This window comes from Triticum dicoccoides, chromosome 2B (assembly GCF_002162155.2).
Source record: "Triticum dicoccoides isolate Atlit2015 ecotype Zavitan chromosome 2B, WEW_v2.0, whole genome shotgun sequence".
NCBI lineage: Eukaryota > Viridiplantae > Streptophyta > Magnoliopsida > Poales > Poaceae > Triticum > Triticum dicoccoides.
In genome coordinates, this window is record NC_041383.1 from 716,837,979 (window position 1) to 716,910,067 (window position 72,089).

The 72,089-nt window shown below is 47.9% G+C and overlaps 1 protein-coding gene and 1 pseudogene across 1 annotated transcript; both read right to left on the reverse strand.

Annotated features, from left to right (window-relative positions):
• Nucleotides 1-2,151: 2,151 nt before the first annotated feature.
• Nucleotides 2,152-4,163, reverse strand: LOC119368458. The gene is made up of 2 exons (XM_037633711.1): nucleotides 3,729-4,163; nucleotides 2,152-2,428 (listed from the first exon to the last, which is right to left on the reverse strand). Exons 1-2 carry the CDS (start codon nucleotides 4,108-4,110, stop codon nucleotides 2,421-2,423), a joined length of 390 nt encoding a protein of 129 aa, XP_037489608.1. The 5' UTR covers nucleotides 4,111-4,163; the 3' UTR covers nucleotides 2,152-2,420.
• Nucleotides 4,164-4,388: 225 nt separating this feature from the next.
• On the reverse strand, nucleotides 4,389-7,413 carry LOC119365817 (annotated as a pseudogene).
• Nucleotides 7,414-72,089: the final 64,676 nt, after the last annotated feature.

Here is a 72,089-nt window from a genome sequence, read left to right on the forward strand (position 1 = left end):
ACGCACCCCTGTCCATAGCTAGCTCTTTGTCGATACTCCAATCCTTTAGGTCTCTCTTAACGGACAAAGAAACAGAAAAACAAAGAAAGAAAAAATAAACAAAAAAAGAAAGAAAAACCAGTGAAAAACTGGTTCAAGAACCTTCTGGAAGGTTCTCAAAACCGGTCAGGAACCTTCCAGAAAATACCCAAAACCAGATACTATAGCGTGTGTACTATCTCGTAGTTGGGCCGACCCATCTTGATAGCTAGGTCGCTCGCCTCTGTGGGTTCGCTCGACTTTCTGCCGCAATGATCGTCCGTTAGGATATTCCCTTGCGGGGGAGTTCCTATGGATCGCATTCTGCGCTGCTTGAAAGCATATGACTAACCAGTTGACCTACTGACATTTGTTCATTACAATACACCGTTCCGTTAAAAAATTCAAACCCAAAACTTAAACATTTTTTATCAAACGGGAACATTTTTTCAATTTTTTAAGAATTTTGAGAAAACTTAATCATTTTTCAACACGCAATTTTTTTTTCGAGAAGCGGACATTTTCAAAATGGAACATGTTTTAAACTACCCAAAAAACTGAACAGGATTTGTTTTTCAAAAATAGGAACATTTTTCAAATTCCAAAACAAAATTTGGAAACGCAAATAAATTTTGAACACGTACAAATTTTTAATTTCCCAAATATTTTTTTGAAAACATGAAGGTTTTGGAATAATTTTTTAAAGCACGAACATTTTTTTAATCTTGAGAACAAATTTTTAAACGGAGAACAAATTTTGAAGCGCGGACAAATTTTTAAAACACTAACATTTTTTGAATTTTAAGAACAAATTTTCAAATGGAGAACAATTTAAAAAAATCCCGAACAAATTTGGATGCGTGATTTTTTTAATATGTGAACAAAAAATTGAAATCCGGTACATTTTCTGAATTTAGAAAGTTGTGAACTTTTTTGTGTAATGACAGCAATTTTTTGAAAACTGAACATTTTTCTAAAACATGGACGTTTTGGAATTTGTGAACAATTTTTTAAAGCACAAACATTTTTTGAATCTTGAGAACGAATTCCAAAAAGGAGAACAAATTTTGAAGCGTGAACAAAATTTTAATGCACGAACATTTTTTGAATCTTGAGAACAAATTTTGAAATGGAGAACAATTTTGGAAAATCCCTAACAAATTTGGAAGCATGATTTTTTTTGGAATACACGAACAAAAATTTGAAATCTAGTACATTTTCTGAATTTCAAAAGTTGCTGAACTTTTTTCTGTAATGAGAACATTTTTTCAAAAACTGAACATTTTGTTGGAAACATGAATAAAACTTGAATATTTTGAAAAAAGTTTGAAAAAAAGAGAAGGGAAGCAAAAGAAACAAAAACCAAAGAAAAAATTGTTGAGAAGAGAAATTAACTTGAAAAGGAAAACTGGAAGAAAACAAAAAAAGTAACGAAAAGAAAAGGAAAAAGAACCAGAAAAAGGAAGAAGAAAAACAAATAGAAAGGCTAAAAAAGAAAAATAAAAGGAAAAATAAAAAACCGGTTCAGGAACCTTTTAGATAGTTCCCAAAACCAGTAACAACCGGCTGGGAACGCTCTAGAAGGTTCCCGAAACCAGAACCTGTAAGTACGTTAAAGATGGGCCGGCTCAAATCGCTCGCTAGTGGGCATCCCTTGTGCGATTCGTCGACAGTTTGACGCAATATGCGTCAAATAGGATTTTCCGACTGGCGGCGCTTCGCACAAGGGTGCCAAACTAACGGCCCGCCTAGGCAATGAACCCCGTGATGCGAACAAAAAGGAAGAACGACGCGCCCTAGGTTCGAAATCTTCGTTAGCGTACTCAACCAGTGGACCTGATGCCTTTCGTGAACGGTAAGCAGCGCCAACATTTAAGTAGTGACACCAACACTGAGTGACACTCGCGTGTAAAAATTCCTAAAAGTGTTGGTCCAGCAGGGATTCGAACTCGGCCCCTCCTGATAGTAAACAGTGGTACATAAGCATTGAAACACGTATTTTTGGTCTCTAAAATTGCAGCATGGCTTATAAGAAATGCTAGGGCACACAACATTTAGAGTACTCTGAAAATTTTCCTTTGTTTTTACGTTTCACTATTAGCCTTTGTTTTTAAGTTTCAGTAAGTCCAACAATGTTTCTGTTAATTTCTTCTTTGAATAAATGTATTACTGATCGAGTGTTTCAGAACTTTAGAACACTTGTTTGTCCTGTAATTTCAAACACAACAGATCATGTTTAATTAACCACCATATCAGCAAATTGTGCTTCATAGACAAACATTATAGACTATCAAGATGAATGTAGCATCGCCATTACCTGTTTAGGCAGACCATTTCAACCATGGATTGTGGTTGCAATTATTTGACAAGCTTCAGCGCTAGAATCTGCAACCACATCTGGCTCATTGTCCTGGAAATGAAGAATTGAGTCACTTTATTATCTGTGAAACAAGATACAGAATTGATCAACAATTATCCTTAGGCTTGCTGTGAACATGCATGAGCTATAACACAGCAGTCCCCCACTTAAGCAGCAAGGAGTAGAGCAAACAATCTTGAACATCATGTCAATAAACTGAAAATGTTCAAGGTACTGCAGTAAACTGAATCAATGTCGTTTTATCAATGTTGTTTCAAGCAGACAAAGGAGTTTCAAGTAAACTGAAAATGTTCAAGGTAATGCAGTAAACTGAATCAACAACAACTACTCCCAACTCTAAATTTTGACAGTAAGAATAAGAAAGAAAATTCAGTGAGTAAATAAGATTGCAGAATAAGAATAAGAACAGGGGCTTGAGGATGTTCCAATTATTTAAGTGAAGAACTGCGAATTTGTTATGGTAGATACTCCCAACTCTGAATTATGGGCAGAATCATGAGATGACGAGAAAGGTTATAGAGGGGCAGAATCATTGGCATCAGAAGAAAAATAAATCGAGGGGCAGTTTTGTACAGGCTATAGAGGTTAATGATAGCTGTGGTGTTACCGACAAAATTACTGGAGTGTAACGAATCTTGCTAATAATCCTTAGCAAGACAATAATCTTTAGCACTTGAAAACTCTTTGCAGAAAACAAAAATTATCTTGGAAAGTGTCCACGGAATTTCAGTCGGAGCCATCTCCTTTTCAAAAACATCATGAATCCAAAATCTAGGAGACAGATTTTAGAGAATTGCTAATATTCCTGGGACAGTAGCAGCATGGGCTAATCTAAGCTTTATTTCACACTTAACTGCCTGATGTGACTGCACGAGGCACTGTTGTTGCATTTTATCACTAGGCAAATGTTCTCTGCAAACATCATTCATTCTTCTGGTTTTTCTCTGCAGGAGCAACATAAAAGAGGCGAAGACGCCGAAGAACCAAAGATATCGGTAGCCAAAGCCTTCAAAGCGCAGGGAGAGGTAGCTTTAGAAGATCACTACTGCTTTCTTTCAGGAGAGATGGAAATGTTGCTGTCGCTGTACCAACCGTTAGCTTAGACAACAGTAAGGCGTAAGCAAGCCCTGCACTGGGATGATGATTTGCTTGGCCATCTTATGGGGAAAGTATATACAGGGAGAAGCTCTTAAACTTTGTTGCTTGTAAGTAAGCCACATTTCGATAGCAAATCATTGATCAGGAAATATCAACCTACTCCTAAAATTCTGAACTTTGGAGTAAAAAGTTACAGTAATGAACATGTTACAGTAATGGACAAAGACTGAACCTGCAATCCCAAAATGTTGTCCCTTCCATTGATTCTGGAGAAAAAAGGAAGCGATTGCAGCTTCACCTGGGCACGACTCGTGCACGGGCGGAAGCTCCGGCCGCCGGCAGCCGCGGGGAAGAACGAGGCGGTGGTTGTGCGTAGGCGCCGGCTTCGCTCTGCTCTGCCTGTCACAACCGCCGTGTCCGCTCCCGCGCTTGGAGAAGCCGACCTTGTCGAGGCCCAGCTCCGGCTCGCCGGTGCTCCAGTACGCTCCCTCTGCTCCGGCACGCTCCCGCTCGCCGCAGATCGACACAAAATCGGCACTTGACGGAGGGGAACGAGGCAGTAGCGCGGCGTGGGGGAAACAAGGCGGCGGCAAGGGAGGGGGAGCGGGAAGCATGGGGCGTCGCCGGTGTGGGGGAGAGGAGAATGAGGAAAAAGAAGGGGGGACTGCGGGTTGTCGGGAAAACCCAAAAATGCCCTGTTGACGGACGGAGGGAATAGATGATGTTGCTTTTGGCTTCTTTTATAAATGTGGACTCAAGATCCATGTTTTTTGAAAACTTGGGGATGTGAGGGGAATTGAGGGGATTTGGTGGAAGGAAGGGATTCACCAAATCCTCCCGTATCCCTGCCTCCCAAAACCTCTCAAATCCCGGGAAACCAAAATTCTAAAGCAACAATTAATCATAATATAATCCCAATGTCCACCTACTTTAAATTCACAGTTCCAAGGCAAGGTGCATACAAGTTCACAGAGTTCACAGAAAACCAAGAGGATCATAGAAGTTCACTTTCACTAGCTGGTGCAATGGGAGTCTACCAAAATAAAGTACAAGTTGACTTGTGAGAATTCACAGAACCAAGAGGATCATACAAGTTCACTTGTCACTAGCTGACCAGCTGGTGCAATGAGAGTCTACCACAATAAAGTACCAAGTTGACTTCATAGCAAAAAATAGTGGGGAACGGCATCAGAAAGAGAGAGCACAGCATCTGGTACTGATTACTTCCTTTTGATCGATGGTTTCCTCTTGATCAATGAGACGTGTAGCAGAGACTACATGCCTAATTCCAACCGGTTTCATGCTCTTCCTGGGTGTTTTCTCAGTCTCAACCTCCACTGCTGTGATCCATAACGTATTATGGTGGTCACGGTGCTTGATTTGCAAACCTATATATACAAAGAACATTAGAGGTGATGGCAAGAACATTAGAGGTGATGGCATCTTTCATGAAATGCAAGAGAGAGAGAGAGAGAGAGAGAGAGAGAGAGAGAGAGAGAGAGATTCACCTTGCACCACCCAAAACAAGATGGCACCCGAGTTGACATCTTTGCCAGCATAATCCAAACACATCCTTTCAGTCTTCCAATTTTCACTTTCCCATGAGAGTGGCAAAAATATTGGGATATCTAGGTACACACAATGATCTTCATCAACTAGTTCATAAGCAGCAAGCCCTTTTCCTGAGCATGTGTAGATAAAACCATCCACAAATACACATTTGCCATTTAGAAAGCGGTATCTAGACATATCCCTTGGCAGGTATTTTCCCCATGGAGCCCAAGGCATAACAAGATGCCACTTCTTGGAATCCAGGTCAAAGTGAAAACAAGAACATGTGAGAGTATCACAGACTACAAAGGAATTATCACTCACTACTACATATCCGGACAGCTCAACCTTCCTGTCAAGAATATTAGAGTGATCTGTCATGCAGCGCACCCATGAGATGGATCCAGGAGGACAAACAAGGAAGGCCTTACGGTAAACTTGGAGAGTTTCAGTAAGAGCAAGAGTTGTCCTACCAACTTGGATAACCATGACAAAAGGATCAATAGGAGAAACAGGCCGCCGTGCTTGCAAATCTAAATGCTCACATCTGGTGTCCAGGTTAAGCACATCCATGCCATCTTTTAGGAACGAGACAGCATGTAGTTTTGAGTCAAGGAGAAAAAAATGCCTCGGACCACAATCATCTCCATGTACAATGTAATGTGGCTTGAGAGGAGTCGCTATTCCTAACCTTGAACTCAGATCTGGACTCAGATCCATGAGACTTGTTTTATAGATAAATGATTGTGAACCAGCTTGGCAGATGATAAACAAGAGCTCATTGTCCATATGTGGCTTCACATAGGGAGCAGGAGGACCTGGTGGTAAAAGATGCCTGCATGCAAGAAGCAAAATATGTGTGTCATGCACAAGAAACTTGAAATAAGATATCTAAGCTAAGCTCAAGCTTGCGGAACAAGACCTGCAAGGATCATGAAGCACTTCCTCTTCATGGACTTCCTCTGCATCATGAACTTCATGGACTTGATGACGCACCTTGTCATCCTTATACTCTCTAAGTGATTGATTGGTGGACACAAGATTAATATTAATTTGTAAGCAAGATGACCAACATGAATGAATGGATTAATGGTCAAAATAAATACATGGCTTTAGTGGACGGAGAAACTTACTGGAGAAAGGAGAATTCAAATTCATTGATGTCTTTCATGGGTAACATGTCCACCTGGCGGGAGGTGGAGTGCAGGACCTTGATATGGGAGGGGTCAGGACCAAGGTGGAAGGTGGTGATAATGGCGTGTAGGTGGTCTGGCCAGCATGGGAGCCCCACACTCATCAAGACAGAGCACATGACCCCAGAGCCCAGATGGGTGAGGAAGCCATGGGCTGTGCTTCTGTCAACATAAGGAAATATAATGTCCACAGGGGGATCCATCTTCAGACTTCCCTCTTCATATCCCAGCTTGTATGCATAGATCGCATCTTTGCGGAGCATGTAGATGGCATTGCTTTCTTGTGCATAGAGGCCACGGCCAAGGATAGGGACGTAGTCCTTGGCGTCTGAGGTTTGGGTTACCTTGGTCCAGCCCAAGTCAGCGGAGGAACAGTTGAAAGTGAAGAAAAGGCCGTTTTGGAGGGAGAGCAGGATGAGGGTGCTCCCCTCACGGCCATGGCCAGGGAGCACCGCGTAGCCCTGGAGGAAGTCAGGACCCCATATGCTCCCACGGTAGGGCTCGAATTTGCAAAGTTGGACCAAGGGGATCCCGACCTGCTCCCAATGTTGTGTGGCTGCGCCCTCTTCCTCTTCAATGACCAGGCGTTGTACTCGGATGCAGTAACTGGTGCAAGAAGAGTAGGTGGCGGACACGGCCCATATGTGGCCGTCGGCGGAGATGGGCATGCACCGGCCACGCATGCTTGGATCCAGCGGGGGAAGCGCTACTTCGGCCGGCGGTTCCTCCTCGGCCGGCAGCAGCAGCTGCAGGCCGTCGGCTTGCGCATTCTCGACCAGCTGCAGGAGGCAGAGCGAGCGGCCGTCAGGAGCCAGGGTTGCGCTGGCGCCCGAGCTGCACCCCTGCCGCTTCTTGAGGTCGTGGAAGACCTGGATATCGTCGTCGCTCCGACCTGAGATCCGCCCGGATCTCGCCACGTGAAAACGGTGGACGCGTAGGGCGCCGCTCTTGACGCCGACGAGCAGCGACCAGGCGGGGCTCTCGTCGGCGTTGGAGGGAATGTCCACGAAATTATTGCCGAATTTGACCTCAATGAAGGGGTCGGAGGGGTCAGGATAGGAGCGCTCCCTCTCCCTCTCCCTCTCCTCCGCCGCCCCCATCTTCCCCTCCGCTTTCCCCTCCTCAGCCGCCGCCATCTTCGGGTTAGGGTTAGGGATTTGGGGACAAGTGGGGCGACTAAATCCAGGGTGCTCGAAACACGGGTGTTTGCTTGGTGCTGCAGTATGAACCGTGCCACCACCAGCCACACCAGTTGGGCCGGCCCAACTTTTGCTGCTGGATTTTAGGGCAACTGGGCTCCGGCCACGTCCGTTTTGGGGTAAACGGACACAAAATGCGGCCCAATGCGTGGGAATAAAAGGGGACAAATGTCGGTTTTCGGTCCGCTTTTGACCCATTCCCCGCCTAAATTTGGGCCGTCTTTGCGTCCAAACGGACACGCGCGAACGGGTGCGGCGTGTGCCCTTGTCCTCCCCTGGCCCGCCCATCAGGGACACAACGCCCCTTTTTCTATCCTCCCATATGCCTTCCTCCCCGCCCCACTTTCCCCCACCTTAGGGCGCGGGGTTAGAACCAGTCGTCAAGCTTGGCTCGGTCCTTGCCGTTGGAATGGAACTTGCCCATTCTAAGGCCTCTGGTTGGGCCAAGGTGACTGCCGAGGATCTTGGAGAACGCATCCAAGCTTTTGTGATAGCTATGGCAGAGCTCGTGGGTGTCGATAAGGTCGAGAGGGGTGGAGTTCCATAGGGGGAACCACCGCCGGAAAAGGATGGTTGTCCGCGCGCCCATATTTGATTGGGAGGAGGGAGGTGATGACTGTCAACATATCATCGGGGAGGTTGCTGATGAAGTCTAGGCCTGCTGGAGTCGCTTGTGGTTCTTGCTCGCCCCGCCTCCGCTTGTTGGCAGCCCTGTTCTCCACCTCCGGAGTCTCCTTGTCAGCGGCGCTTTCTGATAGAAGTGGGAGTACAGGGAATATTTAGTTTAAACAGGGTAATAGAAAAGTGTATTGGCAACTAGAAGTTATTAGGTAGGAATATAGTAAGAAAATGAAATAACAATTGGTTGCTTAAATACTACACAATTCATTTGATATTGCTGGGTAAGTCAACATGCAGATACTTGAAAAGAAAAGTTACTTCGAACAAAGTCTGAACGGATGATATCGTCGGGGAAGTTAGCATATATCTCATGACCAAACCCTTTTATGTGCAGTGCAATTATAGTGCCAACTTTCAGTACATAAAACTTAGAAATTTCTTTCCAAAGGCCAGTGCCAAAATAGGAGTCACCACGCTCATCAAGTCCTGTAGCAGCAACGATTGTAAATTCATGGTTTGTGTTCGGTATGACATCCTTGCAGTCTTAATTTATGTAAAGGGAAAGATTGTGCACTACATATTCTGTTGCATAGCAAGGGACGCGCTGCAGAAAATGATAGGATTGTTAGGATTTTATAATTTTTTTGAATTTTTGAGCTCCGAAATGTATCTCATATTTGAAACAATATATTGAGAAAATTGCGAAGCAAGAGCATCTAAGAACTTATGTGAACGAAGCATCAACCTCCAGGCACAAACATATCACACAAAAAATTATATGAAAAATAACATTACATGTGACAGGTACCAGATCGTTCCTGGATCTTGTTTTGCATTGCCGATGTTGATAAGGGATTAGATGTTGTCTTATGAAGAAATATATGGAGTAGTAAAAACATACATATATCCATCACCATAGGAGTACGTCCTTCAGCTGGACCAGCCTGCCAGCCCACGCACGTGACGAGACGTCGCTGCAAGACCCACCAGGTGTTGCAGATAACGGTTGCATAGAGGGGGGAGAGTTGGTAATAACGGCAACAAGATAATGGTAACAATCGGCGAAGTTTAATGAAACATGAAACGGTTCTGAAATTTTTTGTACTGTCTTTCTATACAAAAATTTTGTTTTTCCTAATTTTCTCAGAATTTTTAGAGTTACAGAAATATGGTGGATTTTCAAATCTTTACAGACTGTCATGTTTTCACATATTTTTTTTGAATTTTATGTTTTCACAGATTGATGTTATAGCTTCATTATTTGCGTATGTTTGAATTCTTGTTGATGCCTCCTTGACTTGGGGCCATAGAATTGTGATAGCATACAGTGGGTAATGTTTGTTTATAATTATACAATAATGTTGCAGCAGTACATGATGGGATTTCATTGCCATTTTCACTAACCCCGCCACTAAAAGTTCGTTTAAGTTTTGTGTGGATGAAGTGTTCGAAAATCAAGGAGGTCTCCACACGAAAGCAATTTTTTTCTGCGAGGAAAGTGTGCTCATGAATACACCTTCGAATTTCTGACCATATGTACATACATCCCTGACAAACTGTAAAAATCTGAAAACGCCTACTTACAACTCAGAGGTGAACCTTGGAACTTCCGCATGCATGCACGTAGTTGGGTGAACAGTGAAATATGTAAAACGCGACAATCGAATTCACTGGTGCACCTTTGAATTTCCTTCTGTGTGCACATATGTCCGGATTATCAATGAAATCTAGAAATAGAAACTGAAAAATTTCAAAGAAATTATCAAAAACAATACATACAGATGTGATAATTTTATGGAAGAATCATGGTAGTACATGCCCGAAAGAAACACCCCCAATTAATATATCAAAGTAAATAGCTTACCCCGTTCATTGTAATGTGTTATGATCTAATCAGCTGACCTTAGAGCACCGACATACACCCTTGGGTCTATAGTTATTATTTTATTCATAGTTTCAAAATCAAGCCAAAAATACAGTTTTTATCAGCTCTATGCAGTACACACCTCTTGAATATGTTATGTCTCCTCGCAGACCTAAGTTGGAAAAAAACATCAGAAATATTTAGAGATTGTTGACGAAGGTCCTGTATGTTGCATATTTTTCGGTGTATTTTGTACGTGCAATTCGTAGCCTGATACTTTTGGCTGGGAAAATATAGCACGTACGTACAATCTTGCTGACGTATACACTATTTGTTATGAACACTTGGGTCTACACTTATTATTTTTATTCATGGTTTCAAAATCAAGCCATATGTATCGTTTTTATCAGCTCTATGCAGTACACACCTCTTGAGTATGTTATGTCTCCTCGCAGACCAAAGTTCGAAAAAATATCAGAAATTTTTAGAGATTGCTGGTGAAGGCCCTGTATGTTGTGTACTTTTCGGTGTATTTTGTATGTGTGATTCGTAGCCTGACACTTTTGGCTGCAAAATATATACCACGTACGTAAAATCTTGCTGCCATATACACTACTCAGTATGTTTGGAGAGATTGTGGGCCAGTTTGGATCGTGTCCTCACTGGTTTGCCTCGGCTAAATAGCTGCCTGGGAGTTGCCTGGACATCTCAGCAAAAATGCCTGGCCAGGCACGTCCATGTTTCTAGGCTGCGATTGGTTGCTGACCTGGGAACGTGCCTGTGTGGATAAATGGCCCAGGCAGTGTTAGGTTGCTATTTTGCCTGGGGTTGGAGATCACCGTTGTGCATATGCTAAAAACAAATATATATAATAATCTGACTTTTCAAAAGCATAACAAAGCCAAATAATTTGATAAACAAATAATAATAATAATCTGAAGTTTCATAAGCATAACACTGAAGGCAAATGATTTTATAACTCTGACGATACACAACAACATTGTTGTTGAATAACCACGGTGCATTACATTTGATTAATACTCATTGTCCAGCACATCTGGAATGCAAGAGATACACAAATTATTCTTGTGGAATTAACATAACCAGAAGTCTAATTATGTATGCATCCTGATACTACCTAGAAACTTATCCAAAAGTCAGAAAGCAACACAACTTTCACATTAGCATCTAATAATCATATCATGCATGCTTATACTACTTGGAAACTAAGCAGAAGGCTGTAGCAAAATAATACCACCATCAGCCATAACTTAGACATCAGCTGTACATAGCCAAAAGCTAGTCATTGACTACTTAGAAACTAGTGTTTTGCAACCAAAAGGATCCAACAATATGGTAGACCACCAATCAATCTTACTCAGAAAGGGCTAGAGTTAACAGCAGGATCATCGCCAAGGTTACTAGCAGTATCATTGTTTCCAAGGTTACCAACAAGATCATTGTCGGCACGTTTGCCAGCGGGATAATTGTCAGATAAGTATGTATACACCCAACGCTCCAGGTATTCTTGACCCATGCTGACAAGAAAACCTCGATGGACTGCAAATTCTGGCTTGCATAGATGCATCCCGACCGACATCCTCTCATCAGGTGGCAACGGAATCTTCTTGAGCATGTCCGATAAAGGAGCATTTGGGTCCTTTGGGGCTACAGTCTGTACTGGACTTGCAAGGGTTTCTCGTATGCCTATCAAAGTACTTGTGAGCAGCACATCCATATCAGCGTCATCTTGTGATGCTTGAGATGATCTTGGCTTTGACCTTTTAGCTTTATCATTTTGTGGTGGTGGTAGAGTATTTGGCTTTGCCCGCCGAACCTGGTTGGGCTCCTGTAATGGAGTTCACCGCATCGGATATCTTCCAGCACTCGCCCTTTGGCGACGTGCTGAACTCGTTAAAATCTCTCTCCTTGTCAGGAGACTCTTGGCCGAACTATGTCCGGCTTGAGTGGGAAGCGGGCGACGAAGGAATTCGTTGCCCACCCACCACCCACTTCATTGCCACGGTCGATGACTTAACCGACGTGCTTGACTTCGACCCCGAAGACATCGACGGTATGGACGATGATGCAGGAGAAGAACAGGAACCACCGCTCACGGGGCGGTGGACAACCACCTCCTCATACGATATATATATGGTGGACACTCCGAAGGAAACCAATGGCGATGAGGCAATGGAGGATAATCCCTCAGGGAGAAAAGCAAAGCATGGGCGTCGTCGACACCGCTCCAAGCCTCGCCACAGCAATACCGACCCAGGAGACGAAAACAATACGGATGGTGCCGAAGAGGAATATAACCCCGATCAGCCTGCCTTCGAGCAGGCCGAACAGGAAGACGGGCAGGTCAGCCCAGACGAACAGGCGACGGACGGATATCCGGAGGAGGACAATTACATGCCCCCCTCTGAAGATGAGATTAGCCTCGACAACGACGAGTTCGGCGTACCCGAGGACCCCGTGGAGCAGGAGTGCTTCAAGCGCCGGCTTATGGCCACCGCGAGGAGCCTGAAGAAGAAGCAGCAGCAGCTCCAAGCTGATCAAGACCTGCTCACAGACAGATGGACTGAAGTCCTGGCAGCTGAGGAATACGGACTCGAGCGCAACACGGCTAACCGGCCATCTCGTGGCCGGGATAAAACAGCATATCAGCCAGAATACCAGCCCGCGCCCCCATGCCAATACACTACGGCCCGGGGCAATAGGCAAGACCTGCAAGATATACTGGAAAACAAAGCAGGACAGCCAAGATCGATCTACGGACCGCGGGGGCGCGCCCCAACACGCGCCGATGACCGTCACGCCGGATACACTACGAACAAGTCCGGCCGGGCCAAATACAACCACCCAGAATCATTCGAACTGCGTAGCCTCATAGCCTGGCATAGAGGCGCCGCACACCCCCTCTACTTCACTAACGAAGTGATGGATCATGGATTCCCAGAAGGGTTCAAACCCATAAACATCGAATCATACGATGGCACAACAGACCCCGCAGTATGGATCGAAGATTTCCTTCTCCACATTCACATGGCCCGTGGAGACGATCTACACGCCATCAAGTATCTTCCCCTTAAGCTCAAAGGACCTGCCCGCATTGGCTAAACAGTCTGCCGGCAAATTCCATTGGAAGTTGGGAAAACCTAGAAGACGCATTCCTCGACAACTTCCAGGGCACATACGTGCGACCACCGGACGCCGATGACTTGAGCCACATTACTCAACAACCCGGAGAGTCAGCCAGGAAATTCTGGACTCAGTTCCTAACTAAAAAGAACCAAATAGTCGACTGTCGGGACGCCGAAGCCCTGGCGGCCTTTAAGCATAATATTCGTGACGAGTGGCTCGCCCGACACCTCGGCCAGGAAAAACCCAAGTCCATGGCAGCACTCACAACACTAATGACCCACTTTTGCTCTGGCAAGGACAACTGGTTGGCTCGTAGTAGCACCACGCCACATTCCGGCACCTCGGATGCCCGTGACAATAACGGCAAGCCATGGCGCAACAGACATAAGCGACGGAATAACAACGACAACGCTGAAGACACGGCAGTCAATGCCGGATTCAGCGGATCTAAATCCGGTCAGCAGAAAAAGCCGTTCAAAAGAAACAATCAGGGACCGTCCAGTCTGGACCGCATACTAGAACGCTCGTGCCAAATTCATGGCACCCCGAACAAACCAGCAAACCACACTAATAGATACTGTTGGGTATTCAAACAGGTTGGTAAAATAAACACCGAAAACAAGGACAAGGGGCTGCACAGTGACGATGATGAGGAGCCCCAGCGTCCGAACACGAGGGGACAGAAGAAATTTCCTCCCCAGGTGAAAATGGTCAACATGATCTACGCCACCCACATTCCCAAGCAGGAACGGAAGCGAGCACTATGGGAAGTCTATGCGATGGAGCCAGTCGCCCCCAAATTCAACCCATGGTCAGTTTGTCCGATCACCTTTGATCGTAGGGATCACCCTACCAGCATCCGTCACGGCGGCTCAGCCGCATTGGTCCTAGACCCAATCATCACGGATTCCACCTCATGCAAGTCCTTATGGACGGCGGCAGCAGCCTGAACCTGCTTTACCAGGACACAGTGCGCAAAATGGGCATCGACCCTTCAAGGATCAAGCCCACGAAAACCACCTTTAAAGGTGTAATTCCTGGAGTAGAGGCCCGTTGCACGGGCTCTATAACATTGGAAGTGGTCTTCGGATCTCCGGATAACTTCCAAAGCGAAGAGTTAATCTTCGATATCGTCCCTTTCCGTAGTGGTTACCACGCACTGCTTGGACGAACCGCATTCGCTAGATTCAATGCGGTACCACACTATGCATACCTTAAGCTCAAGATGCCAGGACCGCGTGGGGTCATAACAGTAAACAGAAACATGGACCGCTCTCTTCGTACAGAAGAGCATACTGCAGCCCTCGCGGCAGAAGTACAATGCGGCCTCCTCTGACAAACCACCAATCCGGCGATGACAACCTCGAGCACCGTCAAGCGAGTCCGGAGCACCCCGCAACAGGATCACCAGGCACGCCAAGAGCGCGACTAGCAGTCCGGCCTCCGCTCAAGCCCCATCAAAGCAGCATTCGTGCCACGCGTACACAATTACGCACTCGAAATACCATGGGCATAGGCGGAGGCGCAGCAGTGACTCAGTCAACAGTGCGGTATCACCGCAACATACCTTCATAACCCTCCCTTCTTATCTTTCAGGACACTGTTTAGGGCAACCTCTTCAGAAGAGCCGGATTGTCGGACTTACACAGGAGAAAAAACCAAGGGGGCAACAGGCTTTGCGCACAAAGAAAATACCCAGGTGGAATCTGTTCACGATCGTTATACCTGTTTTATATACCTACATGCAGCCCGCCCTTGGATATGACATGTTAAATAGCCCTATTTACTTCTGCTTAACCGCACCCATTGTAAACATACGCTTAAACGTATTATTCATCAATGGGAGATAATATATAGCGTCGTCTTATTATTCCTATTTGCACATTTTTCCTATAAATGTTTGTTTAATATTGCATTCGTACACCTTGGTACGTTCAGTTTGCCAGGGGCTTCTTATGGCGCCCCACAATATGGCAGGACAAGTCCGAACACTTTCAACAGTGCGGCACCCCGAACTTATAGCACTATATGCATTAGCTCCGAATCATGTCTTGGGTCAATAGTTGGGTTTGCCCAGCTCCCTTGTTTTGGTACCTTACATTCCGTTATATCGGCTAAGGTAGCGCAGGGAGACTACTGCGATTGTGTCCCGGTTCTTCCGGATGAGCACCTCAGTAGAGAAAGCCGAAAACTGACCGGCATGATGCGGCGAGAGCTGGTCGCTGTTCAGGAGGTCTTAAAATCCTTAAAGATTTTTTCCGCTTTAGGCGAGGAATCGGCTTCGTCCAATTTAGGCGTATATAGCGCCCTAATTCGGCTTTCCGAATTCTAGGGGCTTCGCCGAAATTTAAAATTATAGACTTCTATGGCTAAGTGAAAGTTATATATAAAGCCGCATAGTCCGATTGCCTTGTTCGCTGCGCCGGATACCTCCTTAAGGGACCAAAAATTTGGATAAAGAGTGTCCAGGTTTTTCCAGAAACACCCCGGTACTAGTTGCATGGGGGCGGAAGCCGACGACTGGCCTACTTTCAGAATTCTATAAACAGCCGCACAGAAGGTAATATTTGAAATCAAAAAAGCGCTATATAGCGCAAATAACTTCGTCTTTACATTACAAAAACGACAGAAGCACATTCATTCAAAGATCCTGTTCTTGGTACATTCTTTGACCACGAGACGAGCGCCCTTCATAACGCCATCATAATATTTCTCGGGACAGCGATGCGCCTTGCCCTCCGGTGGCCCGTCCTTCACCAGCTTCTCCACATCCAGCTTGCTCCAATGCACCTTCGCACGGGCAAAGGCCCGGCGGGCACCCTCAATGCAAACGGATCGCTTGATCACTTCAAGTCGCGGACATGCATTCATCATCCGCTTGATCAGGCCGAAGTAGCTAGTGGGCAGGGGCTCACCAGGCCACATCCGGACTATGAAATCTTTCATAGCCACTTCGGCCGCCCTGTGGAGTTTAACCAACTGCTTCAGTTGGTCACTCAGAGGCATTGGGTGTTCGGCCCCAGCATACTGGGACCGGAACAGCTTCTCCGTTGAGCTCCCCTCCTCGGCACGGTAGAACTCCGCAGCATTTGATACGCTACGTGGCAGATCTGCGAATGCCCCTGGAGAGCTCCGAATTCGGGTAAGTAAAAGAAACGCCTCCTCCACATGCTTGCTTTGCATAAAGAATGTCTTACCGCCGCTATCTTCTTGGCCGCCTGGATTTCCTGCTGTGCCTTTTCGGCTTCGGCCTTGGCGTCTTTCACACTCGCAAGGGCCTTCGCAAGCTCAGCCTCTTTCATCTCAAGATCATGCTCTAAGGACTCAAACTTCTTGCCGAGTTCCTGGAGCTCTTGCCGTACCTCGCCCACTCTAGCATCTTGCTTTTCGCGCTCCTTGCGTTCCAAGGCCGCCTTGTCTTCGGCCTCGGACAACGCTTTCCTCAGAGACGCCACTTCGGTGGTGGCCCCTGTTACAAAATCACAACGCTTTGTCGTTAGAATAACCAATTTTATCTATCCTTCATTATATGCGAACGGGGTATCACTCACCTTTGTTCTCTTCGAGCTGCCTCTTTGTGAGGCCGAGCTCTCCCTGCGCTTGTTCCAGGTCCCGTTTTAGTCCGGCGACCTTGGCTGTGCGGACGGCAAGCAGCACAGCCTGCCCATTCACATGCACACTAACAATTAGACTCCTGCGGATTATAATTGACCCTCTGTTTGGCTTTTATTTCTGAACACCAAACAGAGTATCAGGGGCTACTACCTATTGGGTGTAATTTCACACATTTTTATTACTTACCTCAAAGCCTGTCAGGAGGCTGGTGCAGGCTTCGGTTAGTCCGCTCTTGGCAGACAGAACCTTCTGAATCACCGCACTCATAAGAGTACGGTGCTCTTCATCCATGGAAGCGCCGCGAAGCGCTTCTAGCAGACTATCTGACACCTCGGGCGTAACGGAAGTCATCGGCACGGACGACTCACCCTTCCTAGCGAGGGGCCGCCTGCTCGCATCCGGAACCATCGAAGGCTCTCACACAGTATCTGGCTGAAAGTCCGGCTTGCTGCGGCTCTCATCGGCACGATCCGTGGGGATCTTGAACCCCGCGTGTCCGACATCTGGAATTCCGCCTTAGGTCGTCTCCAGAGTCACCTCCCCCCGTTCTGGGAGCCTTTGGGACAACACCTCCATGTCATCCGCAGGCTGAGGAGTAGTGGCCGTCGGGAGCGAGTTCATCGCCGAGTCACTTAAGGACCCATCTAAAGACGATACCTCGGGATGGACCCTGACCGGACTGCATATATGTTCGGCGTTATAACAAGACTATGAAGCAAAGTCGCACTAAAGAACAATAGAGTGCGGATACTTACGATCTTACTAGGGGCTTCCCCTTGGGCAGCCACCCCTCCTCGCTATAGGCAGCCGTGGTGGAGTAGTCCGGAAGGGACGATTTTCCCTTCTTGGACGTCCTAGCCTCCCCTCTGGGGCGGCTTTCCTCTTCTTATCCTCCCCAGTGCAGGGAGGCGGAATTTATTCGTGTTTCCTCCCGCCTCCACGGGAGGAATCTGCCTCGTCGTCTTCGGACGACGAGGGTATGACGGCCTTGCGCCGGGGGCCTTTCCCGGCCCCCTAGTCCACCTCCTTAGGCCCCTCGTCCTCTTCGGATGGGGCGGCCCTTTCCTCTTCTTCCTCCCCTTCGTGGGAGGAGTGTGCCTCGTCGTCTTCGGATGAGGCTTCCGGTACGACCTTACACCGGAGACCCTTCCTGCTCCCCGGGACCTTCTTTTCCGGTGCCCTGTAGGGCGCCGGGACTAGCATCTCCGTCAGGAGAGCATTGGTTGGACCTTCCGGCAGCGGAGCCGGACAGTCAATCCGCTCCGCTGTCTCCACATAATCCTGGTCAAATATATACAATGACTTAAGACTCCCCCATGAATATATTGGGAAAAACTGAATCCGGAGGTAGTCAGAAAACTCACCGGACGGGGGGGCCGTGCGGCATGAAGTCCACGGTCCTCGGATGTGGGAGGAGGTACTTCGGAAGCCTTGAACAACACCTTCCATGCGTCTTTGAGCGTCATGCCGTAGAGCTTCCGGAGCGTCTGGTGTTCGGCCAGGACGAACTCCCACAGATTAAATACCCGTCTTTGGCACGAAAGAACCCGGCGGACAAGCATGACCTGGATCACGTTGACAAGCTTGATGTTCTTGTCCTTCATATTCTTGATGCAATTCTGGAGTCCGGTAAACTCTGCAGGTTCGCCCCAGGCCAGGCCCTTTCTTTCCCAGGAGGTGAGCCGCATGGGGGTTCCGGATCTGAATTTGGGGGCCGCCGCCCAGTTGGCGTCGCGCGGCTCAATGATGTAGAACCACCCCGATTGCTACCCTTTCACGGTCTCCGCGAAGGAGCCGTCAAGCCAGGTGATGTTAGGCATCTTACCCACCATGGCCCATCCGCACTCTGCTTGCTGGCCGCTCACGATCTTTGGCTTCACACAGAAGATTTGTAGCCACAAGCCAAAGTGAGGCTTGATGCGGAGGAAGGCCTCACACACAACGATAAACACTGAGATGTTGAGGACGAAATTCGGGGCTAGATCATGGAAATCTAGCCCGTAATAGAACATGAGCCCGCGGACGAAGGGATGAAGTGGAAACCCCAGTCCACAGATGAAGTGGGCGAGGAACACGACCCTCTCATGGGGTTCTGAGGTTGGAATGACCTGCCCTTCGTTCGGTAGCCGGTGCACGATGTCTGCGGCCAAGTATCCGGTCGCCCGAAGATTCGCGATATGCTTCTCCTTCACGGTGGAAGCCACCCACTTGCCTCCTGCTCTGGACATGTTTAGCTATACGGAGAAGGCTTGGACTAGGGCGCTGGAGCTCAAGGATGCAAGGACGAGCAAGGAAGGAAGAAGGCGTGGGTGAAAATGGGGAACCCTTATCCCTTTATAGAGGCGACAAAAGCAGTGCGCCTTCCCACTTTCCCGTTGAGAATCGCTTACTTCCCAAGCGCCACGATTGATGGCGCGGTGGGATTACCCATACTCGTATTGATGAGAATCCCGTGATAAGGGGACATGATCTCTGCTTTGACAAGACGTGTCAAGGAAACCGCCTCGCAGTATGTGCTGTGGCTGGTTGTGGGAAAATGGTTCGAATAATGACCCGACCGTAATGACATGTCACGTTGTCTAAAAAGTTGTTGGCAGATTACATTTGTGAAATATCATTCTCTCTACGGTGGTATGTGAAGATCATTTTGCAGATCCGGACACGGTTTAAGTGTTCGATAATAACTCTGGAGCATTCAGAGAAGGAACCCGCCTTGCAATGCCGAAGACAAAACTGCGCGCCGGACTCATCGTCATTGAAGCCTGGTTCAGGGGCTACTGAGGGAGTCCTGGATTAGGGGGTATCCGGACAGCCAGACTGTATACTTTGTCCGGACTGTTGGAGCGTGAAGATACAAGACTCAAGACTCAGTCCCGTGTCCGAATGGGACTCTCCTTTGCGTGGAAGATAAGCTTGGTGATCCGGATATTACATAATAAACATTGTGTCCCTTGCCTCCTGTTACCATCAGCCTAAGATGCACAGATCGGGACCCCTACCCGAGATTCGCCGGTTTTGACACCGACACAAGTGACAATTCATCACGACATTGAAGTATAAAGCATAAACTCTATTATAAACCAACAAACTATGTTCTCAGTCAACTTTGCAACTACAATTCATCATCTTTTCAGGAAGGGTCACGTATCGGAGCCTTTAGGCAATTCCACATACTCAACCATCATTTAGTCTTCTATGATTGCTAACACTCACCGCGTACACATGAGCAAAATGTTTTTACCGGACACAAAGAAAGATAGGGTCTTATAGTTTCGCCTCCCAACACACTCACCTCAAGGGTGATGCCAACAATAATAACTTATGCCACCCATATTCAAGTGGACATATGTGCCTAGATCTTTCCTCACCACATGATGCTTGCCAAAAGAGAAAAATAGAAGGAATAGAGAGAAAAACTTTGACTCTTGCATAAAAGTAAATACATGAAAGTAAAAGATAGGCCCTTCGCAGAGGGAAGCAGAGGTTGCCATGCACTTTTTGTTTGTATGCTCAACCCCTTAGTGCAAGAGAACGTCTGGTTATATTGCCCCTTGTGATGGCAACCTTTATTATGCAGTATGTCGCTTTTATTCTTCACCATCACAAGTTTGTACAATGCTCAATTTTCCCTTACACTAAATGATCTCACATTTTTATAAGCAATTTTTATTGCCCTTTTTGCACCGATGACAACTTACTTGAAGGATCTTACTCAATCCATAGGTAGGTATGGTGGAGTCTCAAACAAGATATGGTTTAGGGGTTTTGGATGCACAAGTAGTATCTCTACTTAGTGAGGAATTTTTTGCTAGCAAAGATAGGGACAAGCACCACATGTTGAAGGATCTATGACAATATGACTTTTATGTGAATATGAACAAACATAAATCATCAAGTTGTCTTCCTTGTCCAACATCAATAATTTTGGCATATAATATTTTGATGGGTGCTCACAATCACAAAAGATTTCCATGATAGTGTTTATATGTGAATCTTCTCTTCCCTTATTAATTCTTTCATGTGTTGCATCATTGACCAATGCTATGTTTGTCAATCTACGATAAATTTTTCTACTTATACTTTTCCTTGTGTAATGTCATCACTTCCATAAGATTAGCTTATGATCTTTTCTTTTTATTTCCTTTCTTTTTATTGCAGCAAGAAATTAAAGAAGGCAAAACTCAAACTAAACTTTATTATATCTCGCACATGATTACAAGGATTGATCACTAAGCAAACTAAAAAAAGAAAGGATCAAACTAAACTTCTATTGATCTAATAGCAAAAGATAACCATTAATCGAACTAAGAAAGTAAAGGCAAAAGATAGTGGAGACTGATACGATACCAGAGCACCTCCCCCAAGCTTGGCGAAAGCCAAGGGGAGTGCCCATACCCAATACTCAGTTTTCTTTTGGTGGTGATGAAGAAGATGGTGGTGATGAAGTAGAAGGATTCTTGTCCTCGGGTTTCCATGGTAGGGGCTCACCATCATAAGAGGAGGAGTGAGTCTCCCGGATCCTGCAACTGGCAGCCAAACTCATACCTTTAAACCTGGCCTCATATTCAAAGACCTGGCTTTGAAGATCGTGGATCTGGCTATTGAGGAAGTTGATTTGCTCGTTGAGGGAGAAGATGATGTCTTTTATGGGCTTGCCATCCACCTTGCGATCACGGGTATAGTCCGTGATCATGAGGTGATTGGCATTGAGTCCATGCTCCACCATCCCCTTGCACTTGAAGATGCCCTGCTACATGGCTCCATGCCTGGCCTCCACGGATCCAGTTCCCCTGGGTCCTTGCAGATCGTGGATGTGCAACACCCCATCGCGCATCTGGATAGCTTAAGGGTGCATTATCACCTCCCGCAGATATGGGTTGATGACGTTGTCGAAGAACTTGTCCTTGGAGGAGCTTGAAGAGGCCATGGTGGATTGGATCTGATAGAAAACAACAAGAAAAGAAAATAGGATATTTCTCCGCAATATGGAGGTTAATAGGTTCATGAGGTATATATAGATTTTTTATCTTGGGGAACAAGCAAAACGGAAGAAAAACGAAGATTGGAAAGTAAGTACTCGAGGTGGGCACTGATGACCCACAAGTGTAGGGGATCTATCGTAGTCCTTTCGATAAGTAAGAGTGTCAAACCCAACGAGGAGCAGAAGGAAATGACAAGCGGTTTTCAGTAAGGTATTCTCTGCAAGCACTGAAATTATCGGTAACAGATAGTTTTGTGATAAGGTAATTCATAACGGGTAACAAGTAACAAGAGTAAATAAGGTGCAGCAAGGTGGCCCAATCCTTTTCATAGCAAAGGAAAAGCCTGGACAAATTCTTATATAGAGAAAAGCGCTCCCGAGGACACATGGGAATTATCGTCAAGCTAGTTTTCATCATGCTCACATGATTCGTGTTCGTTACTTTGATAATTTGGTATGTGAGTGGACCGGTGCTTGGGTACTGCCCTTTCTTGGACAAGCATCCCACTTATGATTAACCCCTATTGCAACAATCTGCAACTACAAAAGAAGTATTAAGGCAAACCTAACCATAGCATGAAATATATGGATCCAAATCAGCCCCTTACGAAGCAATGCATAAACTAGGGTTTAAGCTTCTGTCACTCTAGCAACCCATCATCTACTTACTACTTCCTAATGCCTTCCTCTAGGCCCAAACAATGGTGAAGTGTCATGTAGTCGACGTTCACATAACACCACTAGAGGAGAGACAACATACATCTCATCAAAATATCGAACGAATACCAAATTCACATGACTACTTATAGCAAGACTTCTCCCATATCCTCAGGAACAAACGTAACTACTCACAAATCATATTCATGTCCATAATCAGAGGGGTATTAATATGCATATAGGATCTGAACATATGATCTTCCACCGAATAAACCAACTAGCATCAACTACAAGGAGTAATCAACACTACTAGCAACCTGCAAGTACCAATCTGAGGTTTTGAAACAAAGATCAGATACAAGAGATAAACTAGAGTTTGAGAGGAGATGGTGCTGGTGAAGATGTTGATGGAGGTTGACCCCCTCCCGCTGAGAGGATCGATGGTGATGACGATGGTGATGATTTCCGCCTCCCGGAGGGATGTTTCCCTGGCAGAACAGCTCCACCGAAGCCCTAGATTGGTTCCGCCAAGGTTCCGCCTCGTGGCGGCGGTGTTTCGTCCCGAAATCTTGCTTATGATTTTTTTCAGGGTAAAAGACTTCACATAGTAGAAGACGGGCACCGGAGGCCTGCCAGGGGACCCATGAGGCAGGGGGCGCGCCCAGGGGGGTAGGTGATACGTCTCCAATGTATCTATAATTTTTGATTGTTCCATGCTATTATATTACCCGTTTTGGATGTTTATGGGATTTACTTTACACTTTTATATCATTTTTTGGCACTAACCTACTAACCTGAGGCCCAGCCCGAATTGCTGTTTTTTTTGCCTATTTCAGTGTTTCGAAGAAAAGGAATATCAAACAGAGTCCAAACGGAATGAAACCTTCGGGAGCGATCTTTTTGGAACAAACGCAATCCAGGGGACTTGGAGTGGACGTCAAGCAACAGAGGAGGCGATTGAGGGAGTCCTGGATTAAGAGGTCCTCGGACAACCGGACTATATACTTTGGCCGGACTGTTGGACTATGAAGATACAAGATTGAAGACTTCGTCCCGTGTCCGGATGGGACTCTCCTTTGTGTGGGAGGCAAGCTTGGCAATTTGGATATGTAGATTTCCTTCTCTGTAACCGACTCTGTGTAACCCTAGCCCCCTCCGATGTCTATATAAACCAGAGGGTTTAGTCCGTAGGACAACAACAATCATAATCATAGGCTAGCTTCTAGGGTTTAGCCTCTACGATCTCGTGGTAGATCAACTCTTGTAATACTCATATCATCAAGATCAATCAAGCAGGAAGTAGGGTATTTTTTTGACACCTGAAACAGTAGGAGAGCCTCCTACTATGTAATTAAATTAATAAATGAGGGGATTTACGTATGGTTTTGTACATGCCATCCCCTTTGGGGATGGTTGGGGGGGGGTTAGAGGAGAAAAATCAAAAAGTAGCTATAAAGGAAGTGAGAAAGGAGGTGTGTTTTTCTCCAACCCTATGAGTTAGGAGAGATAGATCCTCTTTTAGTCTTGAAACCCAGGTTGTTTCATGGGTGCTATTCTTCTGAATACTTTATTATTCCGTTCCTTCCAAATGCTCCATGCAGCTTGTAGGAATATTGCCATGAACATTGGCTTGTTCCATGCATCTTTAGCCGTGCTTATCCAATCCAGACATGAACCTTGAGAGCTCCAACGGATATCAATATCAGACCAGCAGTCTTTGCTGAATGCATAGCCAAATAAAAGATGTTCAATCGTTTCTTCCATGTTGGACTCGCAGAGTGGGCAAGTATAGTCATTACCAATGTTGTAGTGTCTTCGCTTCAGCATGTTTCTGGTGTTGAGTCTGTCAGACAGAAGAAGTCACCCAAAGACCTTTATTTTCATTGTAACCTTGGACTTCCAAAGCCAGGTATAAGCTTGATGGGCCCAAACCTCCCTGAAGTAGAAGTTATAATATTTGCTGGCCGAGTACGTGTGAGTCGTCCAAGTACAAAACCAGCTATCATTCCCCGAGAGGCTATCACACAATTGGATGTCACGTACGAGACATTGAAGATCTCTAGCTTCTGCATGCGCCTGGACCAAGAGCGGCAGCTGAAACGTTTCGTGTAAAGCCGTGGCCCCCAAGAAATCGCTAACCGAAACATCCTCCTAGGTGGCGAAAGAGAAAGCCCGCGGATGTGATTCCGCTAGTATACCATCCTTCCAATGATCTTTCCAAAAGAGTATGTCCTTCCCCGTGTGCACTTGGGCTTTGGTAATCCCTCGGTAGATTGGCATGAGTCTCATCACATCCCGCCACCAAAAGGATCCGCACGGGTCAGCTGCATGGGGGATCTTGGTGCTATAATACGTGTTCCATATGAGTTTCACCCAAGGCAGGTCCCATTTGTTATAGAATTTGTGTAGGTATTTTAGCAGAAGTGCATCACTTTGTACCTTGAGATTAATGACACCGAGACCTCCTAAAACCTTGGGTTGGCAGACCATGTCCCAAGCCGCAAGAGAGTTACAAGAATCCCCATTCTCCGTTTTTCGGTCCATAAGCATTTGCATCTGATTTTGTCCAAAAGTTCAATAATGCTCGCTGGCAACTTGAGAGTACAGAGGGCGAAGATGATTAGGGAGGTGAGATGACCGAGTTGAGAAGTGACAATTTCCCCCCATAGGATATCATGTTTAGCGTAGCCGAAAGCCTTCGTCCACCTGATAGACAAGAGGGAAAAGATCTAGCACAGTTGGCCTGGTCATCCCCATAGGCAAACCGAGGTATGTGAAAGGCATTTTGCCCACCACACACCCGAAGATGGTTGCAATGCAGTTGTACGTGTCTTCGTTACAGTTGATGGGGATCAAAGTTGACTTGTGGAAGTTTATTTTGAGGCCAATAGATGTTGCGTAATCCGAAAGAATGTCTTTGATGATCACTTCTTGCGTTGTGCATGCTGGCATGGCTAGAATAGTGTCGTCCGCGTATTGAATGACTGGGTATTCCATTTGATTGGTCGAGGGGAAAGGCAGCTAGATTGATCCTCTAGTGTAGGCATCATTAATTGTTGCTTGTAAGATATCAGCCGCCAATACAAACACCAGAGGCGAGAAGGGATTACCTTGTCGGACCCCGCATTTACAATGGAATTGCCGTCCAGGTACACCATTCAAGAGAACCGCAGATTTACCAGACCCAAAAATGCATTGCACCCAGCCAAGCCATTTGTCATTAAAGCCCATATTCTTCATTATTTTGAGCATGGCAGCATGATCAATAGTGTCGAACGCCTTGGCAAAATCAAGCTTAAGTAACACAATTTCTTTCTTAGAGGCCTAACATTGGTATATGTATTCAAATGCTCAAGCAAGGCAATCTTGGATAGTGAGGCCTTTGAGGAATCCATATTGGTTTTGATGAATAATACGTAGGATCACTCTTTGTAGGCGGTTGGCAAGCAGCTTCGTTATGACTTTGAGGCAGCAGTTTAGTAAAGTGATCGGTCTATAATCATTGAATGATGATGGGGCATTATTTTTGGGTATCAACGTGATAAAACCATCATTAATGCTTTCAAGATTGAGATTACCCTCAAAAAATTGGTTGCAGAGCTTATAGAAGTCATGCTTGATAATGTGCCAGCAAGATTTTAGAAACGCACCGTTGAAGCCATCAGGGCCAGGTGCACAATCGGCTGGCATGAGCTTAATAACATTGTCAATATCTTCAGTGGTGAATGGAACAGTAATCTCATCTAATCGTCCACTTTTTTAATAATTCTATCTAGATTGAATTTCATATCATGATGTGACGTCGAACCCAATCTTTACTTGAACGCATTAAAGATGATTGCCTCTTTTCCAGCATGATCCTCCACGATGGTGCCAGTGTCATTGGTCAGGGAGGCAATGTTGTTAATTCTCAACCGTTTCGAAGCCATCGCTTGAAAGAATTTTGAATTCTCATCTCCGAATTTAACCCAACGTATAGTGCAACGTTTTTTCGAATATTGCTGCTGGTAAGATAAGAGACGAAGAATATGTGACTTGAGAATCTTCCTGAAGTTAGCTTCTGGTAATGATAGTGTGCGTATGTTTTCCAACTCATCAAGTTCGAAGAGTGCCTTATTTGAATTTTCAATGGCAATAGATAGTCTAGAAATCCCTTTGCTCCAAATCTTAAGAGCCTGCCTGAGAGCCTTAAACTTTCTGCAAAGAACCGTGGCCATATTGTCAGATCGAATTTGTCGGCCCCAAACTTGCTGGACAATATCATGAAATCCATGATGCTGAACCCAATAAGATTCAAAACGAAACACCTTTGATCGTGGAATGGAGGTCTCAATAGTGACAACACAAGGTATGTGATTCGAAACTGGTCTCCCTAGAGGTTTGACCATGGTCTTGGGGAAGGAATTGGTCCAATTGGAACTAGTAAAGAACCAATCAAGTTGCTCTAAGAGGGGGTCGGTTTGCATGTTGCTCCAGGTGAACAAGCGACCTTTAATCGGTAATTCAATGAGGGCTTGTGAATGAATGAAGTCATTAAAGGTTATCATATCATTAAGATTACCACCTGGTTTATTGCGGTTGTCTGGGCTTCGGATGAAATTAAAGTCACTGACTAACAGCCAATCTTCATTAGCAGGGATGTTTAATTGGACAAGCCATTGAATGAACTAGATGATACCCCGCGCGTTGCTGCGGAAATGCTTGAGTACATTTTTATGGATAAGATTTTATATAATGTTGGGTAACATAGAATAATATATAGGAAACTCTTTGGTAGGTGCATCGGGGATTCCCATTGTGCACAATGGATCCCATGCATAAGAAGTCTTGGTACAAAGGAAGTGACACTAAGTAGATAAAAAACTGTTTCAGACACTTCAATGTGGCTCTGTGTTTTACGGTTTGCCCTGATCATTAGCAGTCCATACAAAGAAACATCATCATCGCTCATCTGTGTGAAATCTTTTTGTCATCTTCTATATCTACCATGAACTTTGCAAATGCATATCAATCAGTGGCTTAAAAACATCAGTTTTTACATAATGGCCAATTAGAAAGAGCACTTGACCAGTAACCTATTGGACGAGGAAATTGCAAATGTATATACCAATAGCCCTCGTAAACAACATAATTACAAATTTGGGGGAAATCATCTGCTCCTTGGTGAGTATAACACACAACAGTGAAAGGCTTAATATGGAGGAACAAAATTCAGGCTACCACCAAAATAGACCTTATGGCAGAAAAGAGACTAAAACATATAACACGACCTGCTTCCCAACTTTGGCAACCACTTTGGTAGGTATCGTGCTATTAGACATCAACAATATTGCTGAAAAAGGAAGAGAAAATTAGACATATTTTAGGAATCAAACACTTTTCGAGACAATTGTAAAAAAAGGGCACTGCATGATCTAAGAAGTAAACATATACACAGGAAAGCATTGAGATCCAAATTATCCATGTAGTAAAAGGTATTATTTTGGCAATACTTTCAGTTAAGCGACTGATTTTTCATTTGAAGCAATGACAGATACCACATTAGCACAACAGAAAGTGCCCTGCAAAATATTTTCATGAAAAGAACACAGTAATCCATGCTAACTGATAAATTTACGTATGATATAATTTTGAAGATCCCATTTTTTATTTACCAACATTTGGTAGGCGATCACACATAAGCTAACTATATCACATCCTGCATGACAGCTTACTCTCTATGAACTGCATTGACAACCATCCATGAGAAATAACACACAACTATTATGGTATGTAACTGATCATTTCCTTACCAAAAAGTTTTGGGACCAGGTGCATGGCCATCGCCATGGATGTGGCAGTGTTTCTAACGGTGAAGGGGGCAATCTTGGATGCCTTTGCTGAACTTAATCAATCTACTGCTTCATTCATTCTTCCCTTAATTAAAACACTATTGGAAGATCGACATATAATAGACACAAAGAGATCGACCAATAGACTGCTCCTAGTAGATCATTCAATCCTACTGTGTCATGATTAATCCATTATTTAATTCAAGGTCAAGTGAAATACATATATGTATAAAATAATAGTTACCTTAAGAGTTCAGACTCGATAATGTAAAAAAGGATATGTATAAAATAACAGTTACCTTCAGACTCAATAATATAAAGGAAATAAGGAAAGAGCCATACATTGCCCATTTACCTTGCAACATTAATACCCATGATAGAGTTTAGTTTGCATGTTGCAATAAAATCCCACAAAAACTTCCGGTAGCGCTAGTGATGTTGAGAGAACATACTTGACACGGGTAAGAAAGTAACTTTGGTAGGCGAGCAGATCCCTAGCACAAATAGCCCCACTTCTTCATCTTAAACTTGAATAGAATGTCATGCCGACCAGATCGCCGCACCCCAGACATGAGCGAAGGTAGGAGGGGGAGGGGTGAGGGTTGTACGATGGGCGGCATGAAGGTTGTTGGTGACGCCACACCTTCTCGAGGTGGGGTGTGGCAGGAAGCCGCCGGCGGGTGAAGCCCATGCAGACGGCGAGCGACGGATGTGGACGACCGAACAAAGCTGATGCAGGGCGCCCAAGGTGCGCTCCGGGCATGCGATGTTTCCGTCGAGGCGCACCGCAATGGAGGAGCATCGAGCCTGAAGCCCTGATCTAATAATTATGATGTTGTGCGTGGTAAAGCCCAATTAGATTTTCTCGTGAGAAGATGAGATGTGTGGGGCAGGTATAGGAAAATGCATCTGTGAGGCTCCTTAGAACGCCTCATGTGAAGGGTAAGTTGGGTCTAAGAGGAAACGATTGGTCATGCGTTAGCGTTACAAAAGCCGAAGAGGCAACGATGGGTCATGTCTCATGTGTCGTTTGGTTTATCTTTCTGTGTAGTAGTAGTATAGCTTGAGGAGGTGGTCTGGTCATGCATCAGGTGGGCCTAAATATGGCTGATGTGGCTACCTTGCTGACGTGGACATGCTGCATGTTAGGAGAAATAGGTTAGTGGGGATGAACTATTTAGGTATTATAGATTCAAGTCTCTGGTCCCCCTGACAAGGTCCATAGACATTCACTAGAGTCCAACGGTGAGCGGATTGCATTGATGTGAAATTAATGACCCGTGCGAAATCATCCAAAGAAACAATATCTGCATGAAAAATGGAGCTGTTCCAGATTGTAACGAGACCACCCGAGGATCCCCGAGAGGGGACAAAAGCATATTTATCATAGCAACGTGGACAGCAGGATTTAATGAACGCATTATCAAAAGAGGCCATTTTAGTTTCCTGCAAGCAAAGCACAGCACAACCACTAGAGTTTATGGCGTTGGTCAGGGCTAGTTGCTTGGCATCAGAGTTCAAGCCCCGGACGTTCCAGCAGAGAACATTCCAATTAACTGACAGAACCATAATAAAAGGTAGCAATTGCAGAAATAAAAGGCTAGACAGAGGCCGAAGATGGCCCTACCTCCTTATCAGAAAGGAGTGCTTGCTCTGAGAGCTCCGAAGCCGGGATGGCACAAAGTGTGGTACCAATATGCTGAATCACCTGGATTGGAGTAGGCGGTGGTGGTGCAGCAGCTGCTGGGGCTTCAATGATGTTAGAGATCTTAACAGATGATGCAGAAGGCACCGTCCGTGGCTTGACCTTGGATTTTTTGGTTAACGTGTCCGCTAGAGAAGGCACTTTGAAACCATCATATTTGTTAGAGAGAGAACTCCTGCGTAGAACAATGGCACAATCTGGAGCCACATTCTTTCCACGATGCCCAATGGAAGCAGAACCTGACGGAACAGACAAATCCTCATTTTGTGGCTGAGCAAGGGCAATCGGAACCTCAGAAGATGGCACTTTAGAGATAAAACTGACAGAGCTGGAAGAGTTCTCGAGCACAAGTCCTAAACCCACAGATTTAGAAGTTGGAGCCACGGGGACAATGCTTGAATCCAGTTCCAGCATGAGCAAACCAGTAGTAGCAGTTTCCTCTTCCGTTAGCAACCAAGCCGACAGGTCAGACATCAGGTTGGTGCTGGAGACCGAGGAAGCAAGGTGAGTGGTCATGGAAGCTTGGGAAACCACATAAGATTCATTTTCTTCAGAAAGAACCACTCTGATGTCAATGATGGTGTTTCTAAAACCAAGTCCAGTGCGCCAAGGGCCATAGCTAGCAATGATTGGCATTATAGCTGTTGTGAGGAAGGTGTTGATTCTGACAAAAGGAATTGCAGGGTTCAGCAAGAAGGAGGAAATAGTATCTCCCTGGGATGTCATCTCAATATGCAAGCCCGTCGAGGAGAGGGAGAGATCAATTGTCAGAGAGCTTACACTGGTTGGTGCAACAATAGCATTGGAGCCATCTTCGGCAGACTAAACAGGTGCAGTCATAGAGCTTTCTCCAGTTGTCATAACCCGGGCAATAGCAGAGCTAGATCCATTCACCATGGAGTGGAGCACATTTGCTGGCATAAGCACAAAGCTGTCAGACAGAGTGGCACTGGAATTGGAGCTAGTATAGGCAGAAATAGAATCATTCCAAGCCATTCTAGGGCTATCATGGAGATTGTTGGCCGGCTGCACACCATCTTGCACCTGTAAACCTTCAGTAGCAAGCCATTCCTGAAAGTTGTACAAAGCCGGTGGAGCTTGAGGAGGAAAAGGAGGCCATTCCCCCCAGTTAACCTAAAAGTGTACATCATTGGCCTGAACATTCTGTTGCCCGCCTTGCTAGTGCATTGCATCAACAATAGCGTTCTGTGCCATCCAGTTATGCAGTTGGGCTTGGTAAATTTGTTCTGCAGTGAGACCCTGCCCATATAGGGGATGAGGGATTCCATCCTCCGGTGGTGGATCCTCGCCAGCCGGCGGGACCTCGGGCAGGTGGGCATTCTAGTCGTTGCTCCTTAACATTGTGACACAAACGGTCCAGCTGTGCCTCTCTGTCAGGACCCCGACTCAATGCCACATCGATCTAGCATGTAACACCTCATATCACTTTGCAGCCTCACGCACGGTATTCCCACGGGTGTCGCCTTACCTTTTCCCGGGACCGTTTGCGCCTTTTGGCACATGTATATGATAGTATCACTAGCATCCATATGATAAGGAGCCCGGGCTGACATGGCTAGTCGTAAACCCAAAGTGGCACAAACTTATAGGGACAGGCATCCATGACCCAGCATCGAACGTGTCGGTCATCAGCGAGTGAATCCAGGCTGTAGCATTGGGCTAGCAGGACTCCGGTGAACCAGGCTGTAGCGGGCTAACAGGACTCCGGTATTCATCGCGTGACATTTCCCCGAAGGGACAGACACAGGAACGAAGAAGGACACATGCCGGCCAGCCTAAGTGTTCCGGAGCAGTAGCAAGCTACCATGGCTCGGTGGAAACACTAGGAGACATTTCCCGGTAAGAGAGGCTACTAAGGATAAACAACCAGATAGTCAGATCCCACACATACCAAGCATTTCAATAACATACACACAATATGCTCGATATGTGCAAATACAACATGGCATCACAACATGACTCTACGACTCAAGTATTTATTCATTAGGCTCCGAGGAGCGAGATATTACAAACATGGGTCTCACGACCCAACATTCAGAGCATACAAGTCAAAGCACAAGCGGAAGCTATCATGTCTGAGTACAGACATCTATAAATGAAAAAGACTGAGAAGCCTAACTGTCTACCAGATCCTGCCGAGGGCACAAGATCGTAGCTGAGGTATCAAGTTAAACGTCAAAGTCCACGCGGAACTACTAACGAGACCGAAGTCTCTCTGCAAAAAACATAAAATAGGCAAACGTGAGTACAAATGTACCCAGCAAGACTTACATCAGAACTAACTACATATGCATCATTATCAACAAAGGGGATGGTGGGGTTTAACTGCAGCAAGCCAGCTTTGACTCGGTGGCTATCCTAAACTACGACTGCAAGTAACTCTTTTGAGGTGGCGCACACGAGTCCACATATTCACCATATCAATACACCACTATGGATCCGCTCCCGTCTCCCTACGAGAACGCCATCCATAGCACTCACGCTTATCTTGCGTATTTTAAAGTATCCACTTTCACTTGTCTATGAACTGTACAGGCAACCCAGAAGTCCTTTACCGCGGACACGGCTATTCGAATAGATCATATTAACCCTGCAGGGGTGTACTTCTTCATACATGTTTCCACCACTTAGCGTCTGCACACGACATGTGCTCGGCAGACTTCAAGCGAAAGCCGACGTGGGTGTAGACCACGACCTACCTAAACACTCAAGTCTCTAGTCCAGGTTTATCGCCTATTCGGGTTCCATCCATGAGGAGATCCGGCCGGGGTTTCGCTCACAGCCCCAAACGATGTGAACAGGGCTCCGAGACACCAAACGGGCGCCCGGTTTACTCGGCCATGTGCCTACCGCATCACAGCCCACCCCTTCGGTCAGCGCTGCGCACGGCCTCCAGCATACTACAAACACCAGAAACTACTTGCAACTCCTGGACAGAGGACAAGGGTGAATAAGAAGTCGAGCAGGGTCATACTTCAGGGCCCAATGTATGGTAGTAGCTGAATCATGGATCACAAACACAGAACTCAGTTCCTAAGGACGGCTCCAATGAGACAACCCACCATGTACTCCTACATGGCCTCTCACCGATACCTTTACCAAATCGGGTTCGCACACTTAGCTCACACACAGTAGGATGTGTTCACACACCTCTGATTAATCCCGGATGAATCAGACCTGACACAACTCTAAGCAATAGCAGGCATGACAAACAAGCATGAATGAGTAGGCACATCAGGGCTCAAACAACTCCTACTCATGCTAGTGGGTTTCATCTATTTACTGTGGCAATGACAGGTCATGCAGAGGATAAAGGGGTTCAACTACCGCAGCAAGTAACAGATGAATCTTTGTTGTCCTAATGCAGTAAAAGAGAGCAGGGCGAGAGAGTGGGATTGTATCGGAATGAACAAGGGGGTTTTGCTTGCCTGGCACTTCTGAAGATAGTATATTTCTTCATTGGTGTCATCGATCACATCGTCGGTATCACTTCTATGGAGAGGGGACAAATAACGGCAACACAGAAAAGAACACAATCAATGCAATGCACAATATGATGCATGCTGTGACATGGCATTATGAATGTGTTTTGGGCTAATGCAAGCTAGATCAGATTGATATGAGTCCATTTGAACCAAATATTCAAATGCAAACCCATTTTAAGAGGTCATATTAGTGCATTACCTTGTTTCACCTAAACAGCAAGGTTAAAGTGTTCTAACATGCAAGAAAATGGCACAGATGGATAGATTGCATTTTTCTGATCATTTTTCATATATAATTTGTTTGATTTGGAGCTACGGTTGATTTTCTATGAATTTTAGAAGTTTAGGCAAATTTCTGGATTTTTCTGAATAAGAATAAATCCAGAAAAGGATTTACTGCGTCAGCCTGGCGTCAGTGTGACGTCACTGGTTAACTGAGATGGTCTAGGTCAACCCTGACCTGTGGGTCCTGCCTGTCGGTGTTAATTAAACTAACTAAGTTTAATTAGCTTAAACTAACACTAACCTAGTTTAGTTAGTGGCTTGGGGCCCACACGTCAGTGAGAGAGAAAGGGGGTCAAACTGGGTCAACTCGGGTCAAACTCGCCGGAGTTGACCCGGGGCTCGTCGCCGGCAGGGCCAGAGACGGCGGAGGGGCTCGGGATTCCTCCTCCGGCAACCAAATGGCCGTCAGAGGGTATCTACGTGACGCAGGCACCCGTCCGCGTCGGCTAGTGGCAGTGGTTGGGCCTGGGGTGGCCGGAGTCATCGCCGGCGTCGACCTTGGCTGTCGCTGGAGCTCGAATGAGCTCGGGGTTGACGCTACGGCGGTCAGGAAAGCTCGTATGGGGCACCTACATGCTCTAAGTGGCGCGGTGAGCAAGATGGACGTGACGGCTGAGCCATTGCATGGCCGGAGCCACGCCGGCGGTGAGCACAGGCGGCGGCGGGTGCGGTGAGCTCGGTGTGGTGCGCACGGTGCACGAGAGAGAGAACAGAGAGGGGGAGGACGGGCAGCAGCTCATAGTGGTCTCGACGGACGGGTCAAAGAGGTCGGGGAAGAGCTGGAGTGGTCACGACGGCGAGGGGGATCTCCAGCGATGGCGGATCGGGACGCCTCAGTGCAGCGTCTCCGGGGCGAGTGAGCGCTCGGGGCTCGGTCGAGGCGAAGCAGCGGACGACGATGAAGCTTCTGGGCACGGAGAGGCGACGAGTGGACGGCCGTGGCTGCGGGCTTTACGACGGCGTGGGCGCGGCTGCATCGGCCTTGGTGTCCAGGGAGTGAGGGAGAGAGCAAGGGGGAAGAATGGGGTGTCGGCAGGGTCGGGGCGGCGTCGAGGAGTGGCTTCGAGGCGTCGTCGCGCTATCCAAGCGAGGCAGGCGGCCAGGGAGCTGCGTGGCGAGCTCGGGCACGTCGCGGTGTCCCTCCTCTGCCTACTGGCAGAGGTGGGTGGTGACTGGCACGGGCCAGGTGGGCCGGCCCAGTGCAGGTAAGTGGCCACTGGCCTTTCCCTCTCTCTCTCTCTCTCTCTCTTTTCCATTTAATTCTGTTTTTTCTATATTTCTGTATCTGTTCGGCTTTATTTAAAATACTTAAACAGATCCAAAAATCATGAAACTAATCATGGCTACTGTTTAGAATATATAAAACAGTAAACATTTTAGTTTATGATTATTTGAGCATTTAAAATATTTAATAGCATTTAAATGCCCAAATGCAAATACTATATGATTTAATTCAGTGACCAAATATGTCATGGAAAAATGTGCAACACCTCTGGTTATGGTTCTAGCATTTTCCAGAAATGATGAACATTTTTGAAAGCCATTTGGACTCACTGAAAATATTTTAGTTGATCCTGGTGAATTCCTTTGATGCTAGGGTTTAGGCAATCCCCATTTCAATCTTAAATAAAATTTAGACATGATGCAACAACCAAGCTAGTCCAAGTGCATAGCAAGGCTAGGGATGTGACAACTCACCCCCACTAAACAAGAATCTCGCCCCGAGATTCAAGTTGTGAGGTAAGAAGACAGAGGGACACCAGCTATCACAACCTTCACGATCCAGATGTCTTTCTCGAGGGTGTTGATTCATTGCATCACCTTGATCTCGATGTCTTGCTTGAGAACTACATCCAACATGACAACGGGTAGGAAGAAAGAATTTTAGAAGAATCGATCTTCATGAGGTTCGAGCAACTTAGGATTATCTTAATGATCACAAGATCAACTCATAGAATGGAACATGGAAACATCTCTGGAGCTGAGAGGCAAAACATGCATCAGGGGAGACGGTGGAAACAATTTGACAAGGGTTTCAAGTAGCAAGGAAAAGAATTGCCATGATACCATAACGGGGCATCTTAGGGAAGGTGACTCGTGGAATCATCCCTTAAGTGGCAAAAAGAATTACCTCTGATTCAAAGATCACTGAGGCTCTTTATACCAGCTTAAGGCAAATCATAATCGATCATTTGAAGGAGTCCGGAAGAATGACATACCCGGACTAGAATGGATGATGTGGACTACCTTGTTGAAAACAACACAAGGGATGATTTTAGTAACTGGGGAGAAGCTCAACAGTAGAGAGCGATTCCATTGTTTGAAAGGGTTATAGCATAACCGAGGGAACTGAGAGCAATCCCGGTTAGTGCCGGCGATGAAGCCTAGAGCTTGCGTGCTCTCAAGAACTTGAGCATTTCCATGTTCATCAAGGTCCTACCAACATCCGTGTCAAGGGATCCTGGCAACACAACATACTACCATGACAAATACCGGTGGAGGATGCATATACAAAGGAAGACAACACTTTCTCAGATTTCACCTTGGCGAGACCAAGGGGACAAAATCTGGATGATCGACCGAGAGACATTTAGCACTCCGCTTCTAATGTTCTCCTTGATGTGCTAGCATAATCCATTCATAGATATGGTTTGTTATCTAGAACATCAAGTAAAAGGTCAGACTTCAAAAGTACAAGAATCCATAAGGAACAACTAAGGAGTAAATCCTACGAAATTCCTATGGGGAGGTGGCCAACTTTCTCAATCAAGATACTACAATAACAGGTCTTCCGGTTGGGTGTGTTGCCCACGACATCCACTTACCGGATTACAGAGAGACCGATATTATAGTTCTTGGGAGATGTTCCAACCATCATATCTACCTGAGATTCAGATCTGGTTGGTGTCAGAATAATCTGGACTCAACGAGTCTAGAAAGTAAAATGAAAATTTGCAACACAAATCGACGAGATAACGTTGCGAGATTCTCGGGAAATGGACTATGGTAGTAAGCTCCAAAACATGAGCTGGTTCTGCTACAAACATGTGAACACGTTGTCCCAGACAAGCATGGCCACGTAGTAGTCTTATAATAAAACACGACCGAGTTCAGGAGGGGAACCATCATTAATGATAGTGAAGTCTCCGCGCGGTAATCTAAAGTATTTACTTTAAAACTGACTCCTTTATCTGGAACAAATCAATCAGTGGCTTGGTGTGCTACGGAATTCATATGGAACGAAGATGATCAGTCTAACAGACCACAGAATACTTCGCACGTGCATGATCGACTCGGGATGATTCCATAGGAAGTAAAAACATGCTTTCTCAAGTTCACGGCGGCATCTTGCATCCAATGCACATGAACTAGAGGAAGTCACTTCTTTCATCCAAGCATATTCTTCATGAACGAAACACGAAGATAATGCTTATGTAAGTTTCCAATACTAGCTGAATGTTCAACACGAATCATGGAGAAGATAAGGATGTTGTCGATGGGCTCAACAACAATTCATCCAGGTTTCCATATAAATGGAATTCCACAATTATGTGAACAAGTGATAGCATTGGTCAGACCCAAAAGATATAATGGTGTGTGCTTGAGGGATCAACCACGGGTAAGACAAAATTACGAACATCGTTGGTTCTGATTTGATTTGACGATAGCCCATACTCAAATCAACGATTGGATAAGATAATAGCGCCGACAATTGATCACGAGGATCATTCAATGAAGGTATCGTCTTTCTTCAAAATACACACACAGAAAGATATCCCTTAACATGAACTAAGTCAGACAAGCTTTTATCTTCCAACTCTCCAAGTTGTTGTTCAGCTTACCAACTAGCTCAGGGGTATCCAACACAGATTCTTGGAGAAGGAGTGATTTATAAGAAAACCAACTTGATCACGAACTCAACATAGTGGTCAGGTGACAACCTGGTAATACTTCCGAGAGGATAATCGGAAAATCACGAACCACCGATATGCTACTAAGCTCGAGAACAATCTTGCTTCCGAGGCAAGATGATGTGATCAAATAAGCAAGGATTGACACATTCCTAACTCATTGATCGAAGAGTGCACTGGAAATATGGACTAGGTAGCACAATCATACTTAGGGTGATGATTCAAAAATCAACATGCTAAGAGTGAGGTTATTATCCTTTAACTACTAAGCAACGGAGTTGCTAGGAGTATAGATTTCACACATCACGAATCACTTGTCGGTATTCCGGTTGCGACAACACGGAACCGAGGAATGAGTAATGATGGCGAGGAGTATTACTACATCAAGAATTCATAGGATGGTGTGCAATTCCCATGACATTCTTGATATAAAGATGGTAATACTCCAAGGTAGAACAGAACAAAAGCTGGATTAGTATTTGATCTGCCGAGTACGACTGCTTTGACCCAATCCTGGAAATGGACAAGGTACTGGAGTTCATTTCTCCTAGTCATTCTGGAATAGAATGGCTTGACGGACCACAAGAATAATAAGCATCGATGAGCTCGAGTGCACAACTACTCTTGTCTATCAATTGATAGACGAGGGTCAGAAGACAACTAAGAGGGACAACTCAAAAGAACATATGATTTCCTGAGTTGTGGATGCATGGATTAGAATGTCGAACGAGTTCAACATATTTCTTCCAAACAATTCATGTAGAGAGGTAGGACTGGCAGGGTCACAACATAGAATCGATAATTCATCGAGAGCACTTTTGTTGTGATCTTTTGGTTCAACGAGGAACTGCTGCCATAAGTAGTTCATGGTATTTGGAAGAATGATATACCACGAACCTCGAGAACTATCGCAAAGTTTACTAATAACCTAAAGGAACAAGCAAACACTATCAACATGAAGTGAGTAAGGTGAATATCGGGTTCAAAACCCACGAGTAGAATACCTACTAACTAAATTGCATCATGGGATGCTTTCGGGAATAAAGGCCAGAATCATCACACTGGGATACAAATCATGGCTAGATTACTAGATGATCCCCTAAGACACCTAGGGTCATAATAATAATTCCAACATATATGTCGAGGCAATAGAATACCTCAACTCAGCAATTAGTGTGATTAACCTGGCCCAAAAGAACATCAAAACCAGAGGGAAAGGATTTGCAAGTGCATCAGATTATTTAGAAACCTGGGATGACTCGGACAGCATAACGGCTGTAAATGCTCAAAAAGATTGGAGACATGCTACAAAAATGGTGGCATAGCCACTCCGAAGCACAATATCAAGGTTTCGAGATCAACAGTTATGAACATATGGAAGTAGTAAAACTGAACTGAGATTTGAAACTAACAATTCTATAAGTCTATGGATTAGTAACACGTCATCCTAATAGATAGATGAGAAGGCCTAGTTCTTAATCCCCGTAGAAGAGAAGAGGATGACTCAGATCAGAAGGCCATGAGGTATAAGGAGTAAAAAGAGCCTTACGTTCCATCCCACAATCAATTCCCTTATATAACTAAAGCATTTCTAGACACAACTTCAACCAGTTTGGCTTGGTAATCCTACAGGCAGTCAGGCTCTGATACCAAAGCTGTCAGGACCCCGACTCAATGCCACATCGATCTAGCATGTAACACCTCATATCACTTTGCGGCCTCAAGCACGGTATTCCCACGGGTGTCGCCTTACCTTTTCCCGGGACCGTTTGCGCCTTTTGGCACACGTATATGATAGTATCGCTAGCATCCATATGATAAGGAGCCCAGGCTGACATGGCTAGTCGTAAACCCAAAGTGGCACAAACTTACAGGGACATGCATCCATGACCCAGCATCGAACGTGTCGGTCATCAGCGAGTGAATCCAGGCTGTAGCACTGGGCTAGCAGGACTCCGGTGAACCGAGCTGTAGCGGGCTAACAGGACTCCGGTATTCATCGCGTGACATTTCCCCGAAGGGACAGACACATGAACGAAGAAGGACACATGCCGGCTAGCCTAAGTGTTCCGGAGCAGTAGCAAGCTACCATGGCTCGGTGGAAACACTAGGAGACATTTCCCGGTAAGAGAGGCTACTAAGGATAAACAACTAGGTAGTCAGATCCCACACATACCAAGCATTTCAATAACATACACACAATATGCTCGATATGTGCAAATACAACATGGCATCACAACATGACTCTACGACTCAAGTCTTTATTCATTAGGCTCCGAGGAGCGAGATATTACAAACATGGGTCTCACGACCCAACATTCAGAGCATACAAGTCAAAGCACAAGCGGAAGCTATCATGTCTGAGTACAGACATCTATAAATGAAAAAGACTGAGAAGCCTAACTGTCTACCAGATCCTGCCGAGGGCACAAGATCGTAGCTGAGGTATCAAGCTAAACGTCGAAGTCCACGCGGAACTACTAACGAGACCGAAGTCTCTCTGCAAAAAACATAAAATAGGCAAACGTGAGTACAAATGTACCCAGCAAGACTTACATCAGAACTAACTACATATGCATCATTATCAACAAAGGGGATGGTGGGGTTTAACTGCAGCAAGCCAGCTTTGACTCGGTGGCTATCCTAAACTACGACTGCAAGTAACTCTTTTGAGGTGGCGCACACGAGTCCACATATTCACCATATCAATACACCACTATGGATCCGCTCCCGTCTCCCTACGAGAACGCCATCCATAGCACTCACGCTTATCTTGCGTATTTTAAAGTATCCACTTTCACTTGTCTATGAACTGTACAGGCAACCCAGAAGTCCTTTACCGCGGACACGGCTATTCGAATAGATCATATTAACCCTGCAGGGGTGTACTTCTTCATACATGTTTCCACCACTTAGCGTCTGCACACGACATGTGCTCGGCAGACTTCAAGCGAAAGCCGACGTGGGTGTAGACCACGACCTACCTAAACACTCAAGTCTCTAGTCCAGGTTTATCGCCTATTCGGGTTCCATCCATGAGGAGATCTGGCCGGGGTTTCGCTCACAGCCCCAAACGATGTGAACAGGGCTCCGAGACACCAAACGGGCGCCCGGTTTACCCGGCCATGTGCCTACCGCATCACAGCCCACCCCTTCGGTCAGCGCTGCGCACGGCCTCCAGCATACTACAAACACCAGAAACTACTTGCAACTCCTGGACAGAGGACAAGGGTGAATAAGAAGTCGAGCGGGGTCATACTTCAGGGCCCAATGTATGGTAGTAGCTGAATCATGGATCACAAACACAGAACTCAGTTCCTAAGGACGGCTCCAATGAGACAACCCACCATGTACTCCTACATGGCCTCTCACCGATACCTTTACCAAATCGTGTTCGCACACTTAGCTCACACACAGTAGGACGTGTTCACACACCTCTGATTAATCCCGGATGAATCAGACCTGACACAACTCTAAGCAATAGCAGGCATGACAAACAAGCATGAATGAGTAGGCACATCAGGGCTCAAACAACTCCTACTCATGCTAGTGGGTTTCATCTATTTACTGTGGCAATGACAGGTCATGTAGAGGATAAAGGGGTTCAACTACCGCAGCAAGTAACAGATGAATCTTTGTTGTCCTAATGCAGTAAAAGAGAGCAGGGCGAGAGAGTGGGATTGTATCGGAATGAACAAGGGGGTTTTGCTTGCCTGGCACTTCTGAAGATAGTATATTTCTTCATTGGTGTCATCGATCACATCGTCAGTATCACGTCTATCGAGAGGGGACAAATACCGGCAACACAGAAAAGAACACAATCAATGCAATGCACAATATGATGCATGCTGTGACATGGCATTATGAATGTGTTTTGGGCTAATGAAAGCTAGATCAGATTGATATGAGTCCATTTGAACCAAATATTCAAATGCAAACCCATTTTAAGAGGTCATATTAGTGCATTACCTTGTTTCACCTAAACAGCAAGGTTAAAGTGTTCTAACATGCAAGAAAATGGCATAGATGGATAGATTGCATTTTTCTGATCATTTCTCATATATAATCTGTTTGATTTGGATCTACGATTGATTTTCTATGAATTTTAGAAGTTTAGGCAAATTTCTGGATTTTTCTGAATAATAATAAATCCAGAAAAGGATTTACTGCGTCAGCCTGGCGTTAGTGTGACGTCACCGGTCAACTGAGACGGTCCAGGTCAACCCTGACCTGTGGGTCCTGCCTGTCGGTGTTAATTAAACTAACTAAGTTTAATTAGCGTTAAACTAACACTAACCTAGTTTAGTTAGTGGCCTGGGGCCCACACGTCAGTGAGAGAGAAAGGGGGTCAAACTGGGTCAACCCGGGTCAAACTGGGTCAACCCGGGTCAAACTCGCCGGAGTTGACCCGGGCTCATCGCCGGCAGGGCCAGAGACGGCGGAGGGGCTCGGGATTCCTCCTCCGGCAACCAAATGGCCGTCAGAGGGTATCTACATGACGCGGGCACCCGTCCGCGTCGGATAGTGGCAGTGGTTGGGCCTGGGGTGGCCGGAGTCGTCGCCGGCGTCGACCTTGGCCGTCGCCGGAGCTCGGGTGAGCTCGGGGTCGACACTACGACGGTCGGGAAAGCTCGTATGGGGCACCTACGTGCTCTAAGCGGCGCGGTGAGCAAGATGGACGTGACGGCTGAGCCATTGCGTGGCCGGAGCCACGCCGGCGGTGAGCACAGGCGGCGGCGGGTGCGGTGAGCTCGGTCTGGTGCGTACGGTGCATGAGAGAGAGAACAGAGAGGGGGAGGATGGGCAGCAGCTCACAGTGGTCTCGACGGACGGGTCAGAGAGGTCGGGGAAGAGCTGGAGTGGTCACGGCGGCGAGGGGGATCTCCGGCGATGGCGGATCGGGATGGTTCGGTGCAGCGTCTCCGGGGCGAGCGAGCACTCGGGGCTCGGTCGAGGCGAAGCAGCGGACGACGGTGAAGCTTCTAGGCACGGAGAGGCGACGAGTGGACGGCCGTGGCTGCGGGCTTTATGACGGCGTGGGCGCGGCTGCGTCGGCCTTGGCGTCCAGGGAGTGAGGGAGAGAGCAAGGGGGAAGAATGGGGTGTCGGCGGGGTCGGGGCGGCGTCGAGGAATGGCTTCGAGGCGTCGTCGCGCTGTCCAAGCGAGGCAGGCGGCCAGGGAGCTGCGTGGCGAGCTCGGGCACGTCGCGGTGTCCCTCCTCTGCCTACTGGCAGAGGTGGGTGGTGAATGGCACGGGCCAGGTGGGCCGGCCCAGTGCAGGTAAGTGGCCACTGGCCTTTCTCTCTCTCTCTCTCTTTTCCATTTAATTCTGTTTTTTTCTATATTTCTGTATCTGTTCGGCTTTATTTAAAATACTTAAACAGATCCAAAAATCATGAAACTAATCATGGCTACTGTTTAGAATATATAAAACAGTAAACATTTTAGTTTATGATTATTTGAGCATTTAAAATATTTAATAGCATTTAAATGCCCAAATGCAAATACTATATGATTTAATTCAGTGACCAAATATGTCATGGAAAAATGTGCAACACCTCTGGTTATGGTTCTAGCATTTTCCAGAAATGATGAACATTTTTGAAAGCCATTTGGACTCACTGAAAATATTTTAGTTGATCCTGGTGAATTCCTTTGATGCTAGGGTTTAGGCAATCCCCATTTCAATCTTAAATAAAATTTAGACATGATGCAACAACCAAGCTAGTCCAAGTGCATAGCAAGGCTAGGGATGTGACACTCTCCCCACCCATCTAACGCATAACAAAGCTCTTTGGCACCAAGCGCAAGCTAATCACACGACACTTGATCAGCACAATCTTTCTGTCCGCTCTCGGGCTATGCCAAGTTATCAACTCCCCAAACTTATCAACAGATTTGTGAATATAGTGAGATGTCTGATAGTCATGGGGAAAACCGACATAGAGAATCCAAATCTGAGGCCCATAGCTAGTCATGCGCATGTTAATAGCAGCATCATGTGGGACAAAAGAAACGACTGTGTTCATGTTTTCATCATCCTCATCAAGCTCAAAGGTTGTGCCCACAACAACATCTCTAACCACAGAATCCACAAACCCAAAAATGCCAATGCCAAGCGGATAATCATCTACCTCAGTTGGAAAGAAGTTGGACTCGTGAAGTAGGGTACTACCTCCATCGAGAGGGCCCGAACCTGGGTAAACATCGTGTCCCCCACCTCTTGTTACCATTAGCCTTAGATGCACAGTTCGGGACCCCCTACCCGAGATCCGCCAGTTTTGACACCGACATTCACTACAAAAAAATACACTTCCGTGATGATACATGTTTGTCACAGCAGGTCGCGTTTTTTGTCATGCATGTACATCCATGACAAATTTATGACAGAATCAAGATAGTCATACCTGTGCTGTCGTAGAAGTGTTCCATGACATTACCAAAATTATCATCACGGAAGTGTCCACTTCCATGACGATAAATCGCGCATCACAGAACTGCTTTCGTCAAGGGTGACCGACACGTGGCATCCACCGTAACGGAACGCCGTTAAGCTATCGAGCCGGGTTTTGGATCCGATAACCCGTTAACAGCCCCGACCAATGGGGATTTTCCACGTGTAAAATCATCATTGGCTGGAGGAAACACGTGTCGGCTCACCGTTGGGACAGATGTCATCCACTCATTGGACAGAAGGCGCCTATGATACGTGGCACGACCCAACAGAGGCCCATTCCTGTGAAAAGGCCGGCCCGTTTGACTTGGTCAAAAGGTGGTGGGCCGGCCCATGGAAAGCCTGTTAACGGCCTGTTCGCATATAGCCCATTTACAACCCGCTAACCCAAGGCCCATTACACCCTATCCGAATTAGGCCCAGTCGCGTCATCTGGGCCATCCAATATGATTTCAGCCCGTTTTCACTTCTGGCCCATGTATGGCCCATGACGTATTTCGGCCCATATGAGGCCCTATGTAACTCTTGGCCTATTAACGGCCCGTGGTAAAACTGGCCCGCAATGAATAGTGTATCACTTTACACCCACTAACGGCCTGTGGTGAAACTGGCCCGCAATAAACAGTGTATCACTTTACACCCACTAACGGCCCGTGGTGAAACTGGCCCGTAATGAATAGTGTATCACTTTATACCCATTAAGGGCCCGTTATTCAGTTGGGCCGTTTCCAGCAAATGTTATCTTTTGGCCTTCTCAGAGCCCATTTATTCTTGGGCTCATTTCCAGCATTCGTTTACTTACGGCCCGTTACTGTCATTTTCTGCTTGTGGGCCAAATTCAGCCCGTGGTTACATTGGACCGTTTGTGGTCCGTTAATATGTTGGGCCGTTTTCATAGCGTTATCAAATACGGCCTATTAACGATGGCCTGTTATGGTCATACGACCCGTATAAGGCCCATTGATGATACGACCCGTAGAAGGCCCACTGTTTCTACGGTCCGTAGAAGGCCCATTGTTTCTACGGCCTGTAGAAGGCCCATTGTTTCTATGGCCCGTAGAAAGCCCATTGTTTCTACGGCCTGTAGAAGGCCTACTGTTTCTACGGCCCATAGAAGGCCCACTGTTTCTACGGCCCGTAGGAGGCCCAGTGTCACTATAGTAAATATTAGCACATGGTTATTGTGGCCTAGTTTTAAAAAGAACTGCACTGACTACAAGCAAACAAATAAACAAGACAACAAGGAAATAAATAAGCAAGCAACTTATGCTAGCCTATCACGGCTGTTACACATATTACATCCACTGGGCATCAAAGTTCGCCACCAGTGCAAATATAGGGAACAAAGCAACATATCATATACACTGGTTGTCAAAGTTGGCGACCAGCACAAATAAACGCCGCAGCAAAACAAATCCAGAACTGAAACCACCTCGAAAGATCTCAAGAAACAATATCCTGGGTACCCATAATGCTGGCAAGATGCTTAGCAAGCTTATTAACTTTCTCTTGTTTGGCACTTAAATCCTCCAGCGCTTGCTGTTGCACCAGAAAATATGCATCTGAATTCTGCAGGGACTTCCTCAGTCCTTCAGCTTCCTGTCGCAGCACATCTGATCGATGTCTTTCAACTTGAAGTTGAGACTCAAGAAGATGAACTGATTCAGGCAGCGAGTTCGAAGAGCTTGTGCCACCAGTAGTGGCCAGTAACTCAAACACTACATCAAGACAGGACTTTTGGGTTCCCTCACTGTCGTCAAGATAGTTTTTATCAGCTTTCTTGGAGACCAACAGGGATGTCTCACTATCTTGAACCTTATCTGCATTACTTCCTTTACCGTTGGATAACGCGGTATTGTTCTCCAATATTTTGTCCGCATTCTAAAAGAGAAACAAGCAGACACATCACATGTTTACCATGTTGTATATGAAACTCATTTTGGTAAATGAGTTCAGTAGTAAAGTGGACAGGATAACAGCATGAAACAAACATATATCTATGTGCCATGGTCACTTTATGGTCTATATCATTCTAGTTTTTGTTGCCAAATCAAGATAGAGACACAGTTCAAATAATATTTGTTCAAGACAAAGCAGAATAGACAGAATATAAGTGTGGGTAACTATAGAGCAATAACAACACTTGTAATGTGCATGACATGAGAACATAACTGTTGATTCAATTGAAACTGAAATCAACATAGAGCAGGTTACAACAGCAAACTAGTTAAAGAAACAGTTTTAAAACATACCTGTTGTGCCATTGGAGTTTCAATTCCATCCTTCAAATTTGAAAATAGTTGGTATGAGTAAATACAGTAATGCAAGAGCAAAGGAGTATGAACCATAGCTACAGAACCTGACCTGAGAACAAATCTTCTTCTCCTTTAAGTGTTGAGTTGGGATTCGGAGTGGTGGTCCTCGTGCTTTGGGCACTGCAGTTCCCTTACTAATCGCTCGTGTTTGGATGCTCTATGGTGGAGACGGTGCTGTGTCAACTGGAACTGGGTTACTATCTACCGGGGTTGGGGTTAAAAGGGGTGTAGCTGGTTCTCCGTCCAACTAGGTAGGGGTACAATCTGCGAGAGTCTGGGTTATGTGTGGTGGATCTGGTCCTTGGGCAAGTACAACCGTGGTTCTATCTGCATCAACTAGTAGCACTATCTTTTCTGAAGACCGTGTTGTTACTCCCTTAGATACTGCCATCACGCTCTCCAATTCAAATGGCTGATAAACAAGAAAAGTAATTGAAAGTATAGACATTGTATGATAGACAGGTGCAATGGATAGTGGGGAATAAAAGAGGGCATGAAATAATTCATATTTATGTTGTCTAACCAAATAGGATAACATGACACAATTTCACATATATGATGGCTAACTAAACAGGATAGCATGACACAATTTCACATTATGATGGCTAACTAAAAAAGATGGAAAGACATAGTTCAAAATATGAGACTATGTAAACAGGATGACATGACATAACTATATAATGTGTTTATTAAATAGGTTGGCATGCCATAATTCACATACATTCATGGATAGAATGCCATAATTCTAAATATGATGACTGTAAACACTAAACAGGATGAGATGATATAACTATATGATGTCTTTATTAAATGGGTTGCCATGCCATAATTCAGATAGATGATGTGTATGTACTATGTAAACATGATGGCATGATATAATTCAAATATATGATTTATATAGTAAGCAAGTAAGCAGATGGCAATCTATATATGATGTAAAAACTAAGCAATGCAAGACAACATGCATGACATGGGTAAAATAACCCTACCAAGTTTGAGCATAGACCTCAGGGGGGAAATAGGACTGGTCATCAGTCTCTGAATCCTCCTCTGAGGAGCTCTCTGTAGCCAGCAAGATGTCTGCTTCAGCAGGTAGCATTGTATGCTCTGAATACCTTGTTTTCACTCCAGATACTTCCATCACCGCTTCAAATGGCTGATGCACAGGAAGAGTAGTTGAATATAGAAACGTTGTCGACAAATGGAACACGTAATACAAAAAAATGATAGCATGATATAATTCACATACATGATGATTGGCTAAACAGCATGGCATTGCATAATTCACATATATAATGCCTTTGCAACAAGATAGCATTGTATAATTCACATATATAATGTCTTGCAACAAGATGGCAATGCATAATTCACATATATGGTAATTAGACACTGAACAGGTGGCATTCACACAAAGCATGTCTAAACTAATCAAATTGCATAGCAATGCAAGACACCATACGCACGATATGAGCAACATAACCCTGCCAAGTTAGAGCATACACCTCGGGGGGGGGGGGAATAGGACTGGTCATCTGTCTCTGAATCCTCCTCCGAGGAGCTATCCGTAACCAGCGAGATATGCACTTCGTCAGATAGCATAGTCTGCTCAGAAGACCTTGTTTTCACTCCAGAATTTGCCATCACTGTGTCAGATGGCTGATGCACACGAAGAGCAGTTGAATGTACTAACATTGTTGACGAATGTAATATGTAACGAAAAAAAAGATGGCCTGATATAATTTACATATAAGATGACTGGCTAAGCAGGATGGCATTGCAAAATTCACATATATGATGCCTGGCTAAACAAGGCGGCGTTGCATAATTCACATAAACAATGAATAAACTAAACAGATGGCATTCGCACAAAGGATGTCTAAACTAAGCAGATGACATATTTGATGTATAAAGTAAGCAATGCAAGACACCATATGCATGATATAACCAACATCAGCATGCCAAGTTAGAGCAAAGACCTCAGGGGGTAAATAGGAGTTATCTTCTCCATCTGACTCCCCCTCAGAACAGATATCTTCCTCTCGATTACAATCCGAAATGCGTGGAGGGGGGGCTGCCTTTGCGCCTACCATGGAGCGACGTCTGCATGAAATTATATTGCCACGCAAGGCTCGTCTCTTTTGCTCTACATGTTCAGTTCCATTGTCTACAATAACTGTCATGCATAGGAATAAAACATAGTGAGATTATGTAAGGAGTGCATGCAGAAATCCAGAGTGATGGTAGCAACCTGTGGATAGACCCAAAACCAATAATAGCAGGCAGATAATGGCTTCAGTTAATAAATACAAATAATGGCTTCTTTACTGTTTGTTTCCCACCCAACATGAAACTCATAGTATACACCGGAGTTTAACCAGATAGTAGATAGATACTATTGATAGCGGCCCCGATATGTACCCCACAACCATTTAAAAACTCAAGTTTGACCATTAGTTTGGAGCTGACTCAGAGTCTAATCGGTGAACAGGACGATAAAGTAGGATGTAATATTAAGCGATGCATAACGTAAGCAGACACAAAAGAGTGCGACCTCTCTTGCGGACCCGTGTAGTCCTCGAAGTCATCTGCTCGGTTGATGATGGTAATGCAGTTTTCATGGCTGCCAGCGGCGGGGAAGAAGATCTGAGGCGGCGAAAGACAGTCTGGAGGCCGGATCCTTGCTCTGCTGGACCCTTCTATCGTTGGAGCAGCTGAGCTGGGGTGGACGATGGCGCAGCAGGACCGGGACAAACCACGCAAGGTTTTCTTTGACAACTATCTGTAAGAGAAGTAATTTTGTAAGGGCTCGTTTGAATTTGAGGATTCCAACAATGCAGGGATAGGAAATAGACAGGAATAGGATAGGAATGCACGTGCAAAACAGAGAATTTAAAAACACATGATTTCTGCCAATCTAGGTGTTTGATTCACAACAATTGGAAGATCACAGGATGCAAAGAAGCATGGTGAGATTAAGTCAAATCACAAGAAAATGTACGGTTATAATGCTATTATGCTACTATCTCTTAGTCTTGTGCTTCATGAATAGGAATTTGAAAAGGAGGACAAGTGAAAATTAAAATTCCTACGTTTTTTCTTTCAAGGAGACACTAAAGGAACAAATCCGTGTGCTCAGTGGACAATATATATAACATGTAGAGTAAAAAAGAGATGCAACAAGTGTACAACCTCTTTGGCGAAGCCATGTCGATCTCAGCGTGATTGGGTTGGCCGGTGAGGATGCTCTGGCTGACTTTGCTGTCGGAGGAGGGGAAGAAGATCTTAGGCGTCTGGAGATGGAGCCCGAGGTACTGCTCCGCTGTGATGGAGGGTTTCGTCGTTGGAGCAGCTCCGGTGAGTTGTACGACGCCGAGGCCGAAGCAGGACAAGAGAGACAACGAACAACGTTAACCTGAGTGGAATTCTAATAGCATCTCCAATACATGATGTAAAATACATAACCACAAAGTGCTAGATGTAAAATACATCAGCCGCTCATCTCTGAACTTAACTGTCGAAACTGAACCTAACTGTCGAAACTGAATTTTGCTGTCAAAACTGAATTTTGCTGCTGAAACTGAATGCACTAGCAAGGTGAGGCTACACGTCAGTCGATTTTGCAGCCGTTGGATACAAAATCAAGGGCCTGTGGTTCATCTTCAACCTCCACCCCCTGAGCCGCCAGCCACCACCGGCCAAACAGCAGCCCCCCGCCGCCCGTGGCCGGCGGTGCACCGCCCCGCCCGCCCCGAAAACACTCCCCACCGCTAGTCTGCCGCCGCCCCGGCCATCCCTCTAGGCCCCCCATGCCGAGCTTTTTCTCCGGCGATCCCCACGCCATCGCCCCGCCACCACCGGCGACCACCGCCCCCATCCTGAACCTTAAGATAGATAGTGGGGTACCTCTCCAGCGAGCCCCCCTCCTTGCTGCGACTGGTTCTTCCTTCACCCCGGCGAGCCCACCCCTTGGAAATCGACTGACCAAAAAGTCGATTCAGTCGACTGATGTGTAGCCAAAACGGAGCAGCATCGCAAGCAAGAGCAAGAGCGAGAGCAAGAGCAATAGCAATAGCAGACCAGGCAGGGGACCGAGAGCAAGAGCAGAGCAGCAGCAGCTCCTACTGATGTGGATGTCACCGCCGAGGGAGCGATGCCGTGGAGGAAGTGGCCGGCGACGCCGCCGTGGATGGAGCCGCGCCGTGTCGGCTCGGGACCGAGCACCGGCAGCACCGTGAGATCGAATCAAGAAGAAAATGCGACGATTAGTGTACAACCTCTTTGGTCGCGCCAATTAGGCCGCAGCTTCATCCGAGGAAACGATGATGATGATGCACTTCCGATGGTGCAGGTGAAGACGGCGGTGTGGGAATGGAGGTGGCGCGAAAGACGAGGGGAACATCGGGGTAGCTCCTTGAAGGTGGAGGATGGGGTGGCTGAACCGGCGGGACGATGAGATCGACAACGGATCCTCATCCGGTACGGTGGATGAGGGACGTCGAGGTGTTGCTGTGGACGACGTTGTCGGGGAAGAAGCTCCGGCTGGGTGGCGGACGGAGTAGGGTGTGGGGTTTCGTCGCGGGTTTTCGTGGCCTCGGTGTATGAATGGGTGGGCGGATGGGATGGCAGTGGGGAACCATGGCTTAGAGACGCGCTTGTCCGAAATACGGGGTAAGTTATGAAAGTATCCCCCACCGATTTGAGGCGGTTCTTTCGGTTCAGGGGTACCACGGGCATTTCGCCTGTCGGGATTTCACAGGAGGTGGGAGTTTTCGCGCGCGTTGTAATTTCGGAATAGCAAGGCGCGGGTTGAGATGGAGGGAGTTGTCGGAGCACAACGAGACAAAGATATATCTTAAATATTTCGGGCTAACAAGGCGCGGGTTGAAATTTCCGGACAAACCTAATGTGTACTGTACCAAATCAATGCGCACTACAAATGTCATTCAAAACTTTGAATTCATGTTATGTTTAATTAAAATATTTCGCTACGTGTATAATGCATGCAACCTACTACTCAAATGAACGTTTTAGTGCATTCCAAACGTATATACTACCGCTTCAATATGAATTAAATTTGAATAAGATCTACAGTAATGATTGTTGTGAAGTCAAAGCATTTGAATTCATTTCTCTGTTTTAATAAGATCTACAATCATCATTATTGTCAAGTTAAACCATCGTTTGTGTATTATCTTCACAGCACACCACATGATCGGTATCGAGTTACATATGAACTATGTGTACTATATGAACTCGAACTAGATTTTTTGAATGCACTTTATTTTGATTTCAAATCACATTACATTTCTAGCTCTAGCTAGATCTTCATAATCCAAACCATGTCTCATATGTATAATGTGTTTAGCACATTATGTATGGTGCCCCGCCCCCTACGCCTACAAGTATTTAGATGTGAGTTGCAAACTCCACACATTACCACAAATTCAAATAAAATGTGAGAATGTTTGATATATAGTATTGTTTAGATTGCTCGATATTTAGTTGTAAGCTGCAAACACCGCACATTATCACAAATTCAAATAAGATGTGAGATTGTTTGATGTATAGTATGGTTTAGATTGTTCGGCATTTAGCTGTGAGTTGCAAACGCCATGCATTATCACATTATGGTATAACATGTGCACAACACGTGTATCACCGCTATATTCATGCATGCAATGTTTAAAACACTATGATCTCCTATTCAAATATATGAATCCGCTTTCATATCAAATTATGATCTTTGTTAGTCTCTTACACCCACACAGTCCTCTAACCTTTGTAGCTACCACTAACTTTCTCTCTTGCATGCACACGCCCTCCTCGCCCTCCCCCTCCCTCGGCATTCTATCCACCGGGCACATTCATTTTTTCCTTTAGGTCGTTCTCCCAGAGTCTCCACAACTCCTTTCCGACAGACATCGATCGATAAACCTCTCCGGCGATGCCTGCCTACAACATACACACACAGCTTCAATCTCCTCCTTTATGTGTCCTGGCCTCATGTCTCCCATATGGTCAGACACACGTGTAAACTCTCACCCCTCTTTTAATCGATCTCACAACCGCACACTCCTCCCCCTATCCAGCTAGTAGTTGGGCCTCTCGCACCACCTCCTAGCTCCATTCTCTCTGTCTATCCGTCTCGCTGGGCCTTATTTGCCTCTAACAAATGGACGTACACCGACCGATCTCTCGCAATACATATAGCCAGCTAGGTCCTTATAACTCGTTTTACCCACACATCGATCGATCTACCTCATTGGTTGTGTCTCTCCCTTCCTCCAACAAACAACAATTGATCTACCGATCTAGTTAGGTTTGCTTACCAAACACATGGTTCCCCTTCATCATCCATGGATGCGTCCCGACAGATCTATCACGCACAGGCACACACAGAAACACATCCCCACTCTTATTGATAGCATTGTAGTTCCACCCTCAGTTTGTCTAGCAGGCCTCTCCCAACATCTCTGAGAAGCAACTCCATCACCCATCCAGCACTCTACCCCTCTCCCTCTGAGGGAGTCCTGGACTAGGGGGTGTCCGGACAGCCGGACTATCATCGTCCGCCGGACTCCAAGACTATGAAGATACAAGATTGAAGACTTCGTCCCGTGTCCAGATGGGACTTTCCTTGGCGTGGAAGGCAAGCTTGGCGATACGGATATGTAGATCTCCTACCATTGTAACCGACTCTGTGTAACCCTAGCCCTCCCAGGTGTCTATATAAACCGGAGGGCTTTAGTCCGTAGGACACAACATCCATTACAACAATCATACCATAGGCTAGCTTCTAGGGTTTTAGCCTCCTTGATCTCGTGGTAGATCCACTCTTGTAATACACATCATCAATATTAATCAAGCAGGACGTAGGGTTTTACCTCCATCAAGAGGGCCCAAACCTGGGTAAAACATCATGTCCCTCGCCTCCTGTTACCATCCGCCTAGACGCACAGTTCGGGACCCCCTACCCGAGATCCGCCGGTTTTGACACCAACATTGGTGCTTTCATTGAGAGTTCCTATGTGTCGTCACCGATAGGCTTGATGGCTTCTTCAATCAACAACAACGCCGTCCAGGGTGAGACTTTTCTCCCCGGACAGATCTTCGTGTTCGGCGGCTTCGCGCTGCGGGCCAATTCAATTGGCCATCTAGAGCAGATCAAAAGCTACACCCCTGGCTGTCAGGTCAGATTTGGAAGCCTAAACTTCACGGCGGATATCCGCGGAGACTTGATCTTCGATGGATCCGAGCCGCAGCCGAGCGTGCTGCACTGTCACGATGGGCATGATCTAACTCTGCCGCCGGACAGTACCTTGGAGGCCGCACACGAATCCGCTCCGACCTATAGTCCGGAGCCGATTGCGCAGATCGAGGATGGGTGGCTGGACACCGCCTCGGGGGCTGCGACGTCCATGGCGATGGAGTCAAACACTGACCCCGTCCCTAATAAAGCTTGTGACTCGGAGGTGCCGGACTCCGAACCTCCTGCGCCCTTGCCAGTCGAATCCAATTGGGCGCCAATCATGGAGTTCACCGCCGCGGACATCTTCCAACACTCGCCCTTCAGCGACATCCTAAATTCGCTAAAGCATCTCTCGCTATCCGGAGAGCCCTGGCCGGATTACGGCCAGGACGGTTGGGATGTGGACGACGAAGAAATTCAAAGCCCACCCACCACCCACTTTGTAGCCACTGTCGACAATCTAACCGACATGCTAGACTACGACTCCGAAGACATCGACGGTATGGACGACGATGCCGGAGACGAACAAGAACCAGCACCCACAGGGCACTGGAAGACCACCTCGTCATATGACATATACATGGTGGACACCCCAAAAGATGGGGACGGCGAAGAAGCAGCGGAGGCAGATTCCTTAAAGAAACAGCCCAAGCGCCGGCGTCAGCGGCGCCGCTCTAAATCCCGCCACAACAAGAATGGAGATTCCGGCACAGGAGATAATAACACCCCAGAAAGTGCTGAGGACAATCCCCTCCAGCAGATTTAGCGCAGGAGGATGCAGAAGCAAGCCCTCACGAGAGAGCGGCAAACGAAGAGGTCGAGGATGATAATTACATACCTCCCTCCGGAGACGAGGCAAGCCTCGACGACGACGAATTCGTCGTGCCCAAGGATCCCGTCGAACAAGAGCGTTTCAAACACAGGCTAATGGCCACAACAAACAGCCTAAAGAAAAAGCAGCAGCAGCTTCAAGCTGATCAAGACCTGCTGGCCGACAGATGGACTGAGGTCCTCACGGCCAAAGAATATGAAGTCGAATGTCCCTCCAAGAGCTACCCAAAATGCAAGTTTCTCCCCCGATTAGAGGAGGAAGCATACGTACCTTCATCACCAGCGCATAATACGACCGACCGACCACCCCGTGGTCGCGACAGAGAGGCATCCGGGCCCTCCACCAAGACCGTACCCCGGCATCGCTCCAAAAGCGCGAAGCCAAGAGGGAACGCGCCGGACTTGCAAGATATATTGGAGGACAAAGCAAGGCAATCCAGATCCATCTATGGATCACGTGGGGGCCCCACGACCCACGACGAATACCGTCGCGCCGGATACAACAACTCCGGCCGGGCCGAACACAGCAGACAACGCTCCCTTGAGCTATGCCGTGATATTGCTCAATACAGAGGCGCCGCACACCCGCTATGCTTCACTGACGAAGTAATGGATCATCAAATCCCTGAAGGGTTTAAACCCATAAACATCGAATCCTACGATGGCAAAACAGACCCCGCGGTTTGGATCGAAGATTATCTCCTTCACATCCACATGGCACGCGGTGACGATCTCCACGCCATCAAGTATCTCCCACTCAAGCTTAAAGGACCAGCTCGGCATTGGCTTAACAGCTTGCCCGCATAGTCAATTGGGTGTTGGGAAGACCTGGAAGCCACATTCCTCGACAACTTCCAGGGCACATATGTGCGACCACCAGATGCCGATAACCTCAGCCACATAATTCAGCAGCCAGATGAATCGGCCAGACAGTTCTGGACACGGTTCTTAACAAAGAAAAATCAAATCATCGACTGTCCGGATGCAGAGGCCCTCGCAGCCTTCAAACATAACATCCGCGACGAGTGGCTAGCCCGACACCTAGGACAGGAAAAGCCGAAATCCATGGCAGCCCTCACATCCTTAATGACCCGCTTCTGTGCGGGAGAGGATAGCTGGCTAGCTCGCAGCAACAACCTCAGTAAAAATTCTGGTAGTCCGGATACCAAGGACCACAATGGCAGGTCGCGCCGAAGCAAAAATAAACACCGCATTAACAGCGACGACAAAGTGGATACGGCAGCCAACGCCGGATTCCGAGGCTCTAAACCCGGTCAGCGGAAGAAGCCATTTAAAAGAACCACTCTGGGTCCGTCCAATTTGGACCGAATACTCGACCGCTCATGCCAGATACATGGCACCCCCGAAAAGCCAGCTAATCACACCAACAGAGATTGTTGGGTATTCAAGCAGGCAGGCAAGTTAGTTGCCGAAAACAATGACAAGGGGCTGCATAGCGACGATGAGGAAGAGACCCGGCCGCCGAACAGTAGAGGACATAAGGGTTTCCCCCCATAAGTGCTGACGGTAAACATGATATACGCAACCCATATACCCAAGAGGGAGCGGAAACGTGCACTAAGGGACGTATACGCGATGGAGCCAGTCGCCCCGAAGTTCAATCCATGGTCCTCTTGCCAGATCACTTTCGATCGAAGAGACCATCCGACCAGCATCCGCCATGGCGGATTCGCCGCATTGGTTTTAGACCCAATCGTCGATGGATTTCACCTCACGAGAGTCCTGATGGACGGCGGCAGTAGCCTGAACCTGCTTTATCAGGATACAGTGTGCAAGATGGGCATAGACCCCTCAAGGATTAAACCTACAAAGACGACCTTCAAAGGCGTCATACCAGGTGTCGAAGCTAATTGTACAGGCTCAGTCACGCTGGAAGTGGTCTTCGGATCCCCGGATAATTTCCGGAGCGAGGAGTTAATCTTCGACATAGTCCCGTTCCGCAGCGGCTATCACACTCTGCTCGGGCGAACTGCGTTTGCAAAGTTCAACGCGGTGCCGCATTATGCATACCTCAAGCTCAAGATGCCAGGCCCTCGTGGAGTCATTACGGTCAACAGAAACACGGAACGCTCCCTCCGAACAGAGGAACATACAGTGGCTCTCGCGGTAGAAATACAGAGCAGCCTTCTAAGGCAATTTTCGAGTCCGGCCGTTAAACGACCGGACACAGCCAAACGCGCCCGAGCAACATCAATCAAGACCACCTGGCACGTTCCGAGCACGCGTAGCAATGCGGCCCCAACCCCAGCCCTCGCATGATCGCAAGACAAGCCCTCCGCGTACATCACTACGCTATGGAGATACCATGGGCATATGGGGAGGGGCACGACCACAACAGACCCAGAGTGTGGCTCGACCACACCAGGGGCTCCCAAGTGTGTCACCTTTTTTATTTTTTCATTTTCCTTATTTTTATATACAGGACTCCGTTCACCAGAGGCCCTGTCCGGCGGCGCACCGCCGAACTCATGATGCAACAGCCAGGGAGGGAAAAAGGCTGCGACGAACACTCAGGTGGTTTCCATTACGAGCATTAAATTTGATTATACACACCAGTCCGCAGCCCACCCCTGGAGGGGGACATGTTTAATTAGTCCAATCCCTTGCTTACTGCACTATTTGTATCATTCCACACTCATAACAGAATTCCTTAAATAAATAATGCAACATTTTTTGCTTATAATTGCATCACTTTACATATATGTTCATTAATGACATCTTGCACCCGTATATTTTGGTACGGCCGAATACACCAGGGGCTTATGTTCCCCGCATTATGGTGTGATAAGTCCGAACACTTTCACAAGTGCGGCACCCCGAACTTATAGCATTATATGAATCGGCTCCGAATCATGTCTTGGGTCAATAGTTGGGTTTGCCCGGCTCCCATGTTTTGGTACCTTACGTTCCGTTCCGTCGGCTAAGGTAGCACTGGGAGAACCACTGCGATTGCGCCCCGGTTGAGCTGGGCGAGCGCCTCAGTGGAGAAAGCTAAAACTGGCTGGCATGATAAGGCGAGAGACTGGTCGCTGTTCGAGAGGTCTTTTCGGGTCCCTAAAGACTTATGCCGCTTCGAGCGAAGAACCGGATAATGTCCGACGAAGGCATGGATAGCGCCCCGAATTTGGTCTTCCGAATACTAGGGGCTTCGCCGAAATTTAAAATTATAGAATTCTATGGCTAAGTGAGAGTGTTCAAGCATTATAAGTCCGGTTGCCTTGTTCGTTGTGTTGAGCGCCTCCCTAGATGGACCCAAAAATGGGAACAAGAGTGCTCAAATTTATCCCGAACACCCCAGCACTAGTGGCATGGGGGCTGAAGCCGACGACTTGCCATCTCTCAGATTTTTTAAAACGGCCGCACAGAAGGTAATATTTTAAATTAAACAAGCGTTGCTTAGTGCATATGAACAAAGTTTTCAGCGCACAGGATAATACATAGCGAGTCTACTCAATAATTACATCTTTGGGGCACTCATCCGCAATCTTGCGGGCACCCTTGAGGACAGTCTTATAGTACATCTCGGGCGTACGATACTCCTTGCCCGCTGGCAGCGCGTCAGTGATAAGCCTCTCCGCATCCAGCTTGCCCCAGTGCACCTTTGCGTGGGCAAGGGCCCGACGAGCACCTTCAATACAGGCGGAGCGCTTGATGACCTCCACCCAGGGGCACGCATCCACCAACCGCCGCACGAGGCCGAAGTAGCTCCCAGGCATGGCCTCTCCAGGCCACAGCCGGACTATCAGGCCCTTCATGGCCTCCTCAGCTACCTTGTGGAGTTCGACCAGCTGCTTCAGCTGGTCGCTAGGGGGCACCGGATGGCCGGCCACAGCGTACTGAGACCAGAAGACCTTCTCCGTTGAGCTCCCCTCCTCGCCACGGTAGAATGCGGCGGCATCGGGTACACTGCAAGGCAGATCTGCAAACGCCCCTAGAGAGCTCCGAATTCGGGTAAGTGTCAGGTAGTTTACATTAACATGCTTGCTTTGCATGAAAAATGCCTTACCCGCCGCTATTTTCTTCACATCCTCAACCTCCTGAAGGGCCTTACGGGCCTCGGCCTTGGCGGACTTGGCACTTTCGAGAGCCAAGGCGAGCTCAGACTCTCGAGTCTTGGAGTCGCGCTCCAAACTCTCATGCCTCTCCATGAGAGCCTGGAGCTCTTGCCGCACCTCCGCCACCCGCGCCTCCTGCTTCTCTCGCTCTGCCCGTTCCGCGGCCGCATTGCGTTCGGCCGCAGACACAGCCTCCTTCAGTGTCGCCACCTTGTTCGTGGCCCCTGCAGTACCCATGTTATCCTTGTTATTCTTGGCAACCTAAATCCTTTTCTGTAAGGTAACTATTCAAAGTGGTGTTACTCACCTTCTTTGTCCTCGAGCTGCTTCTTAGCACGGCCGAGCTCTTGCTCGGACCGCTCGAGACCCTGCTTCAATGCACCGACCTCCGCAGTCAGTGCGGCAGAGGTCAGCAGCGCAGCCTGCAAACCCATATTGACATACTTTTTAGCAACCCTGCGTATATCTTTTTAGATCCTCAGTCTGGCTTTTCTTTCCGAACACCGAACCGAGCATCAGGGGCTACTGTCTATGCGGTATTAGATTATATATTTTTAACTTCTTACCTCAAAGCCTGTTAGAAGGCTACTGCAGGCTTCGGTCAGCCCGCTCTTGGCGAGCTGAACCTTCTGAATCACCGCACTCATGATAGTGTGGTGTTCTTCCTCGATGGAAGCGCCTTTGAGCGCCTCCAGCAAGTTGTCCGGCGCCTCCGGTTGGACAGAAGCCGCCGGCGTCACGGTCTTGCCCTTCTTGCGAAGGGGCCGCCTGCCGGACTCCGGAACCACTGCGAGTTCCGATGTGGTGTCCGGCGCAAAGTCCGGGAGGCTGCCTTGCGGCGCCTCCGGAGCCTCCTCCTGATGGTTCCCTTCCTGGGATCCCACCTCGGCGTCCTCAGCGGCGCGAGGGGTGGAGGCAGTCGGGATGGAATCCACATCCGATGGAGCCAACGACCCGCTCGACGAAGCGGGGAGATCATCATCAGCCAGACTACAGGCAGTGTGTGGCATTAGAAGGCCGCTATGTGACATAAAAAGAAATTATAAATCATTCCGGAATCCGGATACTTACGATCTTGCCGGAGGCCTGGCCCTTGAAGGCCACTCTTTGCCGCCAATGTTGGTGTTGGCGGAGCTGTCCGGGGGAATAGTTCTTCCCCTCTTGGACCCTTCGGCCTCCCCTGTTGGGGAAGCCTTCCTCTTCCTCTCTCCCTCCTCTGGGAGAGGGTCTTCTTCCTCCTCCTCACCTTCAGGGGAGGAGTCCGCCTCGGAGTCGTCAGACACCTGAAAGCGGGAACTCTTTCGAGTACCCGTGGCCACCTTCTTGGCCTTCTTCTCCGGCACCACGTGCGGTGTCGGAACCAGCAGCCCCGCTAGACGGGCGCCTACTGGGTTTTCTGGCATGGGAGCCAGGCAGATGATCTGCTTGGCCTCCTTCATCCAGTCCTGTAAAAGGAAAAGGGAAATTGAAACCCGCTTAGAGTCAAACTATTAACAACAAGTGTCCCGTAAAGGGGTAGAATCACTTACCTCGTCAGCTAGACGCTGCGAGTGAAATCCACGATCTTCAGTCGCGGATGCGGGAGCTTCGGCTCCCTTGAACAGCACCCTCCAGGCGCCTTCGTACGTCGTGTCGAATAGCCCGCTTAATGCCTGGTGCTGTGCCAGATCGAACTCCCACAGGTTGAATGCCCGTTCTTGGCATGGGAGAATCCGGCGGACGAGCATGACTTGGACCACATTAACAAGCCTGAGCTTCTTGTTCACCAGCTTCTGGATACAGGCTTGGAGTCCTGTCAGCTCCTCCGAACTGCCCCATAGCAAGCCCTTCTCTTTCCAGGAGGTGAGCTGCATGGGGATACCAGATCTGAACTCGGGGGCTGCCACCCATGTAGGGTCGCGCGGCTCGGTGATGTAGAACCACCCCGATTGCCACCCCTTGACGGACTCCACAAAGGCCCCTTCGAGCCAGAGGATGTTGGGCATCTTTCCCAACATGGCACCTCCGCACTCCGCTTGAGTCCCCTTCACTACCTTCGGCTTGACATTGAAGGTCTTGAGCCACAAGCCGAAGTGGGGCTGGATGCAGAGGAAGGCCTCGCACACGACGATAAATGCCAAGATGTTGAGGATGAAGTTCGGTGCCAGATCGTGGAAATCCAGGCCGTAGTAGAACATGAGCCCCCGGACAAAGGGGTGAAGTGGAAAGCCCAGTCTACGGAGGAAGTGGGGAAGGAAAACGACCCTCTCATGGGGCCTGGGGTGGGGATGAGCTGCCCCTCGCCGGGCATCCGGTGCGCGATGTCGCCGGAAAGGTATCCGGTGCTGCGCAGCTTTGTGATGTGCTCCTCCTTAACGGAGGAGGCCAACCACTTGCCTCCCGCTCCGGACATGGTCGGAGAAGGTCGAGACGAGATGCGTGAACTTGGGCGCTGGAGCTCGAGTGCACGGAGATGGATAAGCAAAGGAGGAAGAAGGCGTAGGTGAAAAGGTTGATCCTTATCCCCTTATATATAGGCGGACGAAGACTATGCGTCCCCACCGGCCTAGTAAAACTCGCTTATCCCCCAAGCGCCACCATCAATGGCGCGGTTGGGTTACCAACGTCCATATTGATGAGAATCCCGGAATAAGGGGAACACGATCTCTGCTTTGACAAGACGTGCCAAGGAAACCGCTTCGCTAAACGCGCTGAGGCGGTATAATAAAAAACGATGCAAGTAAAGGCTTGGTAGTGGTGTGACGTCATGCCGCAAAATATGTCAGCATATTGAACTTGTGTATATATTAGTCTCTCTACGGTGGAATGTGGAATTTATTTTGCAGAGCCGGACACTATCCAGGTGTTCGCAATCTTCCATGGATTATTCGGAGGAGGAACCCACCTTGCAATGCCGAACATTATGCGCGCCAGACTCATCGTCATTGAAGCCAGGTTCAGGGGCTACTGAGGGAGTCCTGGACTACGGGGTGTCCGGACAGCCGGACTATCATCGTCCGCCGGACTCCAAGACTATGAAGATACAAGATTGAAGACTTCGTCCCGTGTCCGTATGGGACTTTCCTTGGCGTGGAAGGCAAGCTTGGCGATACGGATATGTAGATATCCTACCATTGTAACCGACTCTGTGTAACCCTAGCTCTCCCCGGTGTCTATATAAATCGGAGGGCTTTAGTCCATAGGACACAACATCCATTACAACAATCATACCATAGGCTAGCTTCTAGGGTTTTAGCCTCCTTGATCTCGTGGTAGATCCACTCTTGTAATACACATCATCAATATTAATCAAGCAGGACATAGGGTTTTACCTCCATCAAGAGGGCCCGAACCTGGGTAAAACATCGTGTCCCTCACCTCCTGTTACCATCCGCCTAGACGCACAGTTCGGGACCCCCTACCCGAGATCCGCCGGTTTTGACACCGACAGCCTCCCTCTCCCTCCCTCTCTCTCTCCTCTCTCTCTCTCTGTCCCATCATATTTCCCGTCCTTCAGTTATGTATGGATGTCGACCGATCTCCCTCATGACATAGCTGCGTCTCTCCTTCTCAACACATATACGAGTCGTTCTACCTCTATAGTTAGGCCTCTGCCTCCCCCTCCCCCCACCCCCTCCCCCCCACACACCAATACATCAAGCGCTCTAGTCATGTCTCCCTGCCACACACAAACTTGACATGTGCCCTATAACATTCCGGTAGGCCAGTTGCCCTATATCTTTGACTTGCACACACACACGCAATTTCGATGGCTCTCTTCATCGATCTCGCACCCACCCATACTTGATCCTCTCTTCAACTCTATCGATAGGTATGACCCCTCCCTCTCTTCTCGTGGATTGCCCGACTGTCGTGGATTTGTCACGGTAGATGTCTTGGTGAAAGGACTTAGTCATGGAGCCATCGCTACGGGTTAACTTGAAGGGGTTAAAGCGGACACAAAGACACGAGGGTTTATACTAGTTCGGCCCCTTCAATGAAGGTAAAAGCCTACGTATAGTTGTGATGGAATTGATGTGGTCTCGATGGCTAGGGAGTAGACAGGCTTCGCCTACGCTCGAGTTATTGTTGTCTATCTTGAACCGCCGCCGGGTCATCCCCTTATATACACGGGTGACGCCCGTCGGTCCGTGGAGTCCCATACTGTCGGTGTACTAGAATAGGGGTACCCTAGTATCCCGAACTTGTGCACGGGTAGTCGCAGCACCCCGCGGCAAGGCTTGCCGGGCGACCGCCAAGGTCCTCCGTTGGTTCCTTTGGAGCCATTCAAGAACAAAGTATTTAAGCCGAGAAGACAAGGCCCCGGCAAGAGGAGCTTGCCGGGAAGGCCAACTGAGGCACCTCAAGGAACTTGCCGCGACGCACCACGCATCCCGGCAAGGCACGGTGAGCGACAAGCTCCCGGACGCCCGGCAAGCGACAAGCTTCCGGACGCGACAAGACAACAACCGCGGCAAGGCGCTTGCCGCGGCAGGCTACCACTCTGTACCCGCGCTCCAGCGCATCCACCAACATGTCGCCCTGGGGCCGTTCTAGGCGCGCGTGGCGAGAGGCTGTGTAGCCAGCGGTGCGAGGTGGCAAGCGGAGGTGACGAGATAGCCATCATGGTGAACGGTGGCGCCCCTAACAGTCACTTTTTGCACTGTTTGGGTGATTCAGACGGGCATTTAATGCCTTTGTCCCCTGCCGTCAGGGTTAGGTAGGATGCACTGTACAAGTAGGTGCACCAACCGCAGTTCTTTTCCACTTTTACCCTTGCATGCGTTGCCACCTGTCAGTGACCCCTTGAGGATATAAAAGGAGGCCCATGCGCAACGTAGAGGGGGGTTGGAAACCAGAAAACTCTCATGCTCGGTCTCGTTAGCAGTTGGAGTGTACTGTAGCTCCCAGCGCTCCCGAGCAAGAACTCAATACACACAAACATGCAGCAGTAGGAGTGTTATCTCTCCGGAGAGCTCCGAAGCTGGGTAAACTGCTCGTGTGCTTCGCCTCGATCTGCTCTTTGTGTGATCTCCGCCCCCCGCCGAACCGAAAGGGGCTCGGTCCGCCGGTCCCATAGGTGTCTGTGGATCAGTTTACCACGACATCTTTGGCACGCCAGGTAGGGGGCATCGAGGTTGTGTGAACCTGATCCGGCGTTCACACGAGCTAGATCTTCGTTTTCTTCATCAACATGCCACCGAAGAAGAAGGCTTCGGAGGTGGCTACTCCGTCCGCATCGATCCCACCGCCACCGGAGAAAACGGGTGGTGGGGTGGACGCCGCCGGCGGAGGAACGGGCGTCGACGAGGGAGCTCACAGTGCTGCCAAGTGCAAGGACAAGGCCGCGCAGACTTCGGCGTCCGTACACACACCGCGCCCATCTCAGGAGGCGCGGGACCAACAGCGTCGTGGTACTCACAGTACCTTGCGTCCGTTGGACCCAGATCGAGCTAGAGGATCTCGGGGTGCTCAAGACCAACATGCGCACCAACGAGCTGGCACGAGCGTGATACGATCGCCCAGACGGGATACTCCTCCTTCTAACTTAGTTAGGAGTCCGAGCATGTCCTGCTCCTCGCACCGTTCACCACTGCCACCCTCCACTCCAGCGGAAGCGTTGGCCCGAGCTCAACTGCTCTTGGATTACCCTCCAACGGCAGACAAGATCGACGATTGGAGGGCCACCGTTCAGAGTCTCATCGGCTTCGCCAACGGCGACACTCCACGGCAGCCAGATGCATCACAGCCGCGGCAAGGTTGCCAGGCGCGAGCCGATGGCGACAAGACCGATGGGGGTGCAACCACCGTGCACTCTCCACCCCGAAGGCCAAGATCGCCGACTTGCCGGGTCAACCTCGACACCGACTCCACAACGTCATCTGACCCTCGAGCTCGTCGCGATCAGCGCCAAGTTCTTCAAAAACGACAGCAAGAGGACGCTCCTACTCGTATCGAGCGTCAAAGAGAAGCGCGGCGTCAGTCAGACCAGCGCGCTGGGCCCGCTGTCGACATGCATGCGCCAGGGGAACCAGGTGACTTGCCGTACGCGGTAGGTTGCCCTGCGTTTACTCGTGAGTGTCAGGACCCCGACTCAATGTCACATTGATCTAGCCTGTAACACCTCATATCACTTTGTGGCCTCACGCACGGTATCCCACGGGTGCCGCCTTACCTTTGCCCGGGACCGTTTGCGCCTTTTGGCTCACGTATATGACAGTGTCGCTAGTATCCATATGATAAGGAGCCCGGGCTGACATGACTAGTCATAAACCCAAAGTGGCATAGACTTACAAGGACAGGCATCCATGACCCAACATCGAACGTGTCGGTCATCAGCAAGTGGGTTCGGGCTGTAGCACTGGGCTAGCAGGACTCTGGTACTCAATGCGTGACATTTCCCCGAAGGGACAGACACAGGAACGAAGAAGGACACATGCCGGCCAGCCTAAGTGTTCCGGAGCAGTAGCAAGCTACCATGGCTCAGTGGAAACACTAGGAGACATTTCCCGGTAAGAGAGGCTACTAAAGATAAACAACTAGATAGTCAGATCCCACACATACCAAGCATTTCAATCATACACACAATATGCTCGATATGTGCAAATACAACAAGGCATCACAACATGACTCTACGACACAAGTACTTTATTTAAAGGCTCTGAGAGCCATACATAACATACACACAAGTACGGGTCACACGACCCACATTCAAGTCATACAAGCATACAAGTCGACAGCGGAAGGTAACTTGTCTGGGTACAGACAACTAGTAAAATAAAAGAGGCTTGGGGAAGCCTAGCTATACTACATGGTCCTTCATGTGCTCAGGATCACCACCTGGGCCTTAGTCTACTCATCGATGTCAACGTCTATGAAGAACCCGTCGGAAAGGGTTGTGGCATCTTCTGAAAATATAAATTAAAGCAACATGAGTACAAAGGTACTCAGCAAGACTTACATCAGATCCTACATACATGCACATTATCAAGAAGGGTTGGTGGAGTTATTGCAGCAAGCCAGCTTTGACTCTTGGCTAAGCTATCCTACGAGACTCCAGCTTGAAATAGTTTTGCGCACACGAGTCCACTACTCACCACTTCAATACACTACCAAGGATCCACGTCCGTCTTCCTATGAAGGAGCCATCCTCGGCACTCACGCTTATCTTGAGGCTTTTAGTAGTTTCCAGTTTACTTGTCTATGAACTGTATAGGCAACCAAGTAGTCCTTTACCGCGGACGCGGCTATTCGAATAGATTAGGTTAACCCTGCAGGGGTGTACTTCTTCATACATGTTTCCACCACTTAGCGTCTGCACACGGCATGTGCTCGGCAGACTTCAAGTGAAAACCGATGTGGGTGTAGACCACGACCTACCTAGACACTCAAGTCTCTAGTCCAGGTTTATTGCCTATTCGGGTTCCATCCATGAGGAGATCCGGCCGGGGTTTCGCTCACAGCCCCAAACGATGTGAACAGGGTTCCCGAGATGCCTAACGGGCAACCGGTACACCGTGCCACGTACCTACCGCATCATAGACCACCCCTACGGTCAGCGCTGTCCACGGCCTCCAGTAAGCTACAGACACCAGAAACTACTTGCAACTCCTGGACAGAGAACTAGTGTGAATAGGAAGTCGAGCGGGGTCATATTTTAGGGCCCAATGTATGGTAGTAGCTAATTCTTAAATCACACATACAGATCTCAGTGCTTAAGGACGGCTTCAATGAAACAACCCACCATGTACTCCTACATGGCCTCTCATCGATACCTTTACCAATTCGTGTTCAACACACCACTCTCATACTGACATGATCATTTCACTCTAGCCCATCACCCAGATGAACCAGACCTGACACGACTCTAAGCATAGCAGACATAGCAAGGTAGGAACATCACATACAAGGCTCAATCAACTCCTACACATGCTAGTGGGTTTCATCTAGTTACTGTGGCAATGACAGGTCATGCAGAGGAAAAGGGTTCAGCTACCGCAGCACACAGCAGTTTGAAACGCGTTGTCTTAATGCAGTAAAAGAGAGCAGATGCGAGAACATGGGGTTGTATCAATATGATCAAATGGTTGGTTGCTTGCCTGATGGGTCGGTGCACTGGTATTGCTCTTCGTTGGGGTAATCACGGTACTCCTCGGGGGCAGAACCTGCCGCAGAGAACACCGACACACAAACGTCACCAAACAATATGCAACAGTATGATGCGTGCATGAGACATGGCAAGTATGAGTGTGTTGGACTAATGCAACTAAGACCAGATGGGTTTGAACCAATTTGAACCAAAGATTCAATTTCCAAACACATCTGTGATCTTAAATAGTGCTTTATCATGTTTTGCACTAAACAGCAAGTTAACTTGTTTAAACATGCATGGAAACAATACAGATGGATAGATTGGATTTTTCTGATCATTTTTCATATATAATTTGTTTGATTTGGAGCCATGGTTGAATTTATATGAATTTTTGAAGTTTGCAACAATTTTTGGAATTCCTGAATAAAAATAAATCCAGAAATAATTACTGCGTCAGCATTGCGTCATGCTGACCTCAGCAGGTCAACAGACCCGGTCCAGGTCAAACCTGACGCGTGGGTCCAGGGTGTCAGTGCGATTAGTTTAGTTGAAATTTAATTAAAACTAAACTAGGTTAATTAACAGGGCTGGGCCCCACCTGTCAGTGACTCAACGGAGTCAACCAGGGCCCACCCGTGGTCAAAGTCAAAGTCAGCTGCGCCGGCGTTTAGCCGCCGGCGAGCCCGACGCGGCGGTGGAAGTGGTTTTGGCCGTTCCGGCCACCAAATGGGTCGCGGAGGGCATCGGGGTGGAGCTGAGGACGAGCCGCGGCTCTTGGTGGAGTCCGTTGGGGTCGGGGTGGCCGGAGTTGGCACCGGCGACGACCTAGGCGGCGACCGGAGTTCGGTTGGAGACGAACTCGAGCTAGGGGGTGCAGTGAGGTGCGGGGAGTGCATGGTTGGGTCCAACGCGGCGTGGTGAGTGCGATGGACACCGTGAGGTGGCCGAAGCATGGCCGGGAGCACGTCGGCGACGAGATCCGCGGCGGTGCGTGCGGGTGATCTTCGTGCGGTGGCTAAACGGCTCAGGGGCGAGAGAGGAAGGGTAGGAGGGTTAGCTAGGCTCACAGAGCACTCGTAGAGGCCACCGGCGGGGTCGGGGACGAGCTGATGCGGCGACGGCGTTGAAGGGGATCTCCGGCGACGGCGGACTCAGGCGAGGTCGGTGCGGTGGACTCGGGCCTCGTGAGCACACGGGGCTCGGTTAGCTCGATGAAGTGGACGGCGGCGGAGCTCCTGGACACAACGAGACGGAGCACGGGTGGCGGGGAGAGCGGCTACGATGATGGAGCGGCGGCGGTGGCGTCGGCCATGGCTAGGGAGCGCGAGGGGGAGGAGCTGGAGAGGAGAGGAGGTGTCTGGGGGGTTCGGGGGAGAGAGAGAGGTCGATCCACGTCTCAGCTGGATGAGGGAAACGGCGAGGCGGCGAGCAGGTGCGTGGCACCCATGCGGTGCTCGCCGCCGAGCACCTTGCCTGCCTGCCTGCCGAGCCAAGCAGCTCGCTGGCGCAGCAGCTGGGCCGGTTAGTAGGCGCCAGGTAAGTTCTTTCTGTTATTTTCCTTTTTCTATTTTTCTGCAACTTTGTTGAATTTTTAAAAATACCTAAAAGGTTCCAAAATTCACCAAACTGCTCCTGGTCCAAAGTTGGATATTTCCAACATGAAACATTTCAGTTTAGGAGTATTTGAGCATTTGAAATATTTTATATAATTTTAAATGCCCAAATTCAAATACTTATCATTTAATTCAAAGACCCTAAGATGACCTAGGAAATTGTGCATCACTCTTGGCAGAGGTTCTGAACCAAGACAAAAATGATGGACATTTTAGAAGGGCATTTCAGGTTCATTGAAAAAGTTTTTAGTAAACCCTAGTTGGTTTCAGAGGGGGCTGGGGGTTCTGTCATCCCCATTTCAAGGTTCTGTTGAAGAAATAAACATGATGCAACACTCTAATGCATGGACTAGCTAGGGTGTGACAGTGAGCTGCGGCAAGTCCAGTGGCCCAGTACGAAGAACTTCAAGCCAGATGTGCCAGAGAAGTACGACGGCAAGTTGCATCCGTCGGAGTTCCTCAACATCTACACCATCGCGGTGCAGGCTGCTGGGGGACACGACGACAAGATCCTTGCCAACTACTTCCCGCTGGTGCTCAAGCCCAACGTCAGGTCCTGGCTCATGCACTTGCCGGACAACTCCATATCCTCCTGGGCAGATCTGTGCCATCAGTTTGTTGGCGCCTTTACAGGCGTCCACAAGCCTCATGGCCAGGAGAGTGATCTTCACCTGCTCGCCCAGAAGGAAGGAGAGCCCCTACGCAAGTACATTCAGAGATTCAGCCAAGTGCAGCGCAACATCCCAGATGTCCACCCTGCCGCGGTCATCAGCGCGTTCCATCAGAACATGCGAAACCGCAGGATGAGGGAGGAGATGGTGATGTGCAAAATCAGGGACATCAGTGAGCTATATGCCCTGGCCGACAAATGTGCACGTGTTGAGGAAGGGAGGAAACTCCCTGGAGAGAATGTAGGAGCAGGAGGATCTGACAGTGAGGAGGCCGCCCCGGCAAAGAAAAACCGGCGGCGGAACAATAGGAGAAAGAAAAACAAATATGTGCTAGTCGTTGAGCAGTCCGGCAACGGAGGTAGCGCCAAGGAAGCTGAGGCTGTGGCGGCCGCCGACAAGCAGGACGGATCCGGCAAGCAGTACTGCAAGATCCACCATACCAAGGGTCATGATCTCCAGAGATGCAAGAAGGTTGAGCAGCTTGTCGAGCAGCAAAAGGCTGAGTACGAGCGACGCGACAAGGAGAAGGCTCAAGAAGGTACTGGGGGATCCGGCAAGAAACGTCCCGGCCGGGGGGACGCCGCGGCAAGGCCAAGCAGCGGCAAGGAGACAGACCTCCCCGCGGCCGCGACAAGGATGAAGATGAAGACGAAGATGAATATATGGATGATGACGAGGCCGATGAGCAGGAGTTTCAGAAAGCCACAGAGGTCCTGTGCGTTGACGGCGGTGCTTCTCTGCATACTTCACACCGCCAGCTCAAGTAGTGGGTGCGGGAAGTAAATGCAGCAGAACCACCCGTCGAGTCACGCAAGCCTCTGAAGTGGTCCAGCACGCCTATCATCTTTGATATTGAGGACCACCCTGATCGCGTAACTGCGGTCGGGTGCTTGCCGATGTTGGTTTCACCAACTATCCGCAACCTCAAGGTCACTAAGATACTAGTTGACGGCGGGGCCGGCTTGAACCTGATCTCCTCCGTGGTACTCCAGAAACTCCAGATCCCTGACAGCGAGCTCGAAGAGACCGGCACATTCCAAGGAATCAATCCGGGAAGGAGCAAGCCGAAGGGAAAGGTCACGTTGCTGGTAACATTTGGCAGCGAGTTGAACTTCAGGACTGAGAGGGTCACTTTTGACGTTGCTGATTTTCCATTGCCTTACAATGGGATACTCGGCCGTCCAGCACTCGCCAAATTCATGGCAGCCTCTCACTATGCATACAACATGCTCAAGATGCCAGGCCCGATAAGTGTCATCTCTGTCCCTAGCGACAAGAAGGATGCTCTTATCTGCGCTGACAAGATTTACCGGGATGCAGCAGCCGCAACAGATCGCAAGACACTTGCCGCTGAAGCCCCCGGAGGGAAGAAGAAGAACAAGTCCGGCAAGAGCTCTGGTGCCCACTCCGGCAAGCGCACCTCTTCGGAGTGCTGCGCCACCGTCGAGAACGCACCATCGAGCTCCACCGGCAAGTGTAAGAAGGCAATGGCAGCTCCACCAGAGACCAAGAAGGTGTCCGCCAAGGAGGACGGCACTGGTGGTACCTTCACCATCAGTGCCACTCTCGACCCTAAATAGGAAAGTGCGCTCATTGCTTTCCTGCGGGCGAATGTCGACATGTTTGCATGGCAACCGTCTGACATCCCCGGTGTTCCCAAGAAAGTAATTGAGCACCACCTTGTCGTCTATCCTCATGCGCGGCCCGTCAAGCAGAAAGTCAGGAAACAAGCAGTGGAACGCCAAGAATTCATCGCAGAAGAAATCAAGAAATTGGAAGCAGCAGGCCTTGTCAGAGGAGTGCTCCATCCCACGTGGTTGGCCAATCCTGTAGTCGTGCGCAAAGCGAATGGGAAATGGAGGCTTTGTATCGACTTTACCGATGTCAATAAAGCTTGTCCCAAAGACCCATTTCCCTTGCCATGCATTGACTAGATTGTTGACTCCACGGCCGGATGTGCCTTGCTTTCATTTCTTGATGCATACTCAGGATACCATCAGATCTTCATGGCAGAAGAGGATGAGGAGAAGACCGCATTCATCACTCCATGTGGCACATACTGTTTCGTACGGATGCCTTTCGGTTTGAAGAATGCTGGTTCAACATTTGCAAGAGTAGTCCATGTCACTTTTGAGCCACAAATACACAGAAATGTGGAAGCCTATATGGATGACATAGTGGTCAAGAGCAAGGACAAAGCAACTCTGATTCAAGATTTAGACGAAACCTTTGCAAATCTGCGCAAGATCAACCTCAAGCTTAACCCCGAGAAGTGCGTGTTTGGAGTCCCTTCCGGTAAGCTTCTCGGGTTCTTCGTGTCTCAGCGGGGGATTGAAGCCAACCCCGACAAGATCAAAGCCATTGAGCAGATTGAAGCACCAAAGCACGTCAAGGATGTACGAAGGCTTGCCAGTTGCGTGGCTGCTCTCAGCAGGTTTATCTCGAAGTCTGCTGAGCGCGCCCTGCCATTTTTCAAAATATTGAAAAAGGCAGGTCCAATGAAATGGACTCCGAAAGCAGAGGCTGCGCTGCAGGACTTGAAGAGATACCTGTCCTCCACTCCAATACTTGTCACACCTAAGCCACAAGAGAAGTTGCTACTGTATATAGCGGCAACCAATCAAGTGGTTAGTGCTGCGTTAGTAGCGGAGAGGGAGACAGATGATGAGCCGGCAACCATGGCAGATACATCCAGCGACAAGCAGGGGGCTTCGCCGACAAGCTCTGGTCCCGACAAGGGTGGATCTCTGCAGGCGCATGAGGAGGTGCAGAAGAAAATGGTGCAGCGCCTAGTTTACTTTGTCAGTTCCCTTCTGCAGGGGGCTAGGTCAAGGTACTCTGGTGTGCAAAAATTGCTTTTCGGCCTTCTCATGGCCTCGAGAAAGCTGCCCCATTACTTCCAAGCACATGAGATCACAATTGTCACTCGCTTTCCGTTGAAGAGGATACTACAGAATCCAGAAGCAATAGGCAGGATTGTCGAGTGGGCACTGGAACTGTCAAGCTTTGGCCTTAAGTTTGAAAGCACTTCAACTATCCAAAGCCGAGCATTGGCAGAATTTATAGCAGAGTGGACGCCAACACCAGATGAAGAAAAACCAGAAACGAGCATCCCCGTCAAGGAGGCAAGCAAAGAGTGGATCATGTACTTTGATGGTGCCTTCTCGCTGCAAGGCACCGGTGCGGGCGTGCTGCTTGTCGCACCCACCGGAGAGCACCTCAAGTACGTAGTCCAGATGCACTTTCC

Coding starts and splice junctions, on each gene's coding strand:
- LOC119368458 (XM_037633711.1), bottom strand. CDS start 4,110: ATGCTTCCCGCTCCCCCTCCCTTGCCGCCGCCTTGTTTCCCCCACGCC.